The sequence below is a fragment of the Somniosus microcephalus genome, unplaced genomic scaffold (genome assembly GCF_052327205.1).
Source record: "Somniosus microcephalus isolate GS21.2 unplaced genomic scaffold, FLI_Smic_1.0 unresolved_chr2, whole genome shotgun sequence".
NCBI classification, from domain to species: Eukaryota; Metazoa; Chordata; class Chondrichthyes; order Squaliformes; family Somniosidae; genus Somniosus; species Somniosus microcephalus.
Genome location: NW_028225180.1, coordinates 31,188,767 through 31,260,855, shown reverse-complemented (window position 1 = coordinate 31,260,855; position 72,089 = coordinate 31,188,767). Strand labels below are relative to the sequence as shown.

The 72,089-nt window shown below is 45.6% G+C and overlaps 1 long non-coding RNA gene across 1 annotated transcript; it reads right to left on the bottom strand.

The window, feature by feature from the left end:
- Positions 1-17,262: 17,262 nt before the first annotated feature.
- Positions 17,263-55,340, bottom strand: LOC147092416 (uncharacterized). Its single transcript, XR_015075038.1, has 2 exons — positions 55,199-55,340; positions 17,263-21,590 (listed from the first exon to the last, which is right to left on the bottom strand). It is a non-coding gene; the product is annotated as an uncharacterized LOC147092416 (long non-coding RNA).
- Between the last annotated feature and the right edge of the window lie 16,749 nt (positions 55,341-72,089).

Genomic DNA, 72,089 nt, shown 5'->3' with positions numbered 1-72,089 from the left:
CCGAAGGAGCGGGTAATGGTCCTGGAGTAGCTTAGGTTGCCTGACTCTGGCTCTGATGGAAAGCAATGACGAGGGCCTCCAGCTGTTTCTGGCTTCGGGAGAATGACGTGGCGAAACACTGCAGTTCATCCAAGATCAGTCGTAGATGTTCAAAACTCATTTTGGCCATTGGTGCCTCTCTGCTGGGTCCATGTTTGGCTCAGTCTTGCTGTGACGAGTGGCACTGAGTGAACCCAAGTGCAGGAAGGCAAACTCAGGCAGAGGATAGGTTGCAAACACAAAGATAGACCTTACTAGAAACTAACAAAATAACAACAGCAAAGATACAGGCTAGCAGGCCGGCAAGAGGATCACAAGGCAGTGTGAAACCCAAGACTGAGCACCGGACATAAAAATAAGCACCACTTAAATAGCAGGCATATAACCATGCACAGGTGAGTACGATTAGGAAGAAAGAAGGAAAACATTAAGAGTTCATGGTGCCCTCTGGTGGCGAGGTGAGGCAGAACCTGAGTCATTCCTGACACTATCCTTTCTGAACACTATATTTACGAGATAACACTGCCCTATTTTGAGCCACGGCATCATGTTATAATGGGGTATTTGCAGCTGCAGCACACCAACCCTATTCTCCACACTTCGTGCTTTCGCAACCATGTGCTATAAACCTATCTTAGACCTTCTTGTAATCTCTCTTATTCTGACCCCTCCTGATACCGTACTGTCTCTTACTCTAGTGCTATCCGTCTTCCATAGCCGTTGTGCACCTTCTTTCTCCTTTCTAATGCTACTTCCTGTTGTCCATCCCCCTGCCAAATTAGTTTAAACTCTCCTCTCGTTAGTTGATTAATTGTCCTCCACTATTAACGACTGGATTGGGCACAACTGCAGATCCTTGATCTGATATGTTGGTTGTGTGATCGCTTAGCTGTCTATAGCCTGCTGCTTCCGATGGTTAGCATGCAAGCAGTCTTGTGTTGTTGCTTCACCAGGTTGGCACCTCATTTCAGGTAAGTCTGTTACTGTTCCTGGCAGGATCTTCTGCACTGCTCATTGAACCTGGCTTCATGTTAATGGTAGAGTTGGTGACATGCCCGCCATAAGCATACAGATTGTGGTTTAATATCATTCTGCTGCTGCTGATGGCTCACGGCGCCTCACGGATGCCCAGTTTTGAGCTGCTGCATGTGTTCTGAATCTAATATAAAAGCAGTACATTCTGGAAATACTCAGCATCCGTGGAGAGAAATCGAGGTATCGTTCCAGGTCGATAACCGTTCATCAGTACTGAAACAAATTGAAGAGATATAATAAGTTTTAAGCAAGTACAGAACCAGGGAAGTGGAGGAGAAGAAGAACGAAACGGAAGCTGTATGATAGGTTGGAAGGCACCAGTTATCTGAATCCATCCCAGTTAGCACGGTGTTATTGCCACACAACTCATTGGAGGGTGATCTTAATGTGAGGACGGGGCTACAGCTCCACAAGGACTGTGCAGTGGTCACTTTTGCCTCTCCTACTCCTCATTAACAAGTGCATCTGAGACAGGTCGATGTGTGAAGATGTGTTCAAGCAGTTGTTTTAACCTCCTGTTGGTTCTCACCTCACCTGCCGCAAGCCCGGTCTGTCAATTACGTCCTTCAGGCCTCGGCCAGCAGTGATGCAGCCGAGCCAATCTTTATGATGGATATTGAATTCCCCACCCAAATTTCATTCTGTGCCCTTGCTACCCTTTGCGCTTCTTCAACATGGAAATGCACTAATTCATCAGCTGAGGAACGGCGGTAGGTGGAAATTAAATGGAACTTTTCTTGATCATATTTTACCTGATTCCATGAGTCTCAGAAGCAAAGCTTTGGATTCCCAGGACAACTCCCTCCCGACTGTATATACTGTGCCGCCAGCTCTGTGGTTCTGTCCTGCTGGTGGGGCAGGACATACCCAAGTATACTGATGGAGAAGTTGGAGAATGATTCTGTCAGGATGTTGCTTGTCTTGTCTTTGCAGCAGCTCTCCCAATTTTGCTATAATGCCCTAACTGCTGGTGAGGAGGCACTGTCAGTGCCGACTGGGGTGGCTGTGCTCTTGTTGTGGCTGAATACCATGCATCGTTCAATGATGGGTTATCTGTCCGGTATTATTCTTCTTGTACATTGTTTGCAGCGGCTCGCTAGGCCATTTCTAAGGGAATTTAAGAGACAATGGCGTTGCTGTTGGTCTGGAGTCATACAAAGGACAGACCAGCTAAGGATGGTTTTTGCACCATTCATGGTCACCACTACTGACACTAGCCTTTTAATCCAGGTTCATGTTTGGGATTTGAATTTACGTTTCTGGATCATTGTCGATGCCTTTGGATTACTATACCATTAGCATAACCATAATACTACCGACCCGTGTCCATATACTAACATTGCTGGTGGTGATCTCAATAGTAGCATTACTGGTGGTGATCTCAATGCTAACATTACTGGTGATGATTTCAATACAAACATTACTGGTAGTGCTCCCTATACAATCATTACTGCTGGTGATCTCAATAATAACATTGCTGGTGGGGATCTCAATACTAATATTACTGTTGGTGATGTCAATAATAACATTGCTGGTGCTGATCTCAATGCTAATATTACTAGCGGTGATCTCAATAAACGTAGAAACATAGAAACATAGAAGATAGGAGCATAGAAACATAGAAACATAGAAGATAGGAGCAGGAGTAGGCCATTCGGCCCTTCGAGCCTGCTCCACCATTCAATGTGATCATGGCTGATCATCCAAACTCAGTACCCTGTCCCCGCCTTTTCCCCATATCCCTTGATCCCTTCAGCCTCAAGAAACATATCCAACTCTTTCTTGAATATATTTAATGAACTGGCCTCCACCGCCCTCTGTGGCAGAGAATTCCACAGGTTCACCACTCTCTAGGTGAAGAAATTCCTCCTCATTTCAGTCCTAAATAGCTTAACCCTTATCCTTAGACTATGACCCCTGGTTCTGGACTCCCCAGCCATCAGAATCATCCTTCCTGCATCTAGTCTGTCCAGACCTGATAGAATTTTATAGGTTTTTATGAGATCCCCTCTCAATCTTCTAAACTCCAGTGAGTATAAGCCCAATCGACACAGTCTCTCCTCATACGTCATTCCTGCCATCCCAGGTATCAGCCTGGTGAATCTTCGCTGCACTCCCTCCATGGCAAGAACGTCCTTCCTCAGGTATGGTGACCAAAACTGCACACAATACTCAAGGTGCGGTCTCACCAAGGCCCTGTACAACTGTAGCAAGACATCTTTGTTCCTGTACTAGAACCCTCTTGCTACGAAGGCCAACATGCCATTTGCCTTCTTAACCGCCTGCTGCACCTGCATGCTTACCTTCAGCGACTGGTGCACAAGGACACCCAAGTCTCTTTGCACTTCCCCTTCTCCCAATCTATTGCCATTCGGCCCCTCGAGCCTGCTCCACCATTCTATGTGATCATGGCTGATCATCCAAATTCAGTATCCGATCCCTGCTTTCTCCCCATACCCCTTGATCCGTTTGGCATTAAGAAATATATCAAACTCCTTCTTGAATATATATAATGTGTTGGCATCTACTGCCTTCTGTGGTAGAGAATTCCACAGGTTCACCACTCTCATGTGAAGAAATTCCTCCTAATTTCTGTCCTAAATAACTACCCCTTAGCCTTTGATGCTCACGGTGATCACATTTGCAGTAAGTGTTGGCTGCTCGAGGAATTCCGGCTCTGTGTTGAAGAGCTGGAGTCCGAGCTTCAAGCACTGAGGCACACCAGGGAGGGGGAGAGTTACCTGGACTCTGTGTCTCAGCAGGTAGTCACATCAATTAGATTAATTAATTCAGATGTAGTCTATGGCCAGGGTCAGGATGGTGTGACTAGAAGTGAGGCAGGTACGGGAATCCAGGAGGTAGTGTTGGAGGAGACGCATCCCTTGCTCTTGTCAAACAGGTTTGAGGCTCTTACTCCATGTGAGGATGGGAACAGGAACTGTGGGGAGGATGAGCAACCCGGCCACAGCACCGTGGAGCGGGGGGCCATTCAAGTGGAGGGAGATAAAAGAAATGATGTAGTGGCAGGGGATAGTATCGTTAGGGGGATAGATAGTGTTCTTTGCAGCCGAGAGCGAGAGTCCCGAAGGCTGTGTTGCCTGCCCAGTACCAGGGTTAAGGACATCTCCTCTGGGCTGGAGAGAAATTTGGAGTGGGAGGGGGAGGATCCAGTTGTCGTGGTCCATGTTGGTACCAACGACATAGATAGGACAAGGAAGGTGGTTCTGCTGAGGGAGTTTGAGCAGCTAGGGGCCAAATTAAAACGCAGAACCACAAGGGTAATAATCTCTGGATTACTACCTGAGCCACGTGCAAACTTGGCTAGGGTAAATAAAATTAGAGAATTAAATGCGTGGCTCAAAGTCTGGTGTGGGAGAAATGGATTTTGCTTCCTGGGACACCGGCATCAGTACTGGGACAGGAGAGAGCTGTTCCATTGGGACGGACTTCACTTGGCCAGTGCTGGGATTAGAGGCCTGCCGAATCGAATAAATAGGGCTGTAGAGAGGGCTTTAAACTAATTAGTGGGGGGGAGGTTTTAAGAGAGCAAAAAATAAAAATGACAGCAGAGAAGGCAATAGAGCAAGGTAGCAGTGGGGGAATTAAAAACCAGAGCGTGTCAGGAAGGGAAAGAATGTATAATGATAAAGGTAAAGTAGTAAAATTGGTAAAAGCAGGAATAAATTGTCAGAAAACATATTTGAATGTTCTTTATCTGAATGCGCGCAGCATTCGTAAGAAAATTGACGAGTTGACGGTACAAATAACTACACATGGGTATGATCTGGTGGCCATTACGGAACCATGGCTGCAAGATAATCATGACTGGGAACTAAACATACAAGTGTATTTGCCAATTAGGAAGGACAGACAGGAAGGAAGGGGAGGTGGGGTTGCTATATTAATCAAGGGTGGAATCACTGCAACAGTCAGAAATGATATTGGGTCAAAGGATCAGGATAGTGAAAAAGTTTGGGTGGAGATAAGGAATTATAAGGGGAAAAAGTCACTAGTGGGCATAGTATATAGGCCTCCTAGCAGTTGCAACTCTGTTGGTCGGAGTATAAATCAGGGAATAGTTGGGGCTTGTAATAAGGGAACAGCTATAATCATGGGGGACTTTAACTTTCATATTGACTGGACTAATCAAATTGGGCATGGCAGCCTTGAGGAAGAGTTCATAGAGTGTATTAGGGACGGGTTCCTTGAGCAGTATGTAACTGAACCAACCAGGGGGCAGGCAATCTTAGATCTGGTTCTGTGTAATGAGACAGGATTAATAAAAAAATATCCTAGTAGAGGATCCCCTTGGAATGAGTGACCATAATATGGTTGAAAATCAAATTCAATTTGAGGATGAGAGAGTTGGATCTCAAACCAGCGTACTGAGCTAAAATAAAGGAGACTCTGAAGGTATGAGAGTAGAATTGACTAAAGTGGACTGGGAAAACAGATTAAAGTGTAAGACAGTACAAGAGCAGTGGTCTACATTCAAGGAGATATTTCACATTTTTCAAGATAAATATATTCCACTGAGGAAAAAGGAGAATAAAAGAAAAGACAGCCATCCGTGGCTTAGTAAAGTAATAAAGGATAGTATCCGACTGAAAACAAGGGCATATAAAGTAGCCAAATCTAGTGGGAGGATAGAAGATTGGGAGGCATTTAAAAGCCAGCAAACAATAACTAAAAGATTAATTAAGAAAGGGAAGATAGATTATGAAAGTAAACTGGCAAAACATATAAAAACAGATAGCAAGAGTTTCTACAGCTATATAAAAAGAAAAAGGGTGGCTCAAGTGAACGTTGGTCCCTTAGAGGATGGGACCGGGAAACTAGTGGTGGGGAACATGGAGATGGCAAAGACGCTGAACAAATATTTTGTATCAGTCTTTACAGTAGAGGACACTAAAAATATCCCAACACTGGACAAACAGGGGGCAATGGGGGGGGAGGAGCTAACCACGATTAAAATCTCTAAGGAGATGGTACTCAGTAAATTAATGGGACTTAAGGCAGATAAAACCTCGGACCTGATGGCCTACATCCTAGGGTCTTGACAAAAGTGGCGGTAGGGATTGTGGATGCATTGGTGATTATTTTCCAGAACTCCCTGGACTCAGGAAAGGTCCCGGCAGATTGGAAAACTGCTAATGTAACACCCTTATTTAAGAAGGGAAGTAGACAAAAAGCTGGAAACTATAGACCAGTTAGCCTAACATCTGTGGTTGGCAAAATGTTGGAGTCCATTATTAAGGAAACAGTAACAGAGCATTTGGATAAACATCATTTAATAGGACAGAGTCAGCATGGTTTTATGAAGGGGAAGTCATGTTTGACAAATTTGCTCGAATTATTTGAGGATGTAACATACAGGGTGGATAAAGGGGAACCAGTGGATGTAGTGTATTTGGACTTCCAAAAGGAATTTGACAAGGTTCCACACAAATGATTACTGATCAAGATAAGAAATCACGGGATTGGGGGTAATATATTGGCATGGGTGGAAGATTGGCTATCTAACAGAAAACAAAGAGTTGGGATAAATGGTTCATTCTCGGGCTGGCAATCAGTAACTAGTGATGTTCTGCAGGGGTCAGTGCTGGAACTCCAACACTTTACAATCTATATTAACGATTTGGAGGAAGGGACTGAGTGCAACATATCCAAGTTTGCCGACGATACAAAGATGGGAGGGAAAGCAGTGAGTGAGGAGGACATAAAAAACCTGCAAAAGGACATAGGCAGCCTAAGTGAGTGGGCAGAGATTTGGCAGATGCAATATAATGTTGGAAAGTGTGAGGTTATGTACTTTGGCAGAAAAAATCAAACAGCAAGTTATTATCTAAATGGAGAGAAACTGCAAAGTGCTACAGTAAAAAGGGATCTGGGGGTCCTGGTGCATGAAACACATAAAGTAAGTATGCAGGTGCAGCAGGTGATCAGGAAGGCCAATGGAATCTTGGCTTTTATTGCAAGGGGGATGGAGTATAAAAACAGGGAAGTCTTGCTGCAGTTATGCAGGGTATTGGTGAGGCCACACCTGGAATACTGCCAGTTTTGTTTTCCATATTTAAGAAAAAATATGCTTGCTCTCGAGGCGGTTCAGAGAAGGTTCACTCAGTTGATTCCGGAGATGAGGGGGTTGATGTATGAGGAAAGGTTGAGTAGGTTTGGACTCTACTCATTGGAGTTCAGAAGAATAAGAGGCGATGTTATCGAAACATATAAGATTGTGAGGGGGCTTGATCGGCTGGATGCGGTGAGGATGTTTCCACTGATGGGTGAGACTAGAACTGGGGGGCATGATCTAAGAATAAGGGGCTGCCCTTTCAAAACTGAGATGAGGAGAATCTTCTTCACTCAGAGGGTAGAAAATCTATGGAATTTGCTACCCCAGAGAGCTGCGGAAGCGGCAACATTAAATAAATTTAAAATGGAGATAGACTGTTTCCTAGCAGATACGGGAATTAGGGGTTATGGGGAGAGGGCAGGGAAGTGGACGTGAGTCTAGATTCGGATCAGCCATGATCCTATTGAATGGCGGAGCAGTCCCGAGGGGCCGTATGGCCGACTCCTGCTCCTACTTCTTATGTTCTTATGTTCTTATGTTCTTAGTGAGTACAAGCCCAATCGACCCAATCTCTCCTCATACGTCATTCCTGCCATCCCAGGTATCAGCTTGGTGAATCTTCGCTGAACTCCTTCCATGGCAAGAACATCCTTCCTCAGATAAGGCGACCAAAACTGCACAGAATACTCAAGATGTGGTCTCCCCAAGGCCCTGTATAACTGCAGCAAGACATCCTTGCTCCTGTACTCAAACCCTCTCGCTATGAAGGCTAACATGCCATTTGCCTTCTTAACCGCCTGCTGCAACTGCATGCATACCTTCAGCGACTGGTGCACAAGGACACCCAGGTCTCGTTGCACTTCCCCTTCTCCCAATCTATTGCCATTCAGATAATAATCTGCCTTCTTGTTTTTGCCACCAAAGTGCATAACCTCGCATTTATCCACGTTATATTGCATCTGCCATGGTTTTGCCCAATCACCAACCTGTCCAAATCATCCTGGAATTTCTCACAGCACACACGACCACCCAGCTTTGTGTCATCTGCATATTTGGAGATATTACATCGAGTTCCCTTGTCTAGATCATTAATATATGTTATGAGTGGCTGGGGACAAAGAGCGGTCCTGCGGTACCCCACTAGTCATTGGCTGCCACTCAGAAAAAGACCCATTTATTCCAACTCTTTGCTTTCAGTCTGCCAACCTGTTCCCTATCCAGGTCAATACTGTGCCCGCAATCCCATGTGCCTTAACTTTACATGCTCATCTCTTATGCGGGACCTATTCGAAAGCTTTATGAAAGTCCAAATACACCACATCCACTGGTTCTCCCTTATTTATTTTACCAGTTACATCCTCAAAAAATTCCAGTCGATTAGTCAAGCACGATTTACCTTTTGTAAATCCATGTTCACTTTGTCCGATCCTGTCACTGTTTTCGAAGTGCTCTGCTACTACATCTTTTATAATGGACTCTAGCATTTTCCCCACTATCAACGTCAGGCTTACTGGTCTGTAATTCCCTGTTTTCTCTCGGCCACCTTTTTTGAATAGTGGGGTAACATTAGCTACCTTCCAATCCATGGGTACTGTTCCAGATTCCATCGAATGCTGGAAGATGATCAGCAAAGCATCAACTATTTCTAGGGCCACTTCCTTAAGTACCCTGGGGATTTATCGGCCTTCAATCCCATCAATGTCCCAAACACCATTTCCCTACAAATACTGATTTCTTTCAGTTCCTCCCTTTCATCAGACCCTATGTTCCCCAACATATCTGGGAGGTTATTTGTGTCCTCCTTTGTGAAGACAGAACCAAAATATGTATTTAATTGGTCAGCCAGTTCTTTGTTCCCCATTATAATTTCCCCTGATTCTGACTGCAAGGGACCTATGCTTGACTTCACCAATCTTTTTCTCTTCACATATCTGTAATAGCTTTTCCAGTCAGTTTTTATGTTCCCTGAAAGCTTACTCTCATATTCTATTTTCCCCTTCTTAATGAATCCCTTTGTCCTCCTTTGTTGAATTCTAAACTGCTCCCAGTCCTCAGGTTTACTGCTTTTTCTGGCCAATTTATATGTCCTCTCCTTGGACCTTATGCTATCCCTAATTTCCCTTGTTAGCCATGGTTGAGTTACGTTTTTGTTTTATTTTTATGCCAAACTAGGATGAACACATTCTGTAGTTGATCCATGCGGTCTATGAATGTTTGCCATTGCCTATCCACCATCAACCCATTGAGTGATATTCCCCAATCAACCCTACCCAACTCACACCTTAGACCATCGTAGTTCCTTGAATTAAATTCAGGACCCTAGACTCCAAGTCGACTACTTCATTCTCCATCTTAATGAAGAATTCGATCATATTATGATTGCTCTGACCCAAGCGGCCTTGTACAACAAGATTGTTAATTAATCCTTTCTCGTTACATAATTCGCAGTCTAAGATGGACTGATCTCTGGTTGGTTCTTCGGCATATTGGTCCAGTAAACCATCCCTTAAACACTCATGGAATTCCTCCTCCACAGCATTGTTTCTAATTTATTTAGCCCATTCTATATGTAGATTAAAGTCACCCATGAAGACTGCTGTGGCCTTATTGCACGCTTCTCTAATTTCCCTTTTAATGCCATACCCAACCTTTGCATTACTGTTTGGATGTCTATACACCACTCCCACTAACGTTTGCTGCCCCTTGGTATTTCTCAGTTCTACCCATTCAGATTCCACATCATCAGAGCTAATATCCTTCCTTACAATTGTGTTAATCCCTTCTTTAACCAGCAATGCTACCCCACCTCCCTTTCCGTTTTGCCTATCTTTCCTGAATATTGAATACCCCTGGATGTTGAGTTGCCAGCCTTGGCCACCCTGGAGCCATGTTTCCGTGATCCCAATCAAATCATATTTGTTTACCTTCATGCTTGTTTTCTTAACGCTCTTACACCTATTAGAATTATTATTTACTGTGGCCATGTTTGATTAAACCCTTGATTTCTCTGACAGTCACTTTTGTTTTTCTCCTTCCCATCTTTTGCTTTTATCCTTGCTTCCCTTTCCTCTGTCCCCTTGCTCAGGTTCCCAACCCCTTGCCAGCTTAGTTTAAACCCTCCCCCAGAGCACTAGCAAACACTCCCCCTAGTACATCGGTCCTGGCCCTGCCCAGGTGCAAACCTTCCTGTATGAACTGGTCCCACTTCCCCCAGAACCGCTTCCATATCCCAGGAATTTGAATCCTCCCCCTTGCACCATTCCTCTAGCCACATATTCATCTGAAATATTCTTCTATTTCTACTCTGACTGGCACGTGGCACTGGTAGCAATCCTGAGATTACTATTTTTGGTGTCCTATTTTTTAATTTAGCTCCTAACTCCCTATATTCCACTTTTGGACCTCATCCCGCTTTTTAACTATATCGTTGGTACCTATATGAACCACGACAACTGGCTGTTCACCCTCACCTTCCAAGATGTTCTGCAGCCGCTCTGAGACATCCTTGACCCTTTCACCAGGGAGGCAACACACCATCCTGGAGTCTCATTTACGGCCGCAGAAACACCTATCTATTCCCCTTACAATAGAATCCCCTATTACTATAGCTCTACCCCTCTTTATCCTCCCGTCCTGTGCAGCAGAGCCACCCCTGGTGGCAGGAAGTTGGCTGCTGCTGCCTTCCTCTTGTATGCCATCCTCCCCAACAGTACTCAAAGTGGTGTATCTGTTTGAGAGGTGTATGTCCACAGGGGACCCCTGCACTACCTGCCTGTGCCTAGTACTCTGTCTGTTGGTCACCCATTCCCTTTCTGGCTGTCCAAACTTTGCCTGCGGTGTGACAAACTGATCAAACGTGCTATTCTCGAAGTTCTCAGCCTCGCAAATGGTCCAGAATGAATCCAATCGCAGCTCCAGCGCCGCAATGCGGTCTGCCAGTAGCTGCAGCTGGACACACTTTGTGCACACTTAGTTGTCAGGGACACAGGAAGTGTCCCCGAGTTCCCAAATAGCGCAGGAGGAGCATGTCACGGCCCCGGGCTGTCCTGCCATGACTTACCCTTTATTTAATTGAAATTAAATTAAATCAAATGAATCCCACAAATTACATTACAGTTAAATAGTTTATTTAAGGGCCCTGGTTTATAAACAGTCCCCGCTACACCAGAGACTTTTGAAACTATAAACCACAGAGTTAAAGTTTAAAAAGAGAGAAATACTCACCAACCAATCACTTACTTGCTTTCTGGTGACGTCACACCTCGATTACTTTTTACTTCTCTCCTTCCCTCTGAGTTCTGAGTTCGGAGAGTGGTAAACCATCCAGGGTCTCTGGAGCCTTTTATAGCCCCTCTGCTGCCGCTGACATTCCCGCCGACGCACTGAGGCCTACCTGGGTCTCTGGAGCCACTGACATTCCCGCCGATGCACTGAGTCCTACCTGGTCTCTGGAGCCTTTTATAGCCCCATTGCCACCGCTGAAATTCCTGCCAACACACATTGCTGGTGGTGATCTCAATACTAACAGTACTGATAGTGATCTCAATACTAACATTACTTGTGCTGATTTCAATACTATCATTGCTGGTGGTGATCTCAATACTAACATTTCTGGTGGTGATCACTATACTTACATTACTGGTGGTGATCCCAATACTAACATTACTGGTGGCGATCACAATACTAATATTACTGGTGGTGATCTGAATACTAACATTACTGGTGGCGATCACAATACTATCATTACTGGTAGTGATCCAATACTAACATTACTGGTGGCGATCACAATACTAACATTACTGGTGGTGATGCCATTCTAACATTATATATGGGTGTGGAGTCACATAAAGGCCAGATCGAAAAAGGCATCATGTTTCCTTCTCTGAAGGACATTACTGAACCAGTTAGTTTTATACAAAAATCCGATAGCTTCATGGTCACCATAAATGATATATTCCGCCCCCCCCCAGATTTATTTAATTAACTGAATTTAAATTCACAAACTGCAATCTGTGGAATTTGAACTCACGTCCCTGCATAATGAGCCCAGGCTTCTGGATTACTCTGTCAGAAACATAACCCTATTCTAACGTAATCTGCTGCTGTTCCTGAAAACATTGATATTTATAATCCTTGACTAGACTCATCCATTTATCTATCCCAGTCCATTCATTTTCCCATTACATTTATATATCCCAGTCGATTGATTGTCCCAATCCATTTATATATCCCAGTCTATTGACTTTCCAAATCCATTTATATTTTCCAGTCGATTCATTTCCGCATGTATATATTTATATTCCATGTATCATGAATATATCCCAGTCCATTGACAGATCCTAGTCCATTGACTTTATCAATCCTTATATGCCCCAATGCATGGAACTTTCTCAATCTTCTGATCTTTCAATAGGCCTTTTATAAGCTACCACATAATTGACTGGTGACTAAGTTCAGAGCTTGTGGAGTCAGGGTACAAATAGCAGAATGGACTGCACGCTGGCTATAAAACAGAAAACAGAGTGGAGGTTACTCAGACTGGTGGCAGATGGAAAGTGGTGCTGGCCAAGGATTGGTGCTGGGACCACTGTTGTTCACCATTTACACAAATTGGTTGGACTCAGGATTCTGAAGTATAATATCAAAACTTGAGATATTAAAACATTGGGAGATATAGTTAATACAGAGAAAGATTGTGATAAAATGCAATCAGGTGGTAACAAACCTGTAGAATGGGAGTGTAAATAGCAAATTAATTTCATATAAATTGTGTGAGGTGTTTCATTTTGATAGGAGGAATAAGGAGGCCACATAATCCGACAGAGAAACTTTATTAAGCTTGTATAGAACCTTGTTTAGACCACAAATGAGGTATAGTGCACAGTTTGATCTCAATGTTACAAAAAATGACATGGAGGCAATGAGGAATGTGCAAAAAGACTGGGCTTGCGGCAGAAAGTGAGAGACCCACCACGTGGGAAACCTTAATTTAGTGACAGGTTAAAACTATCAGCAACCACTCTTGAAAATAGAAATCTGAAGGGCGACTTAATAGAGGTTACACAAATTATTAAGCGCTAGACGTAGAGAAAATGTTTCTGATTGTTTGGGTATCCAAAATAGGGGTGATAAATATAAGAGAGTCACTAACACATCCGAATTTAGCCAGAGAGTGTTTAGCCACCACATGGAGTGCGTTGAGGCGAATGGCATAGATGCATTTTAAGGGAATCTATAAAAGTAACGACTGCCAATCAGAACACCAGATCGGTGTGGGGGAAGGTGAATGCAGATATTATCTTTGAAACATGTTTGACATCTGACATCTGAAGTGCAGCGTGCGGAGTAACGGACAGAACGTGGAGGTGTTGCGGTGATCCAGCGGTAAGTAGACAGTGTTATAAAACACAGAGAGCGGGTTCATCCCCCGCCCGTGCCTCTGCTATATTTAAATGTTTGATGCGATGTTTAAGCTGCATCCCCTGCAAGGTGAATATATCATTCCTGGGGTGTAGTTCCATAAACCACACTCCAGGTGGGGTATAATCAAAACTCGATACAAGTGAAGAATTACTTGCTCCCCTTTGTATTCCAGCCCGCTGGAGATAAAGGGCAACCTTCCTTTAGAAACAGGGGACGGAGCATCCTAACCACATCAGATTGAATTTGACATGTTACTGTAATAGTTAACTTATTCGTGCCTTTGCTCGCTGTTTTACATGTTGATTCTGGATCATGTAGTTGATTACACATCGCCTTCTCACAATTCCAGCTTGATGCATATAATTCATGCATAGTACTTAAATGTACACTTAAAAGGAATAAATTAGAGCCACACCTGATGATGGCTGCATGGTGATCCAAGCATGTCGCCGTGCTGAGCTTATTACCTTAGGCTTTTACCAAACCGAATCTTCATTAACACGATAGGTTTTTATAGATTTTGCTCAATCCCTGCACTTGACAATCCAGATAATTTTGCATTGCAGAACTATATCAAAGTTAATATAAACTCTCTATAAAGATAATTTAATTGATTTATCTGATCGGTAGTTTAATTGTTGGCCATTCAATTGCGATTGTACCAAGTGAATCCTTTAACAGTAGGATTTTTGTGTTTCTGTATCTATTGTACAATTTGAAAATGATGTTGGATGCCCAGATATTTTCCTTTGCAGAACTAAATCTCTTCCCAAACTGTTACCAAAGGATGAAACTTCCCTGAAGTTGATGAATCTGTTTGCAATGTCATGAGTTTAATTACATCGCATGTTACTTCATCCCGAACTGAATATTTTTGTAGGGTCAGCCCTGCCCCAATAACCCAGTGGTACTTTAAATAGACTTGTACTTCCCTGCTTAACAGGACAAGGCTACAGGTTAACATTACAACAATATAAAGATAACCACAACAGTACCATATTACCATATGTTAGGATAACCTGATTAACCCTTTCCTTACAGTGCCCACTTTGTTGATGTTGGAGTATTTAAGGTCAACACTGAACAATAACTCCTCAGCATCATATGTCTATCTTGGCCTATTCTCTTGCGCAGATCTCCAAAAAAATTTACACATGTTCTCACTCGCCAGAGCCACATTAACCATTTCATGTCGTGGAGTTGTCCGCGCGAGTGTCCATGCTTTGGATCGGTTCATCAGAGTATATTCACCGCACATATATCATGCAAGTTGCTTCATGTACAACGCGTCACTTCTGCAAACACAGTGATATCCCAAGATCTTACAGTGCCAGACATCCGATACAAGCCATTCCAGCCCCTTCTGGCTATCTATCAATGGATCGGGGGCAGGTGGGTGTTTGATGAGATTCGCCCTTGCATGGTCCCGGTATTTGATTTCCTTCTTCAGCTAAATCAAGGACACAACCAGCTTCAAGTGAAAACTAGCAATTAACCATCTTAACAACACTTCCCTGTCTTTCACTATAGTGTGCACTGATCGCGGAATCATATCTTTTGCTGAGTCCTACCCAGGTGGTTTACATTAAGAAGGGATGGGGCAGGATAAATGGAAGCGAAACCTTCCGTTAGTTGAAGGATGAAGAACTAATGGCCAGAGATTAAAAAAATACATGTAAGAGATTTAGAACTAAAAGTAGGAGAAGCCTCTTTACATGGAGATTTGTGAGACTGTGGATACAACGGAGGAAAAAAATGTCAATATTGAAGAACAAATTGCATAGATGTCTAAATATGATTAGGATGAATTGAAGTTGAGTCTGGGCGGGTAAGATCATTGGAACTATTTGCTCAGGTGGAGAGTGAATGTCGACAAGTACTGAGTGGCTCAAATGGACTGTTATAACATTGCAACATTGTGATGACCAGTTGAAATTTTCAGTAAATATCTGGAAACAATTAGTCTAATGTCAAATGGACGAGGCAAGTTCCTACTGTCTCCATATTAGACACTGACAGGAGACAGGGCCCCGTTCTATTGCTCCAGTAGACAATGGGAGGCGGAGTCGGATGGGGAGACCAGTGCCTGCAACATTCACACCAAGATTACAGAATTATAGATATCCACCATTGTAGCACATTGTTTCTACATTAAAGGAAATTTTATTTATTATCTAAACTGTGTGTCTCATTTCAATAACTGCAGTGTGAGGCAGTAAGCACTGACACCCACATGTTCTACTCCACGGTTGAAGCTCAATCGTGACTGTTCTCTTTGTATCTTGAGAGGTAAGTCCACTGTTTTAGCGGGGTAAAATAAATTAAAAAACTTGCATTCATGTAGCTCCATTCACGACCAGCGGATGGCCCCACGTGCTTTATAGCCATGAAGTACTTTTTGAAGTGCATTCACTGCTGTAATGTAGGAAACGCGGCAGCCAATTTTCACACAGCAAGCTCCCACAAACAGCAATGTGATAATTACCAGATAATCTGTTTTTTAGTGATGTTGATTGGGGGATAACTTTTGGCTGGGGCACCCGGGATTACTCCCTGCTCTTCTTCGAAATAGTGCAAAGGATCTTTTACGTCCACCTGAGAGGGCTGATGGAGTCTCGGTTTAACGACTCATTCGAAAGACAGCACCTTCGACAGTGCAGCACTCCCACAGCCCTGCATTGGAGTGTCAGCCTAGATTATGGTAGATTATTGAGTCTCTGGAGTTGGACTTGAAGCCACAAACTTCTCACGAGGTTGCTACCAGCTGAGCCGTGGCTGACCCAGGGAAAACAGCAGGCACAAAACACACGACCCAAAAAGGAAGAAAAGTTTTCTGATACCTGTTCATTTTCACAGCAACAATCGGCTTTCGTTCTAATGGGAAGACGGCCATTCTAAAGTGGAACACTGGCTGTATTTTTACTCTACATAAAGGAAGTTTTAGGTTGAATTTTCGTTTTTTTAACAAATATCTGAATCAATGTCCAAGGAGATTTCACCACCTTCTTCAGCTCTTCCCTGAATTTAGTTTGTGTAGCTGCATAAATACATGTGTTTGTACAAGAACTCAAATACATGAGCATATAACCGGTTTCAGCGCTGATGTATGCAGGAGAGGTATCATCGGGTAGGTGAATAATCGCCAGGTTGTTATCTACAGAACTCACGGCAGATATCAGCCACAACAATCCAAAGCTGGCCGATACACTGAACAGTAAAATGATGGATTTGCTTCGGCTCTCCATCTCTGGATTGCTCTGATTCTCACTGCTGTGACCCCAGAGTGCCCTGCGGGATCGACTGGCCACTAAAGTATGTCTGAATGTCAAACAATTAAATAGCAATATCAATACAAAAAGAAGATATGTAATTAAAAGATTTTCTAATTAGGAGAAGGGTACACCTGTAGGCGATGAATAAAAGCCGACAATGTGGTGGACACCCCAGGGACATTTTTGATTATTCATTTGTGTTAAAAGGGAAACAAATAGGGAATGTCCTCCAAATAATCCAGGATAGAGATCGTTGTTACAATCGCGGCCACAGTTCTCACTATGCAATACTGCATTTTAAATTCATGACAACATATATTTACGTATCAGTCAAATGTGAAGGAGACGGTAAACCACACTGACATATCCAGTCTGACACAATCAATGTACACCATGAACTTACAAGCGGCAGTGTAGGGCAGGAATGAATATGAGAAGTGTTTACTGAATAAATGAAATACGATTACATTGATGATCATGACCAGTAGATCTGCTGTGGCCATGGCCACCATATGTACGGAGACACATTTGGAATGCCCGCATTTTCATCTGGAGAGAATCACCATTGTCAGTAGTTTCGCTGTAAGAAAGATGGACAAGAGGTCAATAACTGGGACACTCAGATAAACCTCACAGCAAATGGGAACACCATCACCTCTGCGTTCCCCTCCAAGTCACACACTATCCTGACTTAGAAAAATATCGCTGTTCCTGGGTCGAATGCCTGGAAATCCCTCCCTAACAGAACCATGGGACCTGCTTCACCACATGGACTGCAGCGATTCAAGAAGGCAGCTCGCCACCTCCTTCTCAAGGGCAACTTGTTCATTTTTGATAGTCAATAAAGAAGCGGATTCCTTACATACATCCAAGCACATATTTCATTGTAGTGTGGAGCGCTGAAACCATCCTGCCATGAGGCTGGAACCAGGTGATGCACTGAGCCAAATTGATGAGTTACTACAACGGCCCCAGGGAGCAATCGATGGAATTTTCCATTTATTCTCATCAGTTTGATTGGCAAGGGGGATCTCGGGAGCGGCATCAGATGTCAGCTGTATTCAATATAATTTACAAACAATTAGTGGAAAGATATGAATTTAAACATAACATTCAACTGAGACGAAAATTTTCAATTTAGGTTGAAACTCTGCGCTTTTGCTATTTATACTCGCCATGAGGGAGCTGCTCGGTAACAGAGCGGGAGCTGGTGGATCCTGAGCGGCAACAGTTGCTCCAAATATCTTTCACTGCCCTCTGATGGTTGGAGGTGGCTGCAGTACAAGTAATTACCAACTTAAAGTGGACAGGGAACAACGGGACAGATGAAATGATTACCATGGTCGCGAAGCAACACATTCTTTGGTGATATTCATCGACTGATCCCTGTGGATAAATGACTCTGCAATGAGACATTCTGGGAATCTGTTACATAATCAGAAACATTGAGATAGTCAACAGCTATTAGACAACAGGATACATTGATTTACCGGGCGCACCAAAGGCTGCTGAGAATAGGGTAGTGAAATCCCTGATTCTGTAGATTGTTGCCCGCTCCATTTTTTTAGAAGCATGTATAAATTGTGCCCAGCTTTAAGGATACCACTAGAATGTACCTGAGATCCGTAAATGCTCCCCTTTGTAGAATAATCGGTGCCCCGGTAAGGAAAACAAGCTAAACAATAAGTGACGATAGTTACAGTCACTTAACAAACAAGGGGCGATTTTCCACTTCAGTGTGCCTGGGCCGCCAGTGGGGAAATTGTATGGAATGTAATTCCAGAGGGAATGTGACCTGTGCATGGCCCATAAATGCTGAATGGAACATCCCTCCCGGACAAGGCATTAGGTTACTGAGGCCTCGTAGAAAACTTCACTCACCCATTGCATAACTTTCCTTTTTACTATAATGATATCCAGAAATGACGCCTCTCTAACATTACTGGCGATGCATCCTCTCAAATATTAATGCTGATGAACCTACTCCAACAATACTGGTTTTGATCCTACTCTAACATCGCTGGTGGTGACCGTACAATAACATTACTGGTGGTTACTCTACTCTAACATTATTGGTGCTGACCCTACTCTACCATTATTGGGGATGAACCTACTCCATCTTTACTGGTGATGACTCCGCTCTATCTTTACTGCTGGTGACCCTACTGTAAAACTAATGGTGGTAAAGCAAATCTAACATTATTGCTGGTGAGCTTACTCTAACATAACTGGTGTTGACTCACCTTTAACATTACTGGTGGTGAACTTACCCTAACATTACTGGTGTTGACACAACTCTAACATTAGCAGTGGTGACCCTACTCTAACAGTACTGGTGTTGATCCCACAGTAACATTACTGGTGGTAACTTTACTCTAACTTCACTGCTGGTGACCCTACTCCAAAATTATTGATGGCGACTCCACTCTTATATTACTGGTGGTGACACTACTCAAACATTTCTGGTATTGACTCTACTCTAACATTACTGGTGGTGACTCTACTCTAACATTACTGGTGGTGACCCAACTCTAACATTACTGGTAGTGACTGTACTCTACCATTACTGGTGTTGAAAGTACGCTAACATTACTGGAGGCGACCCTACTCTAACATTACTGCTGGTGACTCCACTCTAACATTACTTGTGGTGACACTATCCTAACATTACTGGTGGTGACCATATTCTGTAATTGCTAGTGGTGACCCTATTCTAATACAACTGTGGTGACCCTACTCCAACATTAATGGTGTTGACCTTAATGTAGCATTATTGGAGGTAACCCTACTGTACAATTGCTGGTGTGCCCTCTACTCTCACAGGAATGTAGATGGCCATCCACTGACTTCAGCTTTGAAGACTCTACTCCAGCATTGCTGATAGTTCTCCTACATTTCTGGTGACGCTAATGCTCTAGCATTACTGGCATTGACCCAACTCTAACATTGCTGCTGGACCATGTATTCTAATCCCATTGGTGTTGACCTTAATCTAACTTTGCTTTTGGTGACCGAACTGTAACCTTACCGAAGGCGTATCTACACTATCATTACTGGTGATCATTCCATTCTAATATATTTGGCGGAAACCCTATTCTAACATTATTCATTGTGACTATACACTAACATTAGTGGTAATGACGACATTTTAACTTTTCTGATGGAAACCCTACTCTACATAAGAACATAAGAATTAGGAGCAGGAGTAGGCCATACTCAAGCCTACACCGCCATTCAATAAGGTAATGCCTGATCTTCAACCTCAACTCCCCTTTCCCGCCCATTCCCCATATCCCTACGGGGAAAAGCCGGGGACTGAGATTAATGGGATAACTCTACCAAACAGTGGCACAGGCAGGATGGGCCGAATTATCTCCTTCTGTGCTGTATAAATATATCATTATATGATTCAATTCAAACGGAACCGGAGGGAATGATCTGATTCAGGAGGTTAGGGGAAGACAATCAAGGAGCTCCTTCAGAACGATAATGACTACATATTAATTTCCTCTGTAATTACTGTGGTTTCGATCAGTGAAGTCTCTGTAAAAGGCAACGGAGGAGAAGGATTAGAGGTTTAAGTGTGGGACAAAAGTGATATTTTTTGAAGCCATTGAGCCTTCCAACATTAATGGAGGACCAGGATGAGTGGAACTGTCATTGGCCTCTGTGGGGAAATTCAGGCACTTTGAAGCTAAGCACTATGAGTCAGGAGAGCGGAGCATTCTAAAGTTGCAGCCCCCTTTCGTAGCCGTGGGTTCGAATCACACTTCTGACATACAGATCGTTTAATTTCTCCGTGCAGTTGTATTATTTGAAATTAGCTGCAACCGCTTCTTCGGCACAGTTGATTTGTTCCTATCAGAAAACTAACCCTAGGATTGTTCTCCTTCGAGCAGAGAAGTTTATGAAAAGAACTAATGATGGTACTCAAAATTGGATGGGATTTTGATAGAGCAAGCAGAGAGAAATTGTTTCCTCTGGCCAGTTGAGCGACAACCAGAGGTTATAGATTTAAAATAATTGGCAAAAGAAATAAAGGGGCCTTTACGAGAATGTTTTCACATAGAGGGTTGTTACGATCTGAAATATATCACCTGAAAATATGGTGGAATCAGATTCCACAGGAAATGTCAAAAGCTAATTAGTCATGTATTTGAATAGAACCAGTTAGCAGGGTTATGGGGTAAATGCTGGGGTGTGGGACTAAAGTGAACAGTTCTTTGAAATGTCGACACAGGCAGGATGGGCCGAATGGCCTCATTCTGTGCTGTAAGATCCGAAGATTCTATGAATCAGGCCTCTTGAGCATCCTCCTTTTTCATCACACTACAAGTAGCCTGCCATAACATGTCCTCATTTGGAATTTTCTCCACCAACCCTTCCATCTCAATTAAGACGTTCCTTAAAACCTTAAGCCTTGAAGAGAATTATGGTCACACGCCTTAATAGCTCCTTCTTGGGATTGGGCTTCCATATATTTGATCACACCTCTATGAGGCGAATTGGGAGATTCCCTAGAAGTGGGGAGGGGGCCACGGATTATTAAGCTGTGTTGAAAAATTTACTGAATACGTGTGTTTGTGTCTGTTTGTTACATTAACTAAATGAGGGCACCTGGCGCTTCTCTCCCAGAAATAAATTTATCGTGAAGAAGTTTCGAAAACGGTGTTACTTGCATTTGTGTCTTTCTTTGTTCTATTTATGAATATTTCTTCCGTCTGACTCCCAGTAAGTCTCTTCTTCCTCTATTGAATGAGAAAGGAGGGTTTTAACATTGGCCAGACCCGCACTGTGCCTGATATTTGTGAGCTCATCGTTTATATTTAGTGGTTTCTGCTCCTTTAAACATCGTCAGCTTTAGCTCAGCGGTTACTTTTGCAGTATTACCTTTCTAAGGATTTTAGAATCTTGCATGGCTAACTCTGTTACATGAAATGTTGTTGGATCGAGCCCACCCAGGGACGAAGGCTTTTGCCCTTTATGATTCATTGCTGCACAGTTTCAGGTTGTCAATGTGTGCTTTGGCTACAAGGAAATATACTGCAAACATTACCAGCTGTGCTGTTATCCATTAAGTTCCCACCCAAATACTTTCATGAATATTCATTTTTTAAAAGGATAAAAATATAGATGGGTCATATTCCTCCATTCAATACATTAGAAATAAATGAAGTTTTTGTTATCCAAGGAACCGATGGAAATTGATTCTCAATCTGCATATATAGAACTGGAACATGCCATCGCACCATGTGAGGCTACATTTAATTTGTGGCTATTGTACAGCTGATATTAAGGAAAATAATTCAGAGCATTTTGGACCATTTTAGTGCTTTTTAACAGCATGCAATAACTGTTTGTAAAGTTTTGTAAAACACTGCTGTCCGGTAGAAGACAGATATTAAAATGATACAATAATTTTGTAGACGTCATGTGTGGAATTCCCTGCCTAAACACCTCCCCCATTACCCATCGCTCACCTCCTTTCAGTCCCTCGTTGAAACCGAAAGCTTTCAGCAGATTTGGTCTTCCCACTAACGAGCCCCTTCTTTGGGATTGGCATCCATGTCTTTGTTTACACATCTATGAAGCGCTTTGGGATATCCCCTAGAAACACCCGAGAGAAATAGCTAGTGCCAATCAGCAGACGATGAAAGCATAAATTTGCCAATCTCATGCCTCCTTACTGCAACACTTGCCCTTAAAATAGTAACATTCCCCTGGAGAGGACTGCACCCGTAAATGCTGGTAAAAACACCAATCAACATTTGACCTCGTTTGCACAAAAAAGAGAAAGAAGCTATAAACACGTGTAACTTTGCAGTGACAGTCCCGGGATATCCCTGTCCAGAGGTGCTAGTCCCTGGGTATCTCTGTCCAGCTGTGCTAGTCCCTGGGTATTCCAATGCCGCTGTGTTTTGCTCGGTTGATCCCTGTCTAGCTGTGCTGGTCGCTGGGTCTCTCTGTCCAGCTCTGCTTGGCCTGGGCGATCCTTGTCCAGCTGTGCTAGTCAGTGCCGAAACATGTTGAATTATTACCTCAAGTCCCATCGTGGAAACGTGATATTGAGAATAATCAGTTGTGAACGTGTCCAAGCAAAACTCGCCACAGTCACTGAATTAGAATGTCCATTTCCGGGAGGCAGAGACCAGCCGGTTTCCATCCAAATGGATGCTAACTGGAGTGATCCGATTCAGAGGATTCAAAGAAGTACATTCGGGATCTCCTTCGGGAGTTTAATGACTTTGTAATGGATATTTTTCCCGTGTGACTTGTGTCTTTCCGAGTGGTGAAATGTGTTTTAAAGATAGTCAGGTTTTCCCCTTCTCCCTCAACACTGTCTCAGACCTGAGGTCAAAAAGTTAGATGTTTACGTAGTGTAGCGGTTATCAACGTCGCCTCACATGGGAAAGGCCCCTGGTCACTCGGTTAACATTTCCTTCCGTGTCCAAGAGAATCCTGTAGGTTTATTCATTGTGATGGAAACAACTATCCTTCCTCTGATGGATTAACTGTTTTGTAAAAATTGCTGCACTACAGGAGAACTGAATGAGGTGCGGACGATGAGAGCACCGAATCGTAAACAGTAGACTGCCAGGGAATGCTGCATGCAAACATTACCCTCTTTGCAATCCGTGGACTAATTCGTTCTCGAAGGAGAACAACCCCAGCTGCTCCAGGCTATCCACATTACTGTAATCCCTCATTCCTCAATTATTTGTTTTTCTTTCGATTGAAGACGTGGAAAGCCGAGAAATGCCACGTGACAGTAGTCATTTTCGAATGATTTAAAGAAGCCATCTAAAAATCACCGAGCGCTAATTTAATATCACGTTTACAGTTTGTTTCAGTGTAAAAGGAGTGGATTGAAAATAACACTAAAATGCCAGGCAGCACCCGCGGTGAGATAGATTTGGTCTCCTGATGAAGTTGGTGCTGCGAAGTAACCGCTGAACTAAAGCTGACCCTGATCAAAGGGGAGAAAATATCAAATATAAAGGTTGAGCTCACAAATATCAGGCTCATTGCGAGTCTGGTCAACGTCAAACCTTTCGTTTCTCATTCATAGACTCATAGAATTCAAGCTTGGTTACAGCAAAGAATGAGGTCATTCGGCCCGTCGAGTCCATGCCGGCTCTCTGCAAGAGCACTTCAGCTAGTCCCACTCCCTCGACCTTATCCCGTGGCCCTGCGTGTATTTCCCTTCAGCTACTTAGCCAATTCCCTTTTGAAAGCCTCGATTGAATACGCCTCCAGCACTCTTTCAGGCAGTGCATCCCAGATCATAACCAGTCGCTGCATAAAAATATTTTTCCCACTGTCCCCTTTGGACTTTCTGCTAATCCCCTAAAATCTGTGTCCTCTGGTTCTAGTCCCTTACGCCTATGGGAACAGTTTCCCTCCATCTACTCTGTCTGGACCGCTGATAATTTATAATTCCTGTTTTGAGGAGTTGTAAGCAGTTAAATCCCACTCCAAATGATGGTTTGCAGAGGGCAGATTTCACACATAAACCAGCATATAAAATATTAACCAATAGCTGCCGTAAAATGAACCGGTTTCAGCGCAGTGACACTCCCGCTGGAATTCAGACCTGGGGGTCACTGTAAAAACAACAGAACAGGTTAAAAAGATATTCATCCAAAATAGGGCTTGAACCAGCAATGCTGAAACGAAGAGGCTGATGCTCTACCGACTCAACTAGCCGGGCCCCGGTAACATGTGCGTCATTGTCGCTTATTGCAACAAGGCGGCTGTTGGCTCTGATTCATGGGTTCAAACTGTTCGACAAATCGGGAACCAAGCCCTCCTGAATTCCAAGTTGCATAAGGAAGTCAGCCATCAAACCATTCATTGACCAAAGGGGTTCATGCAATGTTCTGATGGCCTTTGCCAATGTCAATGTTTCTTGGCTGTTACCTGCTGTTTCCCGATTCTCTATGTATCTCTGCCTGTGTTTATTTGTGTGCGCAACCCTCAGGTTGATTTTGAACTATTACTTGTGTTTGTGTCTGTTACATTAAATAATGAGGGCCTCAGGCGCTTCTCAACATGACACTTGCGAATGAGTGAGACAGACTGAGTGTGGTTTCAACAGAGTGCTGCGTGTTGGGTGAGTCGGAGTTAGGTGAGGAGTGGAAGGAAGAGCTCCCTTGCGCCGCCGTTGTTTTTCCCAACTTTTCACCCTGTAGGAAGAGGCCGGTTTCGAGTGCAGCAGGAGAGTTGTGAGTATTTTAATTCACTTCTGCGGGCTTTTTCTCAAAGGCTGGTCAATCTCGCAGAGCGGCGGCAGCATTCCAGAGCCACGCCGTGATTCAAAAAGTGACATTTGCAAGAGGAAGCAGCCGATTGGGTGAGTACGGCCAGGTGAGTATTTAGACTAAGCTATAGTTTGACAGTTAAGGTTAGTAGTTTATAAAGTTTAGAAGGCCTTAATTTTAGCGGTTATAGTTTCTAGGGTGTCTGTTGATTATCGGGGAGTGCTGTTAACCAACGGACCTTGAGTATATCATTTAATTGTAGTGTAATTGGTGGTTTTGAATTAATTTAACTTAAATTAAATGAAGGGTCAGTCATGGCAGCACACCTCGGCCCTGTGGAATGTTCCTCCTGCACTATGTGGGAAATCAGGGACACTTGCTGTGTCCCTGACATCCATGTGTGAGGGAAGTGTATCCAGCTGCAACTACTGGCAGACCGAATTGCAGCATTGGAGTTGTGAATGGATACATACCGGAGCATTTGCGATGCTGAGGACGTCGTGGATATCACGTTTAATCAGTTAGTCACACCACAGGTAAAGGCTGCACAGGCTGGAAGGGAATGGGTGACCACCAGGCAGAGTAGTAGGCGCAGGCAGGTAGTGCAGGCATCCGCTGAGCCCAGCCCCTCTCAAGCAGATATACAAATTTGGATATTGTTGAGGCAGATGTCTTATCGGGGGAAGGCAGCAGCAGCCAACATCCTGGTACCGTGGGTGGTTCTGCTGCACAGGACGGGAGGAAAAAGAGGGAGAGAGCGATAGGGTATTCTATTGTAAGGGGAATGGATAGGCATTTCTGCGTCCGCAACCACGACTCCAGGATGGTATGTTGACCAACTGGTGCAAGGTCAAGAATGTCTCGGAGCGGCTGCAAGGCATTCTGGAGGGAAAGTGTGAACAACCAGTTGTCGCGGTGCATATAGTTACCAAAAATATAGGTTAAAACCGGAATGAGATCCTAAAAGCTGAATATAGGGATTTAGGAGGTAAATTTAAAAATAGGTCCTCAAAGGTAGTAATCACAGGATAGCTACCAGTGCCACGTGCTAGTCAGAGTAGAAATAGACAGATATTTCAGATGAATACGTGGCTAGAGGAATGGGGCAAGAGGGAGGGATTCAAATTCCTGGGAAATTGGACCCAGTTCTGGGGGAGGTGGGCCCAGTACAAACTGGACGGTTTGCACTTGGAAAGGACCAGGACCGCTGTCCTAGGGGGACTGTTTGCTAGTGCTGTTGGGGGGTGTTTAAACAAAAATGGCAGGGGGATGGGAACCTATACAGGGAGACATAGGAAAGGGAAGAAAGGATAAAAGCAAAAGACATGAAGTAGAAAAAAAAATCTGGCAGTCAGAGAAATCAAGGGTTTAAATCAACATGGCCACAGTAAATAATAATTCTAAAAGATCAAAGCGTGGTGGTTCCATCGGGTGTCCATTACATATATAATGTACATAATTCAGTTTAATCTAACTGTATGTATATGACTTACCTGTTTGGCCCGTTGCCCCTTTAACTTACCTGTTTGGGCGGATGCCCCTTTAAGGTGTGCCCTAGTGTGCTGACGACATCGCGCATCACGTGATGCACCCGCGGCCGCCGCCAGCCCGGCTCGGCCTCCCATAATGGCCGCCGGCACAGCGGGCCTACCGCGCCCACGACTTCAGCCGCATCGGCCAGCTGCAGTGCCGGGTGCCTCTCGCTCCCGCGACTTTGGCTGCAACGGCCAGCCTCAGTGCTGGGTAAATGCGCTGACATATTGGCGTGGGTCACGTGACCGCATCAAGCGCGGGCGAACGCGCTGATGTCACGACACGGTCACGTGATGCCCGAAGCGTGGGAAAACACGTCCGGGCGTGATTACGTCATCACGCTATCCAGTGGAATGCGGACTGAGTCATCATGGCGTCCCCGCTGGGGAAAGACTTACTCTACGACGCTTCTGAAACCATCTCACTCACCTGCTGTATTTCGTCTGCTTCCTGCATTAAATAACTGATTTATTGTTCTCCTGAAGCCGAACTCGATTATTTAGTAGGCATTCGTCCAATACCTGCTGAGGTCAGCCTGAATTCCTACAATTGGTGACCCCGACTCGGTGGATGGTTTTCACGGAGGAACCGCACAGCCTCAACCTCACCTACAATTACTGAACCTCACCTAAAATTGGTGACCCAATGGCGTGAGTACGGGTGCTCATCAATTCCTACACTACAACTGGTGTCCCCGTAACCGGGAACAATTTTCACAGAAGCAACGCACAGCCTGAACCTCATCTTCACAGAAGACAACTGACGGACAGCCAATGAACACCAATTCCTACATTGGCGACTCCACCTTTGCAAACGTATTCGCAAAGGAAGCGCAGCCTGGAGGTGATCCAGTTTTTCATGGACAAAACGCAGCCGGACCCCGATTTTTCGTGAACATTTTTCACAAAAGAAGCATGCCATGGAAGCACCAGCCGTTCTGCTGTCACTAACACATTTCAGGGAAAACAACCGCCCTCATGCTTTGTTATGGTAGAAGCCCTGTTCGCCGAGAACATCGATGCATCGCACACCACGCACTTGCTTACGGTCTCCATATTCGACTTTTCTACCACCACGCGGGTCATCCACCTGTACGTCCTATGCAACAGCAAGTATAAATCTCTCAAAGCACGGGGTACAGCATGTTAGGGCACACAAGATCGGAGCGCGCCCTGCGGGGATACCATGGTGACACCCCCCCGCGATTCACGAGGACTCGCTCCTCATGAACCACGAGGACGCACTCTTCATGCACCATGAGGACCCATCACTCGTGAACCACGAGGACCCATCCCTGATGAAACACGAAGACTCATGCCCCGCCGACGAAGCACCAGCCCATCAGCCTGCTGGTTGCGTTACCTACCACAATTTTCGGCGAGACAAGAAGCGTGCCACCCTCCCGGCTGTTTTCTCCTATAGAAAGAACAACTACAAGTGCTGCCGCCATCCAGGCAGAGTTTACCCCGACCGCAATCAACATCAACCCAGACTGTTGCCGCCCTTTTTCCAGTTTTCTCCTTAACAAACGCAAACATCCACTGACGCAGCAAACATCGAGGATGTGTCCAGCGGGTATCCCATGGCCGCGATCAGCCACGTGAAAGTTGCTGTCCTCACTGATCAACGCAGCAACTTTTCACCCTCCGTTGTGTTATCGTCGTAACAATATGGCACGCACCGTTCCGTGCGTTCTAGGCTCCCGAAGGTGTCGATCACCTGTCGGCGAGTTCACCGACCTCACCTGTCAAGTCCTTCTGGATCGCTCATTTGGCGTTCATGCAGAGTTCGTCAGAGCAATGATCTGTTTCAACATCAACGGAGACATCGCCTGCGCCCGCCCAACCTGCTCATCACTCTGACAAGGCGTGCTGCTTCGCACGTCTCCACGGTCCTTCACCAGACGGATACATTTTATTTGCCACGACATGCGTAAGGGTCCGCTTATTACCAGTAGCTTCAGACCTGGCCCGGCAAGTCGAGACAGCATGCCCGCCGAGACCACTAGCTCGTCAGACCATCTCATCATTGGACTTTCGTTAAAGCAAATTCTGGGGGGGCGCATGTGACGGTTCCACCGGATGTCCCTTACATATATAATGTACATAATTAACTTTAACCTAACTATGTATATTACTTACCTGTTTGGGCCATTGCCCCTTTAACTTACCTTTTTGGGCCGTTGCCCCTTTAACACGCGCCCTAGCGCACTGGTGACGTTGCGTGTCACGTGATGCACCCGCGGCAACCACCGACCTGGCTCGGCCTCCCGTAATGGCCGCCGGCACTGCAGGCCTACCACTCCCGCGACTTCAGCCGCATCGGCCAGCTGCAGTGCCGGGTGCCTCTTGCACCCGTGACTTCGGCCGCAACGGCCAGCCTCACTGCTGGGTAAATGCAATGACGTATCGGCGTCGGTCACGTGACCGCACCAAGCGCAGGCAAACTCGCTGACGTCACGACGCGGTCACGTGACGCACGAAGCGCGGGAAATCACGGCCGAGCGTGATAACGTCATCATGCTATCCAGAGGACTGTGGACTCAGTCCTCGTGGCGTCCCCGCTGGGGAAAGACCTACTCTATGGCGCTCCTGAAACCATCTCACTTACCTGCTGCATTTCGTCTGCTTCCTGCATTAAAGAACTTATTTATTGTTCTCCTGAAGTCGAACTCGATTATTTAGTAGGCATTCGTCCAAAACCTGCAGAGGTCAACCTGAATTCCTACAATTGGTGACCCCACTCCGTGGACGGTTTTCACGGAGGAACCGCACAGCCTGAACCTCACCTACAATTAATGAATCTCACCTAAAAGTGGTAACCCAACGACATGAGTACGGGAGCTCATCAATTCCTACACTACAATTGGTGTCCCTGTATCCATGAACTATTTTCACGGAAGCAACGCGCAGCCTGAAGCTCGTCTTCACAGAAGACAACCGACGAACAGCTGACAAACACCAATTCCTACATTGGCGAGCCCGCCTTTGCGAACGTATTCGCAAAGGAAGCGCAGCCTGGAGGTGATCCCATTTTTCACGGACAAAACGCAGCCGGACCACGATGTTTTGTGAAAAATGTTCACCAAAGAAGCACGCCATGGAAGCACAAGCCATTCCGCTGTCGCTAACGCAATTCAGTGGGAAACAACCACCCTCGTGCTTTGTAAAGGTAGAAGCCCTGTTCTCCGAGAACATTGATGCATCGCAGACCACGCACTTGTTTACGTTCTCCGTATTCGACTTTTCTACTGCCACGCGGGTCATCCGCCTGTACGTCCTATGCAACAGCAAGTATAAATCTCTCCAAGCATGGGGTACAGTATGATAGGGCACACAAGATCGGAGCACGCCCTGCGGGGATACCACGAGGGCTCACCCCCATGACCCACGAGGGCTCGCTCCTCACGAACCACGAGGACGCACTCCTCACGCATCATGAGGACCCATCACTCACGAACCACGAGGACCCATCCCTCATGAAGCACGAAGACTCGTGCCCCGCCGACGAAGCACCAGCCCATCAGCCTGCTGGTTGCGTTACCTACCACACTTTTCAGCGAGGCAAGAAGCGTGCCGCCCTCCCGGCTGTTTACTCCAATAGCAAGAACAACTACAAGTGCTGCCGCCCTCCAGCCAGAGTTTACCCCTACCGCAATCAACATCAACCTGGACTGTTACCGCCCTTACTCCAGTTTTCTCCTTAACAAATGCAAACATCCACTGATGCAGAAAACATTGAGGACGGGTCCAGCGGGCATCCCATGGCTGTGATCAGCCAGGTGAAAGTTGCTATCCTCACCGATCACTGATCAATGCAGCAACTTTTCACCCTCCGTTATGTTATCGTCGTAACACTATGGCACGCACCGTTCTGTGCGTTCCAGTTTCCCGAAGGTGTCGATCACCTGTCGCCGAGATTACTGACTTCACCTGTCAAGTCCTTCTGGATCGCTCGTTAGGCATTCCTGCAGAGTTCGTCAGAACAAGGACTTGTTTCAACATCAACGGAGGCATCGCCCGCGTCCGCCCAACCTGCCCATCACTCTGACAAGGCCTGCTGCTTTGCACGTCTCCATGGTCCTTCGCCTGATCGATACGTTTAATTTGCCATGACATGCGTAATGATCCGCTTATTACCAGCAGCTTCAGACCTGGCCCGCCAAGTCGAGACAGCACGCCCGCCGAGACCACTGGCTTGTCAGACCTCTCATCATTGGACATTCGTTAAAGCGAATTCTGGTGGGGCGCATGTGGCGGTTCCACCGGATGTCCCTTACATATATAATGTACATAATTCACGTTATACTAACGGTATGTATATTACTTACCTGTTTGGGCCGTTGCCCCTTTAACTTACCTTTTTGGGCCGTTGCCCCTTTAAGGCGCACCCTAGCACGCTGATGACGTCGCGCATCACGTGATGCACCCGCGGCAGCCGCCGGCCCGGCTCGGCCTCCCATAACGGCTGCCGGCACAGCAGGCCTACCGCTCCCGCGACTTCAGCCTCATCGGCCAGCTGCAGTGCCGGGTGCCTCTCGCTCCCGTGACTTCGGTCGCAACGGCCAGCCTCACTTATGGGTAAATGCGATGACGTATCAGCGTCGGTCACATGACCGCCCCAAGCGCGGGCGAATGCGCTGATGTCACGACGTGGTCACGTGATGCCCGAAGCGCGGGAAAACACGGCCGAGCGTGATAACTGCGGACTCAGTCCTCGTGGCGTCCCCACTGGGGAAAGACCTACTCTACGGCGCTCCTGCAACCATCTCACTTACCTGCTGTATTTCGTCTGCTTCCTGCATTAAAGAACGTACTTATTGTTCTCCTGAAGTCGAACTCGATTATTTAGTATGCATTCGTCCAATACCTGCTGAGGTCAACCCGAATTCCTACAAAAGCTTGTTAAGAAAACAAGCTGAAGGCTTTGTGTCTTAATGTGAGGAGCATTCGTAATAGTATGGATGAATTAGCTGCACAGATAGATGTAAACGAATATGATATAATTGGGAGTGGAGGCATGGCTCCAGGGTGACCAAGGCTTGGAATTCAACACCCAGGTGTATTCAATATTCAGGAAAGACAGGCAAAAAGGAAAAGGTAGTGTGGTAGCATTGCTGGTTAAAGAGGAGATTAACACAATAGTAAGGAAGGATATTAGCTCTGATGATGTGGAAACTGTATGGGTAGAGCTGAGAATTACCAAGGGAAAGATAACGCTAGGGGGAGTTGTATACAGACAGCCAAACAGTACTGCTGAGTTTGGGGTTGGCACTAAACGGGTAATTAGAGATGCATGCAATAAGGGCACAGCAGTTGTCATGGCTGACTTTAAGCTACATATAGATTGGGCTAAGCAAATTAGTAAAAATGCTGTGCAGGAGGAATTCCTGGAGTTTATACGGGATGGTTTCCTGGTCCAATATGCCGAGGAACCAACACAAGATCAGGCCATTTTAGACTGGGGATGATATAATGAGAAAGGATTAATTAGCAATCTTGTGCGAAGCCCCTTGGGGTGGAGCGATCGTTTAATGATAGATTTCTACATTCAGATGGAGACTGAAGTATTTGACTCAGTGACTAGGATCCTGAATTTAAATAAAGGAAACTACGATGGTATGAGGCGTGAGTTGGATAGGATGGATTGGGGAAAGTTATTTAAAAGGTTGATGGTGGATAGGCAATGGCAAACATTTAAAGATCGCATGGGTGAACTACAGAATTTGTTCATCCCTGATGGCATACAAATAAAATCAAAAAGGTGACTCAACCGTGGCAAACAGGGGAAATTAGGGACAGCATAAGATCCAAGGATAGGACATATAAATTGGACTGATAAAGCAGCAAACCTGAGGATTGGGAGCTGTTTAGGATTCAGCAAAGGAGGACAAACGGATCAGTTAAGAGGGGGAAAATAGAGCATGAGAGTAAGCTGGCAGGGAACACAAAAACTGACTGTAAAAGCTTCTATAGGTATGTGAAGAGCAAAAGATTGGTGAAGTCAAGCGTAGGTCACTTGTAGTCAGAATCAGGGGAATTTATAATGGGGAACAACGAAATGGCAGAACAATTAAATACATACTTTGGTTCTGTCTTCACTAAGGAGGACACAAATAACCCCCACGAGATGTCGGGGAACATAGGGCCAATGAGAGGGATGAACTGAATGAAATCAGTATTTGTAGGGAAATGGAGTTAGGGAAGTTGACGGGATTGAACGCTGATAAATCCCCAGGGCATGATAATCTACGTTGTACAAAAATCAGGACAAATCCGACCCGGCCAATTACCGTCCCATCAGTCTACTCTCAATCATCAGCAAAGTGATGGACGCTGTCGTCGACAGTGCTATCAAGTGGCACTGACTCAGCAATAACCTGCTAACTGACGCCTAGTTTGGGTTCCGCCAGGGCCACTCAGCTCCTGACCTCATTACAGCCTTGGTCCAAACATGGACAAAAGAGCTGAACTGAAGAGGTGAGGTGAGACTGACTTCACTTGACATCAAGGCAGCATTTGATCGAGTGTGGCATCCAGGAGCCCTAGCAAAACTGAAGTCAATGGGAATCAAGGGGAAAATTCTCCATTGGTTGGAATCATACCTACCACAAAGGAAGTTGGCTGTGGTTGTTGGAGGTCATTCATCTCAAACACATGACATCACTGCAGGAGTTCCTCAGGGCAGTGTCCTAGGCCCAACCATCTTCAGCTGTTTCATCAATGACCTTCCCTCCATCATAAGGTCAGAAGTGGGGATGTCCGCGGATGATTGCACACTGTTCAGCACCATTTGAGACTCGTCAGATACTGCCGCAGTCCGTGTCCATATGCAGCAAGACCTGGACAATATTCAAACTTGGGCTGACAAGTGGAAAGTAACATTCGCACCACACAAGTGCCAGGCAATGACCATCTCCAACAAGCGAGACTCTAACCATCTCCCCTTGACATTCAATGGCATTACCATCGCTGAATCCCCCACTATCTTCATCCTGGGGGTTACCATTGATCAGAAACTGAACTGGACCAGCCATATAAGTACTGTGGCTACAAGAGCAGGCCAGAGGCTGGGAATTCTGCGGCGAGTGTCTCACCTCCTGCCTCTCCAAAGCCTTTCCACCATCTACAAAGCACAAGTCAGGAGTGTGATTGAATACTCTCCACTTGCCTGGATGAGTGCAGCTCCAACAACACTCAAGAAGCTGGACATCATTGAGGATAAAGCAGCCCGCTTGATTGGCACTCCAGCCACCACCTTCAACATTCACTACCTCCACCACCGGTGCACTGTGGCTGCAGTGTGTACCATCTACAAGATGCACTGCAGCAACTCGCCAAAGCTCCTTCAACAGCACCGTCCAAACCCGTGACCTCTAACACTTAGAAGGACAAGGGCAGCAGACGCATGGGAACATCACAACCTACAAGTTCCCCTCCAAGCCACACACCATCCTGACTTGAACCTTTATCACCATTCCTTCACTGTCGCTGGGCCAAAATCCTGGAACTCCCTTCCTAACAGCATTATGGGTGTACCTACACCATATGGACTGCAGCGGTTAAAGAAGGCGGCTCACCACCATCTTCTCAAGGGAAATTAGGGATGGGCACTAAATGCAAGCCTAGCCAGCAACGCCCACAACCCATCAATGAATTGAAAAAAAAACTTAAGGAAGTGGCCCTAGAAATAGTAGATGCATTGCTGCTCATCTTCCAACATGCTATAGATTCTGGAACAGTTCCCATGGATTGGAGGGTAGCTAATGTAACCCCACTATTCAAAAAAGGTGGTAGAGAGGAAAGAGGGAATTATAGACCGGTAAGCCTGACATCGGTAGTGGGGAAAATGCTGAAGTCCAATATAAAATATGTAATAGCAGAGCACTTGCAAAACAGTGACAGGATCAGACAAAGTTAAAATGGATTTACAAAAGGAAAATCGTGCTTGACTAAGCTACTGGAATTTTTTGAGGATGTAACTGGCTGAATAGATAAGGGAGAACCAATGCGTATTTGGACTTTCGGAAGGCTTTCGAAAAGGTCCCGCATAATAGATTAGCGTGTAAATTTAAAGCACACGGGATTGGGGGTAAGGTATTGACTTGGATAGAGAACTGGTTGCCAGACAGGAAACAAAGAGTCGGAATAAATGGGTATTTTTCCAAGTGGCAGGCAGTGACGAATGGGGTACCGCAGTGATGGGTGCTCGGACCTCAGCTATTCACAATATATTTTAATGATCTAGACGAGGGAACTAAATGTAATATCGCCAAGTTTGCAGAGGACACACAGCTTGGTGGGCGTGTTTGCTGTGAGGAGGATGCCGAGAAACTCCTGTATGATTTGGACAGGTTGGGTGATTGGGCAGATGCATTGTAAATGCAGTTTAATGTGTTGAAATGCGGGTTTAGCCATTTTGGTGGCAAAAACAGGAAGGCAGATTATTATCTGAACGGCAATAGATTGGGAGAAGGGGAATTGCAACGTGACCTGGGTGTCCATGTGCACCAGTCTCTGAAGGTAAGCATGCAGATGCAGCAAGTGGTTAAGAAGGCAAATGGTATGTTGGCCTTCATAGTGAGAGGATTCGAGTACAGGAGCAAGGATGACTTGCAACAGCTCTACCAGGCTTGTTGAGTCCACACCATGAGTATTTTGTACAATTTGATCACCTTATCTGATGAAGGATGTTCTTGCCATGGAGGGAGTGCAGCGAAAATTCACTGGACTGAGACCTGGGAAGGCAGGGATGACGTATGAGGAGAGATTTGGTCAATTGGACTTATATTTGCTAGAGTTTAGAAGAATGAGAGGGGATCTCATTGAAACTAATAAAATTCTAACAGGACTAGACAGAGTAGATGCAGGAAGGGTGTTCCCGATGGCGGGGGAGTCCAGAACCAGGGGTCACAGACTAAAGATAATGGGCAAGCCATTTAGGACAGAGATGAGGAGGAATTTCTTCTCCCAGAGAGTGGTGAACATGTGCAATTCGCTACCACAAAAGGCAGTTGAGGCAAATTCATTAAATATATTCAAGAAGGATTTAGATATATTTCTTAAGGCTAAAGGGATGAAGGGATACGGGGAGAAACTGGGACAGGGTACTGAAGTTGGATTATCAGCCATGATCTCATTAAATGGCAGAACAGGCCCCAGGGGGCGAATGGCCTACTCCTGCTTCTATCTTCTATATTTCTATGTTTCTATGTTACAGTATGGTTCTAGCTATGTGGAAAAGCAAAGAAAACATGTTTATCTGGACTGGGTTGAACACAATAAACATATTTGTAGTTACAAATAATATTTTGGTGTCGGAGTTCAACTGCTTACTACTCCTCAAACTACTAATTAATATCAGGATTATTTTACTCTGTACCTGCTGTGATCTGCGGGGATTTTCAATGTTCTGAGTTGAAAGAGGATGCAGTGTGAGGTGAGGCAAAGTCCAGGAGCCAAATCCCGCAGTGAGTTCCGCTGGTAGAGCCGGACTGTGTAACTCAGTGAGAACAGGACGTTGCCTGGAGGGGACCGGCGAGACTCCGCAGGACGTTGACAGCATTCTGGGGAGTGCCTCTCTTTGGGTTGAATTATAATGAGGCGACCAAAGCTGCAGCTCTTGTTCTAACTTTGGCCGAACCAAAACCTCGCCCAAATGCATTATTACTTGTTACTCTTGCGCTCAATGCCCCTCTATGTTAAACACGAATTCCTGCTGATTTTATGATGGATTTACTCTCTGCACCCGTACTGTCAGGAAATTAAGTCTTTAAACACCGATATCTAGCTGTTCATCCTCGCCTTTCTTTCCATTCAGACTTTGTTCCCACCCCTTCTTATTCACACTGGAATGTGAGGGTAGATCACCTGTGAACAACGAGTTACTGATTAAAAATGGTGACATGTGCTAAATGAGTTGGAACAATATGTGTCCAGGAACTAAGACGGTACTCACCAAATATGCTTTAGAAGGACCTGCAAGTGTTCAGCAGATCACCCACTTTAACACCATTTGGAAGACTGATTGAGGCCAGAATATCAATATTGTTGCTTCTGATTCTTTTGCTACAAGAACAGCCTTCATTTTTCAACAATACATTTTCATTTTCAGTAACTATCCATAAACAGGGATGCCTAACATCAATTTGACAACTCATGTTCCTCCTTCCTCCATCATTAGAGCACTTATTAGCAAACAGGGTCTGGGTTCAATTGGGACAGTGGACAATGGGATCTGATGGTGAGACCAGAGCCTGAAATATTCTAAACAAACTTCCAGAACAGTTACAAATACCTACGATTAAAAGACTCATGATTGTTGCAAATGTGAGGTCAACCACTTTGGACATAAAAAGGATAAAAAACGATAACACTTTCTAAATGATGAAAAGCTAGAAACAATGGAGTACCAAAGAGAAATGGGGATCTGGTCCATGCACAAAAATCAAAAAATAGAAATAATCTAAAAGGCTAATGGAAAGCTAGCCTTTATATCTATAAGACTAGCGTGTAGATGTCATCCTACAACTATACAAAGCCGTGGTCAACCCACACCTTAAAAGGATATGTCGGCCTTGGAGAGAGTGCAGTGATTTACCAGAAATGCATTTGTATTCCCTGGAACTTCTAACGAAAGGGCGGGGCTGTGAGTTGATGGAAGTTTTCAAGATATTAAAGGGAACGGATAACGTAGATAGAGAGAAATTTGCAGCTTAATTACATTGACCAGTTTTCAGAAGAATTAGAAGGGTAACCAATACATTTTGGTTGCAATTGACTGCTTTTGTAAATTAGATTAAGTACCAAACATCAGAAATTGAAAATTGGTTTGAGGAAAAAATGATAAAGTAGTCCATGATGGAGTAAAGAAGGAGAAAGAGAAAGATTCTGTCGCTTTTCTAGTATTAAATCTGTAAGATTTTAGTGTACTGCCTCTGTGAACAGCTTGTGTGAAGGTATTTGGTATTTTCCCCTTTTGTGTAAGAATGTTAAAAGTTGTGTTTCACAGAGGAAAACTAACTTATTATTCAGTTATTTACAATTTGTTACAGTCATTTGGAAAGTCACCTGAAGAACGAAAAAGAAAGATGTCATTCACTGTTAGCATAGGCAATTTATTTTATTTGATCTGTTCTGTATTGTATTTAGTCAATAAAATATTGGTCTGAATTAATTTGGAACTATTGAGGTTTAAATAACCTATTACATGGTGAAAGCCCGACTTTCGTTGTGACTACAGTGAAATGCTGGTCATTTTTAATTGTGTGACGGTCTCTAATCCCAGGCATGAGCCTTTCACATTGGGGAATAATGACACCCTATAGTGGAACAGAATTGATTCGCAGAATGCTTAAAGTTAATAGTGATGTTGATTCCAATTTTTGCTGCTAAAAAATGAAAAAGATAGCGTTTGGTTGTTTGGGAAAGTTTTCTTAAATTTAGGTGCGGTGACATAATGATGTCAGGCAACGCTTTGCTCCGCCTTCTTAAAAACCTACAAAGAAGTTAACCCTTTCTGCTGACTGCCGTTTTCTTAAATCATCAAAGAACCACTTCTGTAATATTGGATTTCAGTATGTCCCCACGGTGACTGAAGGAATTTATGAATTATCAGGTTAACCCCTTGGTGTCTTAAGCAGATCCACAATGGGTCCTCTCTTTCTATTGTCCTTTAGACAGAGGATCAGGGTTTCCTGGACCTTATAGAGGCTGATGGCATAGCAAGAGATATAATAGTTTCAAGAATGAATCTGCAGACATCGACTGCCGCAGCGTGGTGACAAAATTGAACTTAGGACTTTAACCTATTGGGTTAAGTTCAAACTATTAATTCTGAAAGAATTTTTGGGGGATACTTTTATGTTAAAAGTAACTGACACCCACATCTTGTAGACTGAATTGATCTCTGGCATATTTTGGGGAATTAAAATTCCAAGAAGAGGTTCGGTTAAACAAAATAAACAAACAAAATGGGTTATATCTTGAACCAAGTGAAAACGTTTGATCAATGTTTTAAAGATATTATGATAATATTGTATTAGACAGTAAATTTCATCGGGGTGAATAAATGAAATGCTGAATACTGTATAAAATTGAAGTAGGGGAAGTGAGTGAGGATATAAGAAGTAAACAGGAAAATTACACACAAACATTTGATTTTTTGGAAAATCATTTTTCTTAGGCAAATTGGCATAATGCACTTGGGCACAATCTCATATTAATGTAAATTATTGAGAAACTCGGAGAGTGTAATGAATTGATAAGCTTTCACTTGGAGATGTTTGTGTCATTTCTCACACTGAACAATAAGATAAGTGAATTTGATAGCTGGGTCACTATCCCAGATATCGGGAGCATGCAGTGCGAGATGAGCAAAGATCTCCAGACATTTCAAGATATTTTCTTAAGATCACCTGGAAGCCCGAGAATTCTTGGTTCAGATGTCAGGTCTGTTATGATATACATATTTTTTATTCGTTTATGGGATGTGGGCGTCGCTGGCAAGACCAGTATTTATTGCCTATCCCTAATTGCCCTTGAGAAGCTGGAGGTGAGCCGCCTTCTTGAACCGCTGCAATCCATGTGATGAAGGTCATTCCGCAGTGCTTTTAGGTAGGGATTTCCAGGATTTTGACCCAGCGACGATGACGGATTGGTGATATCCTTGTAAGTCCGGATGGTGTGTGACTTGGAGGGAAACTTGGAGGTGATGGTGTTCCCATCTGCCTGCTGCCCTTCTCCTTCTAGGTGGAAGAGCTCGTGGGTTTGGGAGGTGCTGACAAAGAAGCCTTGGCGAGTTGCTGCAGTGCATCTTGTATATGGTACACACTGCAGCCACGATACGCCGGTGGTGGAGGGAGCAAATGTTTGAGGTGGTGGATTGGGTGCCAATCAACCAGGCTGCTTCGTCCTGGATGGTGTCGAGCTTCGTCAGTGTTGTTGGAGCTGCACTCATCCAGGCAGGTGGAGCGCATTCCATCACACTCCTTACTTGTATCTGTAGATGGTGGAAGGGTTTGCAGAGTCAGGAGGTGAGACACAGCCCGCAGAATACCTAGCCTCTGACCTGCTATTGTTGCTACATTATTTATGTGGCTCGTCCAGTTAAGTTTCTGGTCAATGGTGTTGCCCAGAATGTTGATTGTGGTGGATTCTCCTTTGGTAATGCCGTTGAATTTCAAGGGGAGGTAGTTTGACTCTCGCTTCTTGGAGAGAGTCATTTCCTGGCACTTATGTTGCGTGAATTTTACCTGCCACAAATCAGCCCAAGCCTGAACGTCATCCAGGTCTTGTTGCCTGCTGGCATGGACTGTTTCATTATCTGTGGAGTTGTGAATGGCGCAGAACAATGTGGAGTCAACAGGGAACATCCCCATTTCTGATCTTATGTTGGAGGGAAGTTCATTGATGAAGCAGCTAAAGATAATTTGGCCTAGGGCACTGCCCTGAGGAACTCCTGCAGCGATGTCCTGGGACTGTGATAATTGACCTTCAACCAGCACAAACATCTTCCTTTGTGCTAGGTATGACTCCAGTCAGTGTAAAGTTCCCCACCCCGATTCCCTTTGACTTCAGTTTTACTAGGGCTCCTTGATGCCTCACTCGCTCAAATGCTGCCTTGATGTGAAGGGCAATCACTCTCGCCTCACCTGTGGAATTCAGCGTCTTTGTCCATGTTTCGACCAATACTGTAATGAGGTTGGGAGCTGAATGGTCTTGGCCGAACCGAAACTGGGTATCAATGAGCAGGTTACTAGTGAGTAGGTGCTGCTTGGTAGCACTGTCAATGACACCTTCCATCACTTTGCTCATGATTGCGAATAGACTGATGGGGCGATAATTGGCCAAGTTGGATTTGTGCTGCTTTTTGTGGACAGGACATACGTGGGCAGTTTTCCACATTGTCTGAGAGATGCCAGTGTTGTAGCTGTACTGCAACAGCTTGGCTAGATTTGCGGGTTGTTCTGGAGCACAGGTCTTCAGCACGATAGAAGGGATGTTGTCGGGACCCATAGCCTTTCCTGTATCTGGTGCGCTCAGCCATTTCTTAATTTCACGAAAACAGTATACCAGTGTGTGGCTGAATGAATGAGTCTCACACATGCTCAGTTATCGACAACAGCACAACATGAAATATCTAATGTGGCTCAGGAGAGTGAGACACGTTCAATTGTTTTAATTCATTCACGGCTTGTGGTTGACTCTGAAATGCCCCCTGAAATGGTCCATCAATTCAATCAGTTTTCAAGAAGAGTTGTTCTAGGTCTGGAGTCACATATAGGCCAGACCGAGTAAGAACAGTCAATTTCCTTCCCTAAAGGACATGAGTGAACCAGATGGTTCTTTAGAATTTGATACGAGCTATGACGCATTCTCCATAGTGAATCCAACTTTGAAATAATCAAAATAGAGGTAAACACACTGCTTCCTGTCAGATGCATTAAAATTAAAAGTAAAGAGAATGCTGATCAATTAATATGTCCTTACATCTAGAATGGTCGTCAATTGTAAGGCCTCCACTAAGTACTAAACAAAGAAGGCTGATAGGGAGAATAAACAAGCAAAAAAATCATGGAGGTCGAGGCCTGTCTGTCTGGACAAGGTTGAATGCAAATCAGCTACAAGCTGAAGGAGGGAGACAAGGTTCCATAACAACATATAGATCCAAGTGAGAGGCGACCTCCACGCGGAAGCAAAAGACCTCAAAAGGGGTAAGTTTGGAATCCGTGCTAAAACGAGGTACAGCCTCTCAGAAGCATAATTTCGGCGGTACTAGAGAAATAACCTTAAGGTGGGCTCCTTGGGAAGATTGGGAGTCCCGTATGCGGGATACCAGGAAGACTACCCTGAACCAGGTTGTATTGGACACTTCCTGATGCCAAACACTGAATTGGTCACGGTATAAATAGGGTTCTGTTAAAGAGTTCGTATCACACTAGGGCAAAAAGTGATTCAAGCACAATGTAAAAGACTTCAATATAAACTTAAAAGGTAATGACAGCCGGTTATTTTAAATTAAGAAAAGCCTTATGTTAATAATGTTAACTATTGGTTTGCCAAGTACAAATGCTGATGGTGATCGTCATCACACTAAAACATATGTGGGACTAAAAAAAAGACATCCCACCTCGCAAATAAAACTTTAACTTTCTGATCCAGGAAAAGGACCCAAATGTTAATGGACTAGAAATAATTGAATAATGAAATTTATTAAATAACGATGTGCGTTTTGAAATTGTTAATTTCAATTGAAAGTGTTAAAAAGAGCTTGGATCTGTCAAGTAGATTATGTGGAGGGCGATATTCACAATGAATAGACAACATGGTAGGAGAATTAGCAAAGGATGTGTCAGTAAAGAATAGAGAACAGGAACCAAGGGCTGAGTAAGATAGGGAACCTAAGGCGAATCAGTTTAAATCGAAAATAAAGCGAAAGCTGACAGGATAGCTAGGAAAGGGAGCCATGGCAAGCTTAACAGGAGTAAACAGAATAGATATAGAAATATGTGGGAACACGAAGAGGTAATGAAGAGGCAATTAAAAAGATTATTGGCAAACAATAAGGCCGACCAGAATCAAGGCCTTACTAGAGGCATCATGTGTAGCCTCTGTGTGTCATTTGTGATGAATGTGGTACAGAAGGGATTGGTCAACATAACGGGTAATCAAATCCCTTTGTTTATGCATGAGAATAACTGAGAAAATGGTTTAAATGAACCACGGCATAGTCTATGATGTCATACAACAAATGGGAATGGCGTTTTTTCCCCTAGGATGGGGAAGAAAGTGAAGATATTATGCCAGTGCGATTGGTCTTGCCTGTGTTAAGAAAAATGGAAATGAAATAAAACCTTGGAAGGTCTATAGGGTAGAATCGATTGGAATTTACGAAGACTCGGAGTTAGTTCCGATCCATAAACAGTATGAGGAATATCGAAGATATCAGATTAAGAAGGGAGGAACTTGGATAGTAATGTTGTACGCTGAAAGGGATCACATGGGTTTGTAGATGTGACATACTCCATCAACATGCTGTTCCACGTTTTGGGTTCACCCTCGCAAAGAATCACCAAAATGCCAGATTGAAATAAGTAAATGGGGTGAAGACAAAACTTAAATGGTGTATAAAGCAAAATGATTATATTGTGTGACTACTACGTCCACTTATATGACTGTGGGTTCTCGCAAATTCCCCATACTAGAACACCAGTTTTGTTTGATTCCAATGAGAAATACGCATACAGGTGCTAAAACGTTGGTACCGGTACATCATTATAAAGTTAGTAACCTACAGATGTAACTGCCTCTGGAGGAGAGAATCATAGAACCATAGAGATACTCAGCACAGAAAGAGGCCCTTCGGCCCATCGTGTCCATGCCGGCTATCATGCACTATCACAGCGGCAGCGGCGGCAGCGGGAAACGCAAGCGGCGAGGCTATAAAAGGCCTCAGAGGCTCAGGAAGGCCTCAGAGCTACAGCAGCGGGAAACGCGAGTGGCGAGGATATAAAACGCCCCCAAGACTCAGGTAGACCTCAGAGCGGCAGTGGCGGCTGCGGGAAATGCGAGCGGCGAGACTATAAAAGGCCCCAGAGACTCAGATAGGCCTCAGAGCGGCAGTGGCAGCGGCGGGAAACATGAGCGGCGAGGCTATAAATGGCCCCAGAGACACAGGTAGGCCTCAGAGCGGCAGTGGCGGCGGCGGGAAATGCGAGCGGCGAGGCTATAAATGGCCCCAGATACCAGGTAGGCCTCAGAGCGGCAGCGGGGGTGGCGGGAAATGCGAGCAGCGAGGCTATAAAAGGCCCCAGAGACTCAGGTAGGCCTCACATTTACTAATCTCCAATCTCAGAGAGGGAGAGAAGTAAAACGTAATCGAAGTGTGACGTCACCAGAAAGAGGGAAGTGATTGGCTGGTGAGTATTTCACGCTTTTTTTTAAAACTTTAACTCTGTGGTCTGTTGTTAAACCAGGGCCCTTAAATATATCATTTATCTGTAGCGTAATTGGTATGACTCATTTGATTAATTTAATTTCAATTAATTAAAGGGTAAGTCATAGCAGGACAGCCCGGTGCTGTGGTATGCTCCTCCTGCGCTATGTGGGAACTCAGGAACACTTCCTGTGTCCCTGACAACTATGTGTGCAGGAAGTGTGTCCAGCTGCAGCTACTGGCAGACCGCATTGCGGCGCTGGAGCAGCGATTGGATACATACTGGAACATTTGCGATGCTGAGGATGTCGTGAATAGCATGTTTAATCAGTTGGTCACACGGCAGATATGCGCAGGCAGGTAGTGCAGGGGTCCCCTCTCGACATCCCCCTCTCAAACAGATATATCAGTTTGGATACTGATGGGGGGGATGGCTTACCAGGGGAAGGCAGCAGCAGCCAACTTCCTGGCACCAGGGGTGGCTCTGCTGCACAGGACGGGAGGAAAAAGAGGGGGAGTGCTATAGTAATAGGGGATTCTATTGCAAGGGGAATAGATAGGCATTTCTGCGGCCGCAAGCGAGACTCCAAGTTGGTGTGTTGCCTCCCTGGTGCAAGGGTCAAGGATGTCTCAGAGCGACTGCAGAACATTTTGGAAGGGGAGGGTGAACAGCCAGTTGTAGTGGTGCATATAGGTGCCAACGATAGAGGTAAAAACCGGGATGAGGTCCTAAAAGCTGAATATAGGGAGTTAGGAGGTAAATTAAAAAGTAGGACCTCAAAGGTAGTAATTTCAGAATTGCTGCCAGTGCCACGTGCTAGTCAGAGTAGAAATAGAAAGGGCCAAACTAATTCATAATGAGAGTGTGAAAAAAGCAAGCCTGAAGGCTTTGTATCTTAATGCTAGAAGCATTAGGAACAAGGTGGATGAATTAGTTGTGGAAATAGAGGTAAACAAGTATGATTTGATTGGGATTACAGAAACGTGGCTGCAGGGTGGGCAAGGCTGGGAACTTAACATCCAGGGATATACAATATTTAGGAAGGATCGGCAAAAAGGTAGGGGAGGTGGGGTAGCATTGCTGGTAAAGGAGGGGATTAATGCAATGGAAAGGAAGGATATTAACTCGGATGAAACGGAATCTGTATGGGTAGAAATGAGAAATAGCAAGGGGAGAAAAACGTTAGTGGGTGTGATATATAGGCCTCCAAATAGTAATATGGAGGTGAGGGAAGGCATAAAAAGGGAAATTAGAGAAGCGTGCGATAAGAGCACAGCTGTCATCATGGGTGACTTTAATTTACATATTGATTGGACTACCCAAATTAGTAAAAATTCTGAGGAGGAGGAATTCCTGGAATGTTTTCGGGACGGTTATCTGGACCAATATGTCGAGGAGCCGACTCGAGATCAGGCCATTTTAGACTGGGTATTGTGCAATGAGAAGGGACTTATCACCAATCTTCTTGTACGAGGCCCCTTGGGTCAGAGCGATCATAATATGATCGAGCTCTCAGTCGAGATGGAGAGTGAGGAAATTGAATCAGAGACTAAGGTCCAGAACTTAAATAAAGGGAATTACGAGGGTATGAGACGGGAATTGGGTAAGATTGATTGGGTGGTGTTTCTGGGGGGATTGACAGTGGATAGACAATGGCAAGCATTCAAAGATAGAATGGAAGAATTCCAGAACATGTTTATACCGGTTTGGCATAAAAATAAACCTAAAAAGGTGACTCAACCGTGGATAACGAGGGAAATTAGGGACAGCATAAAATCAAAAAAAAGGGCATATCAACTGGCAAAAAAAAGCACCAGACCGGAAGATTGGGGGCAGTACAGGATACAGCAGAAGAGGACAAAGGGATTAATCAGGAAGGGGAAAATAGAATACGAAAGTAAACTTGCAGCAAAAATAAAGACAGACTGCAAAAGCTTTTATCGGTATATCAGGAGGAAAAGACTGGTAAAATCCCAAGTCGGTCCCCTGCAGTCCGATTCGGGAGAATATATAATGGAGAATAAGGAAATGGCAGACCAATTAAACTCATACTTTGGTTCTGTATTCACAAAGGAGGACACAAATAACCTCCCAGGAATATCGGCAAACATAGGGACTAATGAGAGGGAGGAGCTGACAGAAATTAGTATCTCTAGGGATATGGTGTTGGGTAAGTTGAGGGGACTGAAGGCCGACAAATCCCCGGGGCCTGATAAACTACATCCTAGGGTACTTAAGGAGGTGGCCCTGGAGATAGCAGATGCTCTAAGGATCATCTTCCGGAACTCCATTGACTCGGGAACAGTACCCGTGGATTGGAGGGTAGCTAATGTTACCCCAATATTTAAAAAGGGGGGTAGAGAGAAAGCAGGGAATTATAGACCAGTAAGCCTTACATCGGTTGTGGGCAAAATGCTAGAGTCCATTATTAAGGATAAAATAGCGGAGCACTTGACAAATGGGGAAAGGATCGGACAGAGTCAACATGGATTTACAAAGGGTAAATCGTGTTTGACTAATCTGCTGGAATTTTTTGAGGAAGTAACTGGTAAAATAGATGGGGGAGAGCCAGTGGATGTGGTGTACCTTGACTTCCAGAAAGCCTTCGATAAGGTTCCACACAAAAGATTGTCATGCAAAATTAAGGCTCATGGGATTGGGGGCAAAGTATTAACGTGGATAGAGAACTGGCTGGCGGATAGAAAACAGAGAGTTGGAATAAACGGCTCGTTTTCAGAGTGGCAGGCAGTGACCAGCGGGGTGCCGCAAGGATCTGTCCTGGGACCCCAGCTGTTCACAATATATATAAATGATCTGGATCAGGGAATTGGATGCAATATTTCCAAATTCGCTGACGACACTAAACTAGGAGGAGGGGTGGGCTCTGATGAGGATGTCAGGAGGCTACAGTGCGATTTGGACAGGTTGGGGGAATGGGCGGATACGTGGCAGATGCACTATAATGTGGATAAATGCGAGGTTATCCACTTTGGGGGTAAAAACAGGAGGGTAGATTATTATCTAAATGGCAATAGATTGGGAGATGGGGAAGTGCAGAGGGACCTGGGTGTTCTTGTGCACCAGTCACTGAAGGAGAGCATGCAGGTGCAACAGGCGATTAAGAAGGCAAATGGTATGTTGGCCTTCATATCAAGGGGGTTCGAGTATAGGAATAGGGATACCTTACTACAGCTGTACAAGGTGCTGGTGAGACCGCATCTGGAGTATTGTGTACAGTTTTGGTCGCCCCATCTGCGGAAGGATGTTCTTGCCATGGAAAGAGTGCAACGGCGATTCACCAGGCTGATACCTGGAATGGCGGGAATGACCTACGAAGAGAGATTAAATAGTTTGGGCTTGTACTCACTGGAGTTTAGAAGATTGAGAGGGGATCTCATCGAAACATATAAAATTATGGCAGGCCTGGACAGGCTGAATTCAGAGAGAATGTTTCCAATGGCCAGGGAGCACAGAACCAGGGGCCACAGTCTAAAAATAGCGGGCAAATCATTTAAAACAGAGATGAGGAAGAATTTCTTCACTCAAAGAGTGGTGAGCCTGTGGAATTCCCTGCCACAGAGGGCTGTGAAGGCTAATTCAATAAATATTTTCAAGAGAGAATTGGATATATTTCTGAAGGCTAAGGGGATTAAGGGTTACGGAGAAAAGGCGGGGACGGGGTACTGAACTGGTAAGATCAGCTATGATCTCAGACGAGGATCAGCCATGATCTCATTGAATGGCGGAGCAGGCTCGAAGGGCCGAATGGCCTACTCCTGTTCCTATCTCTATGTTACTATGAATGCGTGGCTAGAGGAATGGTGCAAGTGGGAGGGAATCAAATTCCTGGGACATTGGAACCGGGTCTGGGAGAGGTGGGACCAGTTCAAACCGGAAGATTTGTACCTGGGCAGGGCCGGGACCGATGTCCTAGGGGGAGTGTTTGCTAGTGCTCTGGGGGAGTGTTTAATCTAAAATGGCAGGGGGTTGGGAACCTGATCAGGGGGACAGAGGAAAGGGAAACAAGGATTAAAGCAAAAGATAGGAAGGAGAAAAACAAAAGGGACAGGCAGAGAAATCAAGGGTTTAAATCAAATATGTCCACATCAAACTATAATTCTCAAATATCTAAGAGCGTTAAAAAAGAAGCCTGAAGGCTTTGTGTCTTATTGCGAGGAGCATTCCTAATAAGGTGGATGAATCAGCTGTGCAAGTAGAGGTAAACAAATATGATATGATTGGGATGACAGAAACATGGCTCCAGGGTGGCCAAGGCTGGGGTATTCAATATTCAGGAATGATTGGCAAAAAGGAAAGTGAGGTGGGGTAGCATTGCTGGTTAAAGAGGGGATTAATACAATTGAAAGGAGAGATATTAGCTCTGATGATGTGGGATCTGTATGGGTAGAAATGAGAAATACCAAGGGGCAGGAAACGTTAGTGGGAGTGGTATATAGACCTCCAAAGAGTAATGAGGAGGTCAGGGATGGCATTATACAGGAAATTAGATAAGCGTGCAAAATAGAGCACAGCAGTTATCATGGTTGACTTTAATCTACATATAGATTGAGCTAACCAAATTAGTAACAATACTGTGGAGGAGGAATTTCTGGAGTTTATAAGGGATGGTTTCCTGGACCAATATGTCGAGGAACCAACCAGAGATCAGGCCATCTTAGACTGGGTAAATTGTAATGAGAAAGGATTAATTAGCAATCTTGCGCAAAGCCCCTTGGGTCGGAGCGTTCATAATATGATAGAATTCTTCATTAAGATGGAGAGTGAAATAGTTGACTTAGAGACTCGCGTCCTGAATTTAAATAAAGGCGACTATGATGGTATGAGGTGCGAGTTGGGTAGGATTGATTGGGGAATGTCACTCAAAGCGTTGACGGTGGATGGGCAATGGCAAACATTCAAAGATGGCATGAATGAACTACAGAATTTGTTCCCCCAGTTTGGCATAAAAATAAAACAAAAAATGTGACTCAACCGTGGCTAACAAGGGAAATTAGGGATACCATAAGATCCAAGGAGAGGACATATAAATTGGCCAGAAAAAGCAGTAAACCTGAGGATTGGGAGCAGTTTAGAATCCAACAAAAGAGGACAAAGGGATTAATAAGAGGGGGAAAATAGAGTATGAGAGTAAGCTTGCAGGGAACATAAAAAGTGACTGTAAAATTGTTTATAGATATGTGAAGAAAAAAAGATTGGGGAAGTCAAACGTAGGTCCCTTGCAGTCAGAATCAGGGGTATTTTTAATGGGGAACAAAGAAATGGCAGACCAATTAAATACATGCTTTGGTTCTGCCTTCACAAAGGAGGACACAAATAACCTCCCAAAGATGTCGGGGAACATAGGGTCTAATGAAAGGGAGGAACTGATAGAAATCAGTATTTGTAGGGAAATGGTGTTAGGGTAATTGATGGGATTGAGGTCCGATAAATCCCATGGGCCTGGTAATCTACATCCTAGGGTACTTAAGGAAGTTGCCCTAGAAATAGTAGATGCAATGCTGGTCATCTTCCAAAATTCGATAGATTATGGAACAGTACCCATGGATTGGCGGGTAGCTAATGTTCCCCCACTGTTCAAAAAGGGTGGTAGAGAGAAAACGGGGAATTACAGACCGGGAAGCTTGACATCGGTAGTGGAGAAAATGCTAGAGTCCATTATAAAGGATTTAATAGCAGAACACTTGGAATAATGTGACCAGATCGGACAAAGTCAACATGGACTAACAAAAGGTAAATCGTGGTTGACTAATCTACTGGAAATTTTTGAGGATGTAACTGGCAGAATAGATAAGAGAGAACCAGTCGATGTGGTGCATTTGGATTTTCAAAAGGCTTTTGATAAGGTCCCGCATAAGAGATTAGCGTGTACAATTAAGGCACATGGTATTGGGGGCAAGGTATTGACTTGGATAGAGAACTGGTTATCAGACAAAAAGCAAAGAGTTGGAACAAACGGCTCTTTTTCCAAGCGGCAGGCAGTGACTAGTGGGGTACCGCAGGGATTGGTCCTTAGACCCCCGCTATTCACAATATATATTAATGATCTGGACGAGGGAACTAGATGTAATATCTCCAAGTTTGCAGACAACACAAAGCTGGGTGGGCGTGTGTGCTGTGAGGAGGATGCCGAGAAACTCCAGTATGACTTGTACAGGTTGGGTGATTGGGCAGAAGCATGGCAGGTGCAATATAACGTGGATAAATGCGAGGTTATCCAATTTGGTGTCAAAAACAGGAAGGCAGATTATTATCTGAATGTCAATAGATTGGGAGAAGGGGAAGTGCAACGAGACCTGGGTGTCCTTGTGCACCAGTCGCTAAAAGTAAGCATGCAGTTGCAGCAGGCGTTTAAGAAGGCAAATGGCATGTTGGCATTCGTAGCGAGAGGGTTTGAGTACAGGAACAAGGATGTCTTGCTGCAGTTGTACAGGGCGTTGGTGAGACCACATCTTGGTATTGTGTGCAGTTTTGGTAGCCTTATCTGAGGAAGGTTATTCTTGTCATGGAAGTAGTGCAGCGAAAATTCACCAGGCTGATACCTGGGATGGCAGGAATGACAAATGAGGAGAGACTGGGTCGATTGGGCTTGTACTCGCTGCAGTTTAGAAGAATGAGAGGGGGTCTCATCGAAACTTATCAAATTCTAACAGGACTAGACAGATTAGATGCTGGAAGGATGTTCCAGATGGTCGGGAATCCAGAACCAGGGGTCACAGTCTAAGGATAAGGGGTAAGCCATTTTATACAGAGATGAGGAGGAATTTCTTCACCCACAGAGTGGTGAACCTGTGGAATTCTCTGCCAAAGAAGGCAGCAGAGGCCAATTCATTAAATATATTCAAGAAGGAGTTAGGTATATTTCATAAGGCTAAAGGGATCAAGGATATGGAGAGAAGGCAGGAACAGGGTCCTGAATTTGGATGATCAGCCATGATCTTATTGAATGGCGGAGCAGGCTCGAGGGGCCGAATGGCTTACTCCTGCTCCTATCTTCTATGTTTCTATGTTTATTTTATTCCCATTTTCCAGCACTTGGTCCGTAGCCTTGTATGCTATTGCGTTTCAAGCGCTCATCTAAATGCTTCTTGAATTTTGTAAGGCTTCCTGCCTCTACCACCCTTTCAGGCAGTGAGTTCCAGATTCCAACCACCCTCTGGGTGAAAACGTTTTTTCCTCAAATCCCATCTAAACCTCCTTCCCCTTACCTTGAAACTATGCCCCCTGGTTATTGACCCTGCTACTAACGGGAAATATTCATTTCTATCTACCCAATATGTGCCCCTCATAATTTTGCACACCTCAATCGGGTCCCCCCTCAGCCTTCTCTGCTCTAAGGAAAACAACCCCAGCCTGTCCAGTCCCACTTCATAGTTGAAGCGCTCCAGCCCAGGTAACATCCTGCTGAATCTCCTCTGCACCCTCTCCAATGCAATCACATCCTTCCTAAAGTGTGGCTACCTTAACTGCACTCAGTATTCCAGCTGTGGCTTAAGTAGCGTTTTGTACAGCTCCATCATAACCTCCCTGCTCTTATAGACTATGCCTCGGCTAATGAAGGCAAGTATCCCATATGCCTTTTTACCCACCTTATCTACCTGTCTTGCTGCATTCAGGGACCAATGAAAATGCACACCAAGGTCCCGCTGATCCTTTGTCCTTCCTAGGGTCCTACAATTCGTTGTGTATTCCCTTGCATGGTTAGTGCTCCCAAAATGCATCCAGCTCACACTTTTCAGGGTTATATTCCATTTGCCACTGAGCTGCCCATCTAACCAACCTGTCTACATCGTCCTGTAGCCTGAGGCTTCCCTCCTCGCTATTTAAGACTCCACCAATTTTCGTGTCATCTGCGAACTTACTGATCATACCTCCTACATTGATATGGAAATCATTAACGTACACGACAAACGTCAAAGTTCCCAGCACCGACCCCTGCGATACACCACTGGACACAGGCTTCCAGTCACAAAAACAACCTTTCGACCATCACCATCTGACTCCTGCCACGAAGCCAATTTTGGATCCAAAGTGCCAAATTGCCCTGGATCCTATGGGCTCTTAAATTCTTGAACAGCCTCCCATGCGGGACTTTGTCAAAAGCCTTACTGAAGTCCACGTAGACCACATCAACTGCACTACCCTCATCCACACACCTAGCCACCCCCTCGAAAAATTCAAACAAATTAGTTAGACATGATCTCCCCATGACAAAGCCATGCTGACTATTCTTGTTTAATCATTGCCTCTCCAAGTGGAGACTAATTCTGTCCCTCGTAATTTTTTCCAATAATTTCCCTACCACTGGTGTTAGGCTCACTGGCCTGTAATTCCCTGGTTTATCCCTACTACCCTGCTTGAATAATGGTACTACCTTATATATTCTCCAGTACTATGGCACCTCCCCTGTAGAGCCCCTGCGATCTCCTCCATTGCCTCAGACATCAGCCTGGGATACATCTCGTCTGGGCCTGGGGATGTGTCCAATTTTAATCCCACTAAAACCGCTAGTACATCCTCCTCATCAACACTAATTTGTTCAAGTATATCACAATCCCCCTGCATGATTTCTATGCCTACATCGTCCTTCTCCATAGTGAACACAGATACAAAATATTAATTAAAACTTCTCCTAAATCTTCTGGCTCTACACACAGAAGATGGAAATCATTAACGTACACTACAAACGTCAAAGTTCCCAGCACCGACCCCTGCGATACACCACTGGACCCATTACACCCTAATGGGCCCTACTCTTTCCTTGGTTATCCTCTTGCCCTTAATATAATTATAAAACACCTTGGGGTTTTCCTTTTTTTTGCCCGCCAGTGTATTTTCATGCCCCTTTTTCGCTCTCCTAATTTATTTTTTAAGTACCCCCTGCACATTCTATACTCCTCTAGGGCTTCCACTGTTTTCAGTGCTGTGTATCTGCCAAAAGCCTCCCTTTTTTCCTAATGCATTCTTGTATATCCCTTGAGATCCAGAATTCCCTGGGCTTGTTGGTCCCACCCTTGACCTTTACGGGAAGATGTTGCTGTTGTACTCTCTCTATTTCCTTTCAGAAAGACTCCCACTGCTCTGCTGTGGATATTCCTACAAGTAGCTGATCCCCATTCACTTTGCCAGATCCTGCCTTGTCATATTAAAATCGAATATTTATTTCCGGTCCATCTTTGTCCTTTTCCATGACTACTTTAAATCCCACCGAATTATGGTCACTGTCACCAAAATGCTCTCCTACTGACACTTTTACAACTTGCCCGGCTACATTCCCTAGAATGATCTAGTACCGCCCCTCTCTTGTAGGACTTTCTAGATGCTGGCTCAAACAGCCTTCCTGGATGCACTTTAAGAATTCTGCACCATCTTAGTCTTTCACACTCTCACTATCCCAGTTAATATTGGCGAAGTTGAAATCCCCTACTATTATTACACTCTTATTTCTGCACTTCTCTGAGATTTGCCTATATACCAGTTCAACTATCTCCCCCTGACAGTTTGGGTGCCTATGGTACCCTCCCAGCAAAGTGCTTGCCCCTTTTTGTTCTTAAGTTCTACCCATAAGGCCTCATTAGAGGAACCTGCTAAGGTAGCATCCCTCCTTACAGCAGTCATTGACACCTTGATTAATATTGCGACACACCCTCCTATTTTACACGCCCCTCTGTCTCGCCTGAAGATGCTATACCCCGGAATATTGAGCTGCCGGTCCTGCCCCTCCCTCAGCCATGTCTCTGTGAGAGCAACAATATCGTACTCCCAAATGTTCATCAACACCTTTACTTCGTCTGCCTTACTCGCAAGACTCCTTGGGCCAGTAATACCGGTCCCAACGCGTGAGTACGGACGGGGTACTCACGCGTTGGTCCGCTGGAAGTGCCGGATTTCAGCATGCACAGCGCATGCGCGGGAAACTGGCATTCCCTCCAAGGGGTTCAGAGGTCCAACGCGTGCATGCAGGGCTCTGCGCGGATGCATTGAACTTCCTTTTTGACAGGTTTGCCCGTGTGTAAGGGCCTGAACTATTTAGACATATAAAAAGGAGGCGTAAGGACTTGATTCTTTAAGGTAAGTGGTCTATTATTTAAAATTATAAAATTTTTCCCACAGTTTTATTGTTTTTAAGGACTTTACAGTAAGGTAAGTTTATTTTTAGACTCGATTTCTTAAAAAATTATTTTTTTCAAAAGTTTGATTAATTGATTAAAATAGTTTTTTAAAGATATTTATAGTTTATTTAACTTTTGGGATGTTTTTAAAAATTTTATTTAAAGTTAAACTAGTCTTTTGGGTGCCCGTACTTTTCATGAGTTTGACAGTTCTTACTATCAAACTCATGAATGAAGTTTCCCCTCCCCTGATTGGCTGCACAGTGCTCATCTGATTCCAGCCGGCACATCGCACTAACTACGCCGCTGGATTAGGCAAGCACAGCGCGCCAACATCTGAACCGGGCCAGTGACAGGAATTCCAAGCAGGCCCAGGCTTCAGATGTCGGCGCGCCGGGTGAGTGCACATCAGGGGCTTGCACGCGCGGCAAGCCCCCAAACCTAATTTCTGGGCCAATGTGTTACATTAAATGCCTTCCAGCCTTGCCATACGCCCTTGTGCCGTTACATATTTGCTCTGCCTTCCAGGCTGAATTGCTTTCCCTCTATATTTGGCTGTGCATCACCCCCTACTATAGCTCCACTCCGTAACCCATCCCCATGCCAAATCAGTTTAGCCCCACAACAGCACTAGCAAACCTTCCCGCAAGTATGTTGGTGCTGTTCCGGTTCAGGTGCAGCCCGTCCGTCTTGTACAGGTCCCACCTTCCCCAGAAGCAGACCCAGTGATCCAGGAAACTAAAGCCCTCCCTCCTGCACCAACTCTTTAGCCACTCATTCATCTGCTCTATCCTCCCACTCCTATACTCATTAGCACGTGGCTAAAGGATGAAGCCATTCGAACCATTCCTCATGTGAGACCCTTCCTACCTCCTCTGTCACCCTTCCTACCTCCTCTGTCTCTGGCTTTAAATGGCATAATTCAATGAACTAGGATATCCCAGAAACACATAGTGCAAATGATAAAGACAAATAGAGAGACAGTGCAATCCCGATACTGGGAATCATGAATGGTGGGAAGTAGTATCTAGCGTGGAACTATATCCTTGGGCTAGATTATTCCAGATGGGATTGGTGATAGCACAGACAAAAGCTTTTGGGATTCTGGTCATTGCATTGTGCTGTGTAAGGGAGTCGATAATGGACATAGGAAATGCTGAAAGGTAAGAAGATAGCAAGGGCACTAAGAGGAGGCCAGGATTAGTAAAGACAAAGAATGATATAAAACACTTTGCCAAGAGGTAAAATAACCCATACAAAAGTGGGACATGTTGGCATATGGACCCCGGTTAAATCAGTTTCTGAAAGGAACTCATGTTCAATTAATTTGTTAAAGGGAAAAAAGTGTTTCATATTTTTAGAGAGAGAGAGCGACAAAGAGACGGAAAGACAGATTTCACTTAGCAACAGCTGGAGTTTTGCAACCAACCAGCCTTCGATATACATATTGGGGCAGAAATTCGGGTTGGGGGGAGAAGCCCCCGATCTGCACTTACCCGACGCGCCGGCCGTTGAGCTTCAGGGACGCCTGGAATTCCTGGTTTAAAATGTTGACTCCCGGGCAGCGTCTGACGTCACGCCGCCCAGGAGTGCAGCCAGCGTGAAGCCTGGAGCGCGCCGTGCAAGTGAGACACGCCCCTTGAGGTCTCATTTTAAAAGGACACGCCCCCAATGTTTCTCACAAGCTGCAAAGCATTTTTACATGTAGAGCAGCATTTTAAATAGGTTTTTGGTATTTTTAAGAAGCTTTTGGTAACTTTTATAAAAGTTTACATTATTTTGAAGAATCTGAAGTAGTTTTGAACAGAATTAAAGCGATTTAAAAGCATTTCTTTCATTCCATTTATTTAATTAGCAACGTCATCGTCGTACATGTCTTCGCACTGTTCCCTTTGGGGAACTGTATGAAGTGGTGGAAGGATTTCTGGCCGTGATAAACGCTCCTTCTGTGACTGTAATCATCTTTGTACCAGCCATTAGGGTGGTTAGTCCTATGGCAGGAGGGTTTTACAGGCTCCCACAATCTATACGGGGGGGAGGGGCCACGCACACCCACCGACGCAAATATCCCACTGGATGTCTACCCAGAATTTAGAGCCGGAGCTCCGACTCCACTTGCCGGGACTGTCTGGAGCGGGGTTAGAAATCCTATGCCGTGTGGTCCAGTGGGGGGGATGCTACCGCTACGCCAAAGGCCCACTCAGATTAGCAACGTGAAATGGCTGGAATGAGCACAATTCACGGCATTCAAAGAACTAGCAATTGAACTGATGATGACCTCAGCAATCTCCTCAACGAGGTGGAGGCGCAGCACCTGCTCATCATTGGCAATGAGAAGTCCAAGGCGCCGCAAAAAGGAGAGAAAATAGCTTGGTCTTTCAAGTGGCAGCATAGGGCTCCAGTCACGGGGAGGAAAAAGGCGCAGGAAACGTATGGGTGTCACCTTTTGCGCGGAGTGGGCCTTTTGAGTAGCGGTAAGCATCCCCGCCACTGGGCCAGAAGGAGTAGGGTTTCAAGCCCCGCTCCAGACAGCCCTGGCAAGTGGAGTCGGAGCTCCAACTATAAATTCTGGGTGGACATCCAGCGGGATACTTGCGTCTGCGTGTGTGGGTGCCCCTCAGATGGGTTGTGGGAGCCCGTAAAACCCTCACGCCATAGGACTAACCACCCTAATGGCTGGTATGAAGATGGTTATGGTCACGGAAGGAGCATTAACGTGGCCAGAAAACCTTCCACCACTTCATACAGTTCCCGAAGGGGAACAGTGTGAGGATATGTACGACGATGACCTCTTGCGCAATGCACCTCCTTGGACCCTCAGTTGCAGATGCGAGGGGGCAAATCATGCAATTGTTAAATTTTTCATTTTATTGACATGTAAAGTGTTGGCCCAGTCATTCCGTTCCAAACGCGTGAGTATGGTCGGGGTACTCACGCGTCTGGCCGGAGGAAATGCCGGTTTTCAGCATGCACAGCGCATGCGGGGAAAACCGGCATTTCCTGTCCTCTGAATGAAGGGGTTCAGAGGCAGAACGCATGCAACTGCATAGCCAGCGCGTGCGCAGTAAAATTCGCCAGTTTCATTCATGCTTTCAATGAGGTTAAGTCCTTACAACTTACACATGAAAAAAGCATGAGTACAGTTGCTCCAGAGGCTGCGGAGGAAGATATATTTTATCGTGGAGCTTCTGAAAGGCAATATTTTTGTTTGGGAAAGGGAGTAAAGTTATTTTAAGAAAAGCTGAGGTAAGTTTTAAAGTTTATTTTTGTTTTTTAAAACGGGTTTTCAGTACTGTAGGTAGAAGGAGCAATTGTGGCTATGTGAATTGAATTTGCTGTGTTTATTAAATGTGAAAATGACTCCAACATTTTCAAGAAAGAAACTTTTCATCAGTAACATATTCTTTTAAGTAATTATGTATGTATGTCTGTATATATTCCTTTGCGTATATGTATGTATATATTCCTTTACTTATGTATATGAATGTATGTATTTAATTATGACTTTCAGAGAAAGTAACTTATTGGAAAATCATAATTAAATACATACATTCATACACATAAGTAAAGGAATATATACATATATGTAAAGGAATATATATGGACATACATACATAATTACTTAAAAGAATATATTACTGATGAAGTTTCTTTCTTAAAAATGTTGGAAATTTTACATTACTCATTTTAGAACAGTCATTTAACACAGCAAATTCAATTCACACAGCCACAATTGCTCCTTCTACCTACAGTACTGGAAACCCGTTGAAAAAAAAAAAAGTAACTTTAAAACTTACCTCATCATTTCTTAAAATAACTTTCCTCCCTTTCCCAAACAAAAATATTGTCTTGCAGAAGCTCCACGATAAAATATATCTTCCTCCGTAGCCTCTGGAGCAACTTTACACATGCTTTTTTCACGTGTAAGTTGTAAGGACTTAACCTCACTGAATCCATGAATGAAATCGACGAAGTTCACTGCGTACGCGCTGCCTGTGCAGTCGCACGCGCTGTGCCTCTGAACCCCTTCGTTCAGAGGACAGGAAATGCCGGTTTTCCCCGCATGCGCTGTGCATGCTGAAAACCGGCATTTCCTCCGGCCAGACGCGTGAGTACCCCGACCATACTCACGCGTTTGGAATGGAATTACTGGGCCAATAGAATGTTTAGATTAGAAATAATATGTTAGGATAAGGAAAGTCCAGAACGAGTGTTTATGCTCACCATAGCAAGGCCAAGATGTTTATCTGTGTGTTATTGATGTAGATTGCATCTTTTGACTATACATTAGCCAGAGATATCCATATTTGGCAATGCCTGTAGAGGTTTGATAAGAAAACAGTGTATAAATGTAAGCTTTTTCCCTTGTATGGGAGCATGGACGTACCCATGCCTAGGGACGCGTGCTCTATCTGTTACTAGACTCTGCTTGTAAACTGCTTTCTATGCTGAAGTTAAAGAATGAAATGAATATAAGCAGAAGACTGAATTCGTTAAAACCCAAGTGAGCAGACTGAAGGGAACAGGATCTACCCTTACCCTATTCGGCTACATTGGGCTGAACAAACTATTACAGTATTCCACCAAGCTGAAGCCACGCTCAACATATTTATATGACAGTCTAATCGTTTTGGCCTCCAACTCTCCCCATAAGCATTGTGTACTGTACTCTAATGCGTGGAGCAATCTTTATTTCTATCTTAGCAACTAGTCACATATCCAATTAATTAACAGAGGGAAAATAGAATATGAGAGTAAGCCATCCGGGAACATAAAAACTGACTGTAAAAGCTTTTATAGATATGTGAAGAGAAAAAGATTGGTGAAGTCAAGCATAGGCCCCTTACAGTCAGAATCAAGGGAATTTATAATGGGAAACAAGGAAATGGCAGACCAACTAAATACATACTTAAGTTCTGTCTTCACAAAGGAGGACACAAATAACCTCCCAGAGATGTCGGGGAACATAGGGTCTGATGAAAGGGAGGAAAAGATATCAGTATTTGTAGGGAAATGGTGTTAGGAAAATAGATGGGACTGAAGGCTGATAAATCCCCAGGGCCTGATGGTCTACATCCCAGGGTACATAAGGAAGTGGCCCTAGAGATAGTAGATGCATTGCTGGTCATCTTCCACTTTGGTGGCAAAACAGGAAGGCAGATTATTATTTGAATGGCAATAGATTGGGAGAAGGGGAGGTGCAGAGATACCTGGGTGTTATTGTGCACCAGTCGCTGAAGGTAAGCATGCAGGTGCAGCAGGCGGTTAAGAAGGCAAATGATATGTTGGCCTTCATAGCAAGAGGGTTCGAGTACAGGAACAAGGATGTCTTGCTACTGTTGTACAGGGCCTTGGTGTGACCGCACTTTGAGTATTGTGTGCAGTATTGGTCACCTTACCTGAGGAAGGACGTTCTTGCCATGGAGGGAGTGCAGCGAAGATTCACCAGGCTGATACCTGGGATGGCAGGAATGATGTATGAGGAGAGATTGTGTAGATTGGGCTTATACTCACTGGAGTTTAGAAGATTGAGAGGGGATCTCATAGAAACCTATAAAATTCTGTCAGGTCTGGACAGTCTAGATGCAGGAAGGATGTTTCAGATGGCCGGGGAGTCCAGAACTAGGTGTCATAGCCTAAGGATAAGGGGTAAGCCATTTAGGACTGAAATGAGGAGGAAATTCTTCACCCAGAGAGTGCTGAACCTATGGAACTCTCTGCCACAGAGGGCGGTGGAGGCCAGTTCATTAAATATATTCAAGAAAGAGTTGGATATTATTCTTGAGGCTAAAGGGATCAAGGGATATGGGGAGAAGGCAGGGACAGGGTACTGAATTTGGATGATCAGCCATGATCTCATTGAATGGCGGAGCAGGCTCGAAGGGCCGAATGGCTTACTCCTGCTCCTATCTTCTATGTTTCTATCCTATCTTCTATGTTTATGGCAATCCTGGGTGTTTATGATTCTCTGTCTTTGAGTTTACAAATTGTCTTTTATTCAAACCCAGAGAAAAAATTCAACTTCCCCTTTCCTCCCATTCGACTGCAACATTTACACATCTTTAAAACGTTGTAACATTGATAACAAAATAATTTGTAGAATTGTAATATAACTGTAACTGCAAGCATGATGAACTGTTATAGTTTAATAAGAGCAGGAAGTGGATTGCAATACCGTGATGACTGCAGGCATCAGGAATGACAAAATAATAAAAGTTACAGGAGAATCCGATTGTGATACATTGATCATGATATACATGGGGAATTTTAATATTTAAAAATCTACAGGTGTACCCAATTATAATTTTGTTCACACAAACATGTGGAATTTTAATATATTAGAACTACAGGTATATCCAATAGTAATATTTATCAAAAAGACGTGGAAAATTGTAATGTCTTAAATCAACAGGTATATCCAATAGTAATATTTATCACAAAGATGTGTAAGATTGTAATATATTAATACTACCGGTAGACACAATGTAATATTGATCACCACAGTTATGGGGAATTGTAATATATGAAAAACTACAGGTATATCCAATAAAATATTGATCACTACAGACATGGGAATTGTAATATATTAATACTACAGGTATATCCAATGAAATATTGATCAAACATTCATGGAGAATTGTATTATATGAAAAACTACAGGTATATCCAATATAACATTGATCACTACAGACATGGGGAATTGTAATATATTAATACTACAGGTATAGCCAATGCAATATTGATCAAACAGACATGGGGAATTATATTATATTAAAACTTCAGGGATATCCAATTGTAATATTGATCACCACAGACATGGAAAATCGTAATGTAATAAAACTACAGGTATATCCAATTGTAATATTGATCACCCTGCTAACAAGAGCCCTGAATGAAAGGCAACAGACAAACTGAATTTATTTGACGTGTTTTCGTGAGTGAGTGAGCCTGGGGAGTTTGAAACATTCTGATACATGGCGCTGTTGGGTCGTTTTACCTTACCAGGTTACCTGTCCCGGACTAGCCCAGTTTCACTCTTGTAGATTCATAGACCCACAGCAAGGACCGGAGCACATAATCGGAAGAGACTGAGTGAGTGCTGCATTGTCGGGTGTGTCGTCTTTAAAATGACAAATGCAATCCAGGTCCTGACTGCATCTACAGGTGGAAGGGAAATAACCCACGGCTCTACTGAAGGAAGAATAGTGGTCTCCTCTCATGTCTTGGTCCACATTGAGATATCTTAAAAATGTAATACCCGATTATACTCCCTGTAGTTCTCTTTAAGAATCCATGTCTTCCTAATTTTCCCCAGCAGCCCCACAGGTCAATGCCTGTCCCAGATATTCAGAAACCTGCCTGCCCGATTAGTTCCCACGTAGACATTTACAGGTCCTTGGAGTAAAAGGAATGGATTTAAAATCACTGATCTCAGGTTACACCTGGAGATTAGTGGGGGTTCGGGTGCTGCACAGCCAGGCCAACGGAATCGCCTCTCCCGTGTATAATAACGATAACTGGTTCACGGTACCATAGTTAATGGACTAGACATCCAGAGACCTATATTAATGATCCGGAGATATGTAATCAAATCGCACCACGACAGTGGGGGAATATAAAATGAGTTAATTAAATAAATCTGGAATATTCTGTATGTACCGGATTGTCGTAACTGTCAGACTGATACCTGGGATGGCAGGAATGACGTATGAGGAGAGATTGGGTCGATTGGGCTTATACTCGCTGGAGTTTAGAAGAATGAGAGGGGATCTCATTGAAACTTATAAAATTCTAACAGGACTAAACATACTAGATGCAGGAAGGATATTCCCGATGGACGGTGAGTCCAGAACAAGGGATCACAGTCTAAGGATAAGGGGTAAGCCATTTAGGACAGAGATGAGGAGGATTTTCTTCACCCAGAGAGTGGTGAAACTGTGGAATTCTCTACCACAGACGGCAGTGGATACCAATTCATTAAATATATTCAAGAAGGAGTTAGATATATTTCATAAGGCTAAAGGGGTCAAGGGTTATGGGGAGAAGGCAGGGACAGGGTACTGAATTTCGATGATCAGCCATGATCTCATTGAATGGCGGAGCTGGCTCGATGGGCCGAATGTCCTACTCCTGCTCCCAACTTCTATGTTTCTATGTAAAAGCCCATTTGGTTCTGTGCTGTTCTTTAGGGAAGGAAATCTGCCATCCTTACCCGGTCTGCTATATGTGACTTCAGATCCACAGCAATGTGGTTGACTCTCAACGGCCCTCTGAAATGGCCTAGCAAGCCAGTAAGTTGTACTAAACCGATGCAAAGAAGTATATTGTGGGAGTACCGTCACAACACGGACTGCGGCCGTTTAAGAAGGCGGCTCACCACTTACTACATTCTCAAGGGCAATTAGAGATGGGCATTAAACGCTGACCTTGCCAGCGATGCCCACATCGCAGGAAGGAATACAAAATAACAATTACTGTTGAATTAATTGGTTATTCAGCTATATACCGGTGAGAACTTTAAGACGAAGCGTTATTAGTTTTAAAGTAAAAATTTGTTACTTTAATTCCAATTAAATATTGTGTTTAATAACAACAAAAAATGCTGGAAACACTCAGCAGGCCAGGCAGCGTCCGTGGACATATAAACAGAGTTAACGTTTGAGGTCTGGGACCCTTCATCAGAACTGGAAAAAGCTGGAGATGTAATAGATATTAAGCAGGTTCCAGCATCAGCAGTATTTTGCTATTATATAAATATTGTGTGTGTTGAGTCAGAATGAAGGCTCTCGGTGCTCTGCTGATCCAATTCCCTGCCTCGGCCGAGAGTTCATTTTATTAAACTGAGAGCAGTGTTTCTCCCCATAATCTCTGGATTTATTACCCAGCTCGTTCAACAGAGTCACCTGATTATTGCGGGGACCTGCTTTTAACAGGACATAAAAATACAGTGTTTCAGCACTTTAATGAGGAACTGGAGTTTCATGAAATGATGTTTCTATTGAAATGTTATAAAAGTTCTTATGTATAAAGAAGGTGATTATCAGATGTTTTGCCATCGAATTCAATATTTTAGCTGCAATTTAATTGGTCACTGTTAGCAGTTGCACATTTAAATGGTTTAAGACAATCAGATTTACTGATGTGACGGGGTCTATTTCTAACAATGTGACTATTTTATCGATGTATTTCTGTAGATGCGGCGCTGTTTAATGTTCCTTACAACTGGAACTGACGGTGGATACAGTAAATCCGCAGTTCCAGGCCTGGTGGTGTAAAAATCCATTATTGGAATCGTAGCTGCATGGTTATAAACACTGCCTGAATGTTTAGGGTTAATGTTCTGAAATAAACTCAGAACATGTGAAGTTGGTTTTGTTACTTCCGTTATTTAATTTTCGCTAAGTGATTTCCTCTATTGCCAGGGTAACAAACTGTCAGCTCTCAGTAGAAGAGGCCTTGGCTCCAATTTATATCTGAAAGATTGTGAAACAGTCAGTGTAAACTCCTGTCTGTGCAGTCGGCAGTCCAGGAGTAGGAACATCTTCTGAATAGTTTAGTACAATGCTAACAATATTAAAAATAGTTATAATGCTGTTGTGTAAAAGCAGTAGGTTTTATAGGTACATATAATTCACAAAACGTCCTCTTGCCAGGGCTAAATAACCATTTTATATTAATAATAAAGCCTGCTTCAACCTGGTGCTCGCACATATTCTAACATTGCCACATGTCCGCCTGCCATTCTGGCCTCTGCCTACAGATGCTGTGAAAATATATTCCATTTCATCAGTTTGAGATTGAGCAATGACGTTGAGATTCAACAGTAATTAATTAATTATTGTTTGTAAAGCACACTTCCTGTAAGATTCTCAATTACCGTTGGCCCAACTCATCTATCACATTCATGTCATGTTACACCTCAGATATCACAGTTCTAGTGAAACCTTTCATTCGTTCCAAATGGAAGTGGATCTGCAAGTTCTAATTGCATGAGACACGTTTAGTCATCTTACAACTGTTTAGGGAGAGCCTTTATGTGATGGGTCGTTAATATTGGTTCCAGGTAATTAACATATGATAGAAATATGGGACAGTACAAGACCATAGACAGATAGGAACAATTGGATTCAAATCAGGCCCTCGATCCTGTTCCGCCAATAACTTAATGAGAGCAGGCAAAGTAGCCTGGCTCTGATACGCAGGCACAGTCCAGCACCTTTGCTCTCATTCAGGTGCAGTGTTGCTCGCTGCCATTATTTGGGGTTTTCCCAGTCACGGGTCAGATTTCTGCTTGTGCTGGGAGGTGTGGGGTGATCTGTGAGAGAGGGTAAGGAGCAGGATCATTCTCCGGGATACACGGGTATAATTGCCGTTAGTGCAGGGAAGTCCAGTGGGCGGGGTTGGCTCTGTGCCGGGTGGCGCAGGCCGGTCTGTGGGTGACGGTAAAAAGACGGATTGTTCCCCGGGTTACAGGGGCCACGCTCTGTGACTGAGAGAACTCGGCTCAATTCAGCACATGGCCAGACAGTGCGGATGCTCAGCCCAGAGTATAGATCACAGCGAGGAAACAAACAGGGGATGGTCCGGGATACAACCTGCAGAGAATGGAATGAACTGGGTCATAGTACAGGGGGTGGTCCGCGATATAAACACCAGGGAATGGATTTAACTGGGTCATAATACAGGGGGTGCTCCGCGATTTAAACCTGAGGGACTGTACTGGACCAGGCCAGATTACAGGGGATGGTCTGGGATATAAACCCTAGGGAATGGACTGAGCTGGGTCACAATACATGGGATGCTCCTGGATATAAGCCACATGGAATGCACTGAAAAGGGCCAAAAACGGTGGATGGTCCGGGGATGGAGGATGGGCCGAGTGAGATTTGAAAGTGTCAGCAATGTGCAGGGGAAAGGCGCATTTCGGTCTGGTTGAGTGGAAATGTGGAACTCTCAGGCGGCCGGACTTTCACTCTGAGGATAAATAGCAAACAAAACACACAGCCTCGGGGCTGAGGGTTTGGAGAGTTGTGCAAAGTAGAAAACAACTGCAAGTAATGTCAGACAGTGTGTTACATGCGAAGGATTGGCCCAGTGAGATCAGACAGTGTGTAACCGGGGGAGGATGGGCGCAGTGAGATCAGACAGTGTGTAAACAGGGGAGGATGGGCCCAGTGAGATCAGACAGTGTGTAACCCGGGGAGGATGGGCGCAGTGAGATCAGACAGTGTGTAACCCGGGGAGGATGGGCCCAGTGAGATCAGACAGTGTGTAACCCGGGGAGGATGGGCCCAGTGAGATCAGACAGTGTGTAACCCGGGGAGGAGGGGCCCAGTGAGATAAGACAGTGTGTAACTCGTTGAGGATGGGCCCAGTGAGAGTAGACAGTGTGTAACCCGGGGAGGATGGTCCCTGTGAGATCAGACAGCGTGTAACCTGGGGAGGATGGGCCCAGTGAGATCAGACATTGTGAAGCCGTGGAGGATGGGCCCAGTGAAATCAGACAGTGTGTAACCCGAGGAGGATGGATCCAGTGAGATCAGACAGGATGTAACCCGGGGTGGATGGGCCCAGTACGATCAGACGGTGCACAACCCGGGGAGGATGAGCCCAGTGAGATCAGACAGCGTGTAACCCGGGGAGGATGAGTCCAGTGAGAGTAGACACTGTGTAACCCGGGGAAGATGGGCCCAGTGAGATCAGACAGTGTGTAACCTGGGGAGGATGGGCCCAGTGAGATCATACATTGTGTAGCCATGGAGGATGGGCCCAGTGAGATCAGACAGTGTGTAACCAGGGGAGGATGAGCCCAGTGAGATCAGACAGCGTGTAACCCGGGGATAATGGGTCCAGTGAGATTAGACCGTGTGTAACCCCGGGAACATGGGCCCAGTGATATGAGACAGTGTGTAACCCGGGGAGGATGGACACAGTGAGATCAGACAGTGTGTAACACGGGGAGGATGGGCCCAGTGAGATCAGACAGTGTGTAACCCGGGGAGGATGAGCCCAGTGAGATCAGACAGAGTGTTACCCGGTCAGGATGGGTCCAGTGTGATTAGACAGTGTGTAACCCGGGCAGGATGGGCCAAGTGAGGTCAGTCGGTGTGTAAACCGGGAGGATGGGCCCAGTGAGATCAGACAGTGTGTTACCGGGGGAGGATGGGCCCATTGATATCAGACAGTGTGTAACAGGGAAGGATTGTCCCAGTGAGATCAAAAAGTGTGTAACACAGGCAGGATGGATCTACTGAGATGAGACGGTGTGTAACCCGGGGAGGATGGGCCCAGTGAGATCAGACAGTGTGTTACCCGTGTAGGATGGGCCCAGTGAGATCAGACAGTGTGTAACCGGGGGAGGATGGGCCCAGTGAGATCAGACAGTATGTAACCCGGGGAGGATGGATCCAGTGAGATCAGACACTGTTTAACCCGAGGAGGATGGGCCCAGTGAGATCAGGCAGTATGTAACCCGGGGAGGATGGTCCCATTGAGATCAGAGAGCGTGTAACCTGGGGACGATGGGTCAAGTGAGATTAGACAGTGTGTAACCCGGGGAAGATGGGCCCAGTGAGATCAGACAGTGTGTAACCCGGGGAGGATGGTCCTTGTGAGATCAGACAGTGTGTAATCCGCGGAAGATGGGCACAGTGAGATCAGACAGTGTGTAACCCGGGGAGGATGGGCCCAGTGAGATCAGACCGTGTGTAATCCGGGGAGGATGGGCCCACTGAGATCAGTCAGAGTGTTACCCGGTCAGGATGAGACCGTTGTGATTAGTCAGTGTGTAACCAGGGCAGGATGGGCCAAGTGAGATCAGACAGTGTGTAACCCGGGGAGGATGGGCCCAGTGAGATCAGACAGTGTGTAACCCGCGAGGAAGCGCCCAGTGATATCAGACAGTGTGTAACCTGGAAGGATTGTCCCAGTGAGATCAGAAAATGTGTAACACAGGCAGGATGGATCTACTGAGATGAGACGGTGTGTAACCCGGGGAGGATCGGCCCAGTGAGATCAGTGTGTAACCCGGGGAGGATGGGCCCAGTGAGATCAGACAGTATGTAACTCAGGGAGGATGGTCCCATTGAGATCAGGGAGCGTGTAACCTGGGGACGATGTGTCCAGTGAGATTAGACAGTGTGTAACCCGGGGAAGATGGGCCTAGTGAGATCAGACAGTGTGTATCTGGGGAGGATGGGTGCAGTGAGATCAGACAGTGTGTAACCCGGGGAGGATGGACCCAGTGAGATCAGACAGTGTGTAACCCGGGGAGGATGGGCCCAGTGAGATAACACAGTGTGTAACCCGGGGAGGATGGCCCAGTGTGATCAGACAGTGTGTTACCCCGGGAGGATGGGTCCAGTGAGATTAGACGGTGTGTAACCCGGGGAGGATGGGCCCAGTGAGATCTTACAGTATGTAACCCAGGGAGGATGGGCCCAGTGAGTACAGACAGTGTGTAACCCACGGAAGATGGGCACAGTGAGATCAGACAGTGTGTAACCCGGGGAGGATGGGCCCAGTGAGATCAGACAGTGTGTAGCACTGGAAGGATGGGCCCAGTGAAATCAGACAGTGTGTAACACTGGGAGGATGGGACCAGTGAGATCAGACCGTGTTTAACCAAGGGAGGATGGGCCAGTGAGATTAGACAGTGTGTAACCCGGCGAGGATGGGACCAGTGAGATCAGACAGTGTGTAACACTGGGAGGATGGGCCCAGTGAGATCAGACAGTGTGTAACCCGGGGACGATGGGCCCAGTGAGATCAGACAGTATGTAACCCGGGGAGGATGGTCCCATTGAGATCAGAGAGAGTGTAACCTGGGGACGATGGGTCCAGTGAGATTAGACAGTGTGTAACCCGGGGAAGATGGGCCCAGTGAGATCAGACAGTGTGTAATCTGGGGAGGATGGGCCCAGTGAGATCTGAAAGTGTGTAACCAGGGGAGGATGGGCCCAGTGAGATCAGACAGTGTGTAACGTGGGGAGGATGGGTCCAGTGAGATCAGACAGTGTGTAACCCGGGGAGGATGAGGCCAGTGGGATCAGACAGCGTGTAACCCGGGGATAATGGGTCCAGTGAGATTAGACAGTGTGTAACCCCGGGAAGATGGGCCCAGTGAGACCAGACAGTGTGTATCCCGGGGAGGATGGAGCCAGTGAGATCAGATAGTGTGTAACACGGGGAGGATGGGCCCAGTGAGATCAGACAGTGTGTAACCAGGGGAGGATGGGCCCAGTGAGATCAGACGGTGTGTAACCCGGGAGGATGCGCCCAGTGATATCAGACAGTGTGTAACCTGGAAGGATTGTTCCAGTGAGATCAGAAAGTGTGTAACACAGGCAGGATGGATCTACTGAGATGAGATGGTGTGTAACCCGTGGAGGATGGGCCCAGTGAGATCAGACAGTGTGTTACCCGAGTAGGATGGGCCCAGTGAGATCAGACAGTGTGCAACCGGGAGAGGATGGGCCCAGTGAGATCAGACAGTGTGCAACCGGGAGAGGATGGGCCCAGTGAGATCAGACAGTGTGTAAACCGGGGAGGATGGATCCAGTGACATCAGACAGTGTGTTACCTGGGGAGGATGGGCCCAGTGAGATCAGACAGTATGTAACCCGGGGAGGATGGTCCCATTGAGATCAGAGAGCGTGGAACCTGGGGACGATGGGTCCAGTGAGATTAGACAATGTGTAACCCGGGGAGGATGGGCCCAGTGAGATCAGGCAGTGTGTAACACGGGGAGGATGGGTCCAGTGAGATCAGACAGTGTGTAACCCGGGGAGGATGGGCCCAGTGTGATCAGACAGTGTGTTACCCGGGGAGGATGGGTTCAGTGAGATTAGACAGTGCGTAACCCGGGCATGATAGGCCCAGTGATATCAGACGGTGTGTAACCCGGGGTGGATGGGCCCAGTGAGATCTTACAGTATGTAACCCAGGAAGGATGGGCCCAGTGAGTACAGACAGAGTGTGACCCGGGGAGGATGGGCCAAGTGAGACCAGACAATGTGTAACCCGCGGAAGATGGGCCCAGTGAGATCAGACACTGTGTAACCCGGGGAGGATGGGCCCAGTGAGATCAGACCGTGTGTAATCCGGGGAGGATGGGCCCACTGAGATCAGTCAGAGTGTTACCCGGTCAGGATGAGACCATTGTGATTAGACAGTGTGTAACCAGGGCAGGATGTGCCAAGTGAGATCAAACAGTGTGTAACCCGGGGAGGATGGGCCCAGTGAGATCAGACAGTGTGTTACCCGCGAGGAACCGCCCAGTGATATAAGACAGTGTGTAACCTGGAAGGATTGTCCCAGTGAGATCAGAAAATGTGTAACACAGGCAGGATGGATCTACTGAGATGAGACGGTGTGTAACCCGGGGAGGATCGGCCCAGTGAGATCAGACAGTGTGTAACCCGGGGAGGATGGGCCCAGTGAGATCAGACAGTATGTAACTCGGGGAGGATGGTCCCATTGAGATCAGGGAGCGTGTAACCTTGGGACGATGTGTCCAGTGAGATTAGACAGTGTGTAACCCGGGGAAGATGGGCCTAGTGAGATCAGACAGTGTGTATCTGGGGAGGATGGGTGCAGTGAGATCAGACAGTGTGTAACCCGAGGAGGATGGACCCAGTGAGATCAGACAGTGTGTAACCCGGGGAGGATGGGCCCAGTGAGATAACACAGTGTGTAACACAGGGAGGATGGGTCCAGTGAGATCAGACAGTGTGTAACCCGGGGAGGATGGCCCAGTGTGATCAGACAGTGTGTTACCCGGGGAGGATGGGTCCAGTGAGACTAGACAGTGTGTAACCCGGGCATGATGGGCCCAGTGAGATCAGACGGTGTGTAACCCGGGGAGGATGGGCCCAGTGAGATCTTACAGTATGTAACCCAGGGAGGATGGGCCCAGTGAGTACAGACAGTGTGTAACCCATGGAAGATGGGCACAGTGAGATCAGACAGTGTGTAACCCGGGGAGGATGGGCCCAGTGAGATCAGACAGTGTGTAGCACTGGAAGGATGGGCCCAGTGAAATCAGACAGTGTGTAACACTGGGAGGATGGGACCAGTGAGATCAGACAGTGTTTAACCAAGGGAGGATGGGCCAGTGAGATTAGACAGTGTGTAACCCGGCGAGGATGGGCCCAGTGAGATCAGACAGTGTGTAACACTGGGAGGATGGGCCCAGTGAGATCAGACAGTGTGTAACCCGGGGACGATGGACACAGTGAGATCAGACAGTGTGTAACCCGGGGAGGATGGGCCCAGTGAGATCAGACAGTGTGCTACCCGGGGAGGATTGGCCCAGTGAGATCAAACAGTTTGTAAACCGGGGAGGATGGGTCCAGTAAGATTAGACAGTGTGTAACCCGGGCAGGATGGGCCAAGTGAGATCAGTCGGTGTGTAACCCGGGGTGGATGGGCCCAGTGAGTTCAGACAGTGTGTAACCCGGGAGGATGCGCCCAGTGAGATCAGACAATTTGTAGCCGGGGGAGGATTGGCCCAGTGATATCAGACAGTGTGTAACAGGGAAGGATTGTTCCAGTGAGATCAGAAAGTGTGTAACACAGGCAGGATGGATCTACTGAGATGAGACGGTGTGTAACCCGGGGAGGATGGGCCCAGTGAGATCAGACAGTGTTTATCCCGGGGAGGATGGATCCAGTGAGATCAGACAGTGTGTAACCCGGGGAGGATGGGCCCAGTGAGATCAGACAGTATGTAACCCGGGGAGGATGGTCCCATTGAGATCAGGGAGCGTGTAACCTGGGGACGATGGGTCCAGTGAGATTAGACAGTGTGTAACCCGGGGAGGATGGGCCCAGTCAGATCAGACAGTGTGTAACCCGGGGAGGATGGGCCCAGTGAGATAAGGCAGTGTGTAACACGGGGAGGATGGGCCCAGTGTGATCAGACAGTGTGTTACCCGGGGAGGATGGGTCCAGTGAGATTAGACAGTGAGTAATCCGGGCATGATGTGCCCAGTGAGATCAGACGCTGTGTAACCTGGGGAGAATGGGCCCAGTGAGATTTTACAGTATTTAACCCAGGGAGGATGGGCCCAGTGAGTACAGACAGTGTGTAACCTGGGGAGGATGGGCCAAGTGAGTCCAGACAGTGTGTAACCCGCGGAAGATGTGCACAGTGAGATCAGACAGTGTGTAACCCGGGGAGGATGGGCCCAGTGAGATCAGACAGTGTGTAACACTGGGAGAATGGGCCCAGTGAAATCAGACAACGTGTAACACTGGGAGGATGGGAGCAGTGACATCAGACAGTGTTTAACCAAGGGAGGATGGGCCAGTGAGATTAGACAGTGTGTAACCCGGCGAGGATGGGCCCAGTGAGATCAGACAGTGTGTAACACTGGGAGGATGGGACCAGTGAGATCAGACAGTGTGTAACCCGGGGACGGTGGGCACAGTGAGATCAGACAGTGTGTAACCCGGGGAGGATGGTCCCAGTGAGATCAGACAGTGTGTAACCCGGGGAGGATGGATCCAGTGAGATCAGACAGTGGGTAATCCGGGGAGGATGGGCCAAGTGAGTCCAGACAGTGTGTAACTCGGGGAGGATGGTCCCATTGAGATCAGGGAGCGTGTAACCTGGGGACGATGTGTCCAGTGAGATTAGACAGTGTGTAACCCGGGGAAGATGGGCCTAGTGAGATCAGACAGTGTGTATCTGGGGAGGATGGGCGCAGTGAGATCAAACAGTGTGTAACCCGGGGAGGATGGACCCAGTGAGATCAGACAGTGTGTAACCCGGGGAGGATGCGTCCAGTGAGATCAGACAGTGTGTAACCCGGGGAGGATGGCCCAGTGTGATCAGACAGTGTGTTACCCGGGGAGGATGGGTCCAGTGAGATTAGACAGTGTGTAACCCGGGCATGATGGGCCCAGTGAGATCAGACGGTGTGTAACCCGGGGAGGATGGGCCCAGTGAGATCTTACAGTATGTAACCCGGGGAGGATGGGCCAAGTGAGTCCAGACAGTGTGTAACCCACGGAAGATGGCCACAGTGAGATCAGACAGTGTGTAACCCGGGGAGGATGGGCCCAGTGAGATCAGACAGTGTGTAACACTGGAAGGATGGGCCCAGTGAAATCAGACAGTGTGTAACACTGGGAGGATGGGACCAGTGAGATCAGACAGTGTTTAACCAAGGGAGGATGGGCCAGTGAGATTAGACAGTGTGTAACCCGGCGAGGATGGGCCCAGTGAGATCAGACAGTGTGTAACACTGGGAGGATGGGCCCAGTGAGATCAGACAGTGTGTAACCCGAGGAGGATGGGCCCAGTGAGATCAGACAGTGTGTTACCCGGGGAGGATTGGCCCAGTGAGATCAAACAGTTTGTAAACCGGGGAGGATGGGCCC